General features: G+C 43.0%; 3 protein-coding genes across 3 annotated transcripts in view; all 3 read left to right on the top strand.

Annotated features, from left to right (window-relative positions):
- LOC115206640 (extracellular calcium-sensing receptor-like) overlaps positions 1-628 on the top strand; it is a 4,760-nt gene extending 4,132 nt beyond the window's left edge. Inside the window, exon 7 of the mRNA XM_029773811.1 lies at positions 1-628. This exon is cut by the window's left edge and continues 331 nt beyond it. Within this exon, the coding sequence (XP_029629671.1) occupies positions 1-586 (586 nt within the window). The 3' untranslated portion in view covers positions 587-628.
- A 14,251-nt stretch (positions 629-14,879) lies between these two features.
- LOC115206642 (extracellular calcium-sensing receptor-like) lies at positions 14,880-19,463 on the top strand. Its single transcript, XM_029773813.1, has 7 exons — positions 14,880-15,097; positions 15,561-15,855; positions 16,315-16,604; positions 16,847-17,142; positions 17,353-17,573; positions 17,924-18,269; positions 18,538-19,463. The coding sequence occupies exons 1-7, from the start codon at positions 14,880-14,882 to the stop codon at positions 19,452-19,454; spliced, it is 2,583 nt and encodes an 860-aa protein (XP_029629673.1). The 3' UTR covers positions 19,455-19,463.
- A 13,278-nt stretch (positions 19,464-32,741) lies between these two features.
- LOC115204968 (extracellular calcium-sensing receptor-like) lies at positions 32,742-40,550 on the top strand. Its single transcript, XM_029770542.1, has 8 exons — positions 32,742-32,822; positions 35,956-36,059; positions 36,612-36,906; positions 37,367-37,656; positions 37,899-38,194; positions 38,458-38,666; positions 39,020-39,365; positions 39,634-40,550. The coding sequence occupies exons 1-8, from the start codon at positions 32,742-32,744 to the stop codon at positions 40,548-40,550; spliced, it is 2,538 nt and encodes an 845-aa protein (XP_029626402.1).
- Positions 40,551-72,089: the final 31,539 nt, after the last annotated feature.

Genomic DNA, 72,089 nt, shown 5'->3' with positions numbered 1-72,089 from the left:
CGTCCTCTGCATCTCTTGTGTTCTGGGGAAAACAATAGTGGTGTTGATGGCCTTCAGGGCTACGCTTCCAGGCAGTAATGTCATGAAATGGTTTGGTCCTCCACAGCAGAGATTGACTGTAGTGTCCTTCACGTTTGTCCAGGCTTTGATATGCACTCTGTGGTTGGTCCTGTCCCCTCCCTTCCCCATTAAAAACCTCACTACCTACAAGGAAAAGATCATTCTTGAGTGTGATGTGGGTTCAGCTATTGGTTTCTGGGCTGTGTTGGGCTATATTGGACTCCTGGCTCTCTTATGCTTTGTGCTGGCTTTTCTGGCTCGGAAGCTGCCTGATAACTTCAATGAGGCCAAATTCATCACCTTCAGCATGCTCATATTCTGTGCAGTCTGGATCACCTTTATCCCAGCTTATGTCAGCTCTCCTGGGAAGTTCACTGTAGCTGTGGAGATCTTTGCCATCATCACCTCTAGCTTTTGGTTGTTCTTTCTATTATTTGTTCCTAAATGCTTTATTATTCTGTTCAGGCCGGAGAAGAACACCAAGAAACACCTTATGGAGAAGACATCCAATGATATACGTTATTAAGAAATGATTGAGGGGAAAAAACATTGTAACGTTCAGTTATATGGTTTATTATACAGTTAGGTAGGACTACTCTGAAAGAGATGACCAACAATTTAGCATCTAATCATTGGTTACATTGTAACTAGTGACTTGACACAGGTTCACTTTAGATATTCCAATGTTATGAGAGATTGTTCAAATCTAGAGTGTTTAAATCTAATTTGACCTGCTAAATGATGTGATTAGCAGTAGCCTACAGAGTGGAACCACTTCCATGTTGTTTGGAGAAAAGCTTTATTCATATATGAATTGATATAACATTGAAGTGGATGTGTTCAGTTGATATTGTAATTCATCATATTATGTATTATAATACCATAATAAACATTTTCATACACAGTCGAAGTCGGATTTTTACATACAATTAGGTTGGAGTGATTAATTAAGTTTCACATTGGAATAAATATGTGGAACTTAATATCCGCTGCGCCTTGGTCCCATTCTTAATACAACCCTGACAAGTACGCAAGTATAAACACCATGGGACCACGCAGGCATCATACCGCTCAGGAAGAAGACGCGTTCTGTCTCCTAGAGATTAACGTACTTTGGTTCGAAAAGTGCAAATCAATCCCAGAACAACAGCAAAGGACCTTGTGAAGATGCTGGAGGAAACAGGTACAAAAGTATTTATATCCACAGTAAAACGAGTCCTATATCGACATAACCTGAAAGGCCACTCAGCAAGGAAGAAGCCACTGCTCCAAAACCGCCATAAAAATGCCAGACTATGGTTTGCAACTGCACATGGGGACAAAGTGACCATCGTTATGTTTGGAGGAAAAAGGAGGAGGCTTGCAAGCGAAAAGAACACCATCCCAACCGTGAAGCACGGGGGTGGCAGCATCATGTTGTGGAGTTGCTTTCTGCAGGAGGGACTGGTGCACTTCACAAAATAGATGGCATCATGAAGATGGAAAATTTACGTGGATATATTGAAGCAACATCTCAAGACATCAGTCAGGAAGTTAAAGCTTGGTGGCAAATGGGTCTTCCAAATGAACAGTGACCTCAAGCATACTTCCAAAGTTGTGGCAAAATGGCCTAAGGACAACAAAGTCAAGGTATTGGAGTGGCCATCACAAAGCCCTGACCTCAATGCAATAGAACATTTGTAGGCAGAAATGATAAAGAGTGTGTGAGCCAGGAGGCCGACAAACCTCACTCAATTACACCAGCTCTGTCAGGAGGAATGGGCCAAAATTCAGCCAACTTATTGTGGGAAGCATGTGGAAGGCTACTGTTACGTGAAATAAGTTATCAATGTTCTTAAACCGAACTTCAATTAAACTACTCAGTCTGCCCCCCAGAGGGTGTAAGATTCTGGTTGAATGAAGCTGACGGAGACCCAGCTTACAATGGTCAGAACGTTTATTTACGAGAGCTCTAAAATCCATACAATGCACACAGGCTTTTATAATACCAAACACACACACAAATGAACTTACATCAGTAGAGAACTCCACCCCGCTTTAGGCAGCTGTATTTTTCCACAGTACACATACCACCTGTCTCCTTATCCTTTGCCAGCCTAGCCGTTTTCGAGCAGTTGTTCCCCTCCCTAACTTAGGGAGGCCCATTTTCCTGTTACTTTCACAAGGTCGTCTTATCAACAATGCCCTGTTCATTTTGAAGTAGTAACAGTGTCTTAGTCTTAAACAGTCTACTCACACACAGTATTGGATTATAGTTATTAACCTGTCTGGGAACGGTTGCGTACCACCCTAGTCAACAGCCAGTGGAATCGAGTCGCACAAAATACAAAAACCTCACAAATGCTATAACTTCAATTTCTCAAACATATGACTATTTTACACCATTTTATAGATACACCTCTCCTGAATCGAACCACGTTGTCCGATTTCAAAAAGGCTTTACAGCAAAAGCAAAACATTAGATTATGTTAGGAGAGTACCCTTCCAAAAAAATCACTCTGCCATTTTCAAAGCAACTAGATGCATCACAAATACCCAAAACACAGCTAAATGCAGCACTAACCTTTGACAATCTTCATCAGATGACACTCCTAGGACATCATGTTACACAATACATGCATTTTTTGTTCGATAAAGTTCATTTTTATATATATAAACAGCATTTTACATCGGCGCGTGACGTTCAGAAAATATTTTCCCTCAAATGCTTCCGGTTGATCAGCGCTACAATTTACAAAATTACTATTCGAAAACATTGTTAAAATGTAATATTGTCATTCAAAGAATTACAGATTAACATCTCCTGAATGCAACCGCATTGCCAGATTTAAAAATAACTTTACTGGGAAATCACACTTTGCAATAAACGACGTGGTATGCTCAGAAAAATAGTCTAGGCGATACATGTTAGCACCATCTTGGAACCATCTAAAATAAAAATACTCTTGTAAATATTCCCTTACCTTTGATTATGTTCATCAAAAGGCACTTCCAGGAATCCCAGGTCCACAACAAATGTAGTTTTGTTCGAAAAAGTTAATAATTTATGTCCCAATAGTTCCTTCTTGTTAGCGCGTTCCAAAGGCTACTTATAATGTACTGAAGCGCGCGGGACTTGTCGCCACGAATGTGCAAAAAATATATATTTACGTTCGTTCAAACATGTCAAAAGTTGTATAACATAAATCTTTAGGGCCTTTTTCAACCAGAGCTTCAATAATATTCAAGGCGGACGATTGCATTGTCTTACTAAACGTTTCAGAAGAAAAGGGTTCACATGGGTGCCCGCATCATAGTAGTAATGGCCCTCCCCCTGTGACCAACTTCCCAAGCCTCTCTTTGGGTCAGTTTCTACCATAGAAGACTTAAACCACTTTGTAAAGACTGTTGACATCTATTGGAAGCCTTAGGAAAGTGCTAAATGATTAATAAGTTCCTGTGTGTTTCAATGGCAAAGGTTTGAAGTGATTCCACACATCAGATTTCCACTTCCTGTTAGGATTTTTCTCACGGTTTTGACTGCCATATTGGTTCTGTTATACTCACAGACACCATTCAAAAAGTTTTAGAAACTTTAGAGTGGTTTCTATCCAAATATACTAATTATATGCATATTCTAGTTACTGGGCAGGAGTAGTAACCAGATTAAATCGGGTACATTTTTTATCCGGCCGTGCAAATACTGCCCCCTATCCCCAACAGGTTAACCTGTTATGGATAGGGGGCAGTATTTTCACGGCCGGATAAAAAACATACCCGATTTAACCTCTTATGGCTAGGGGGCAGTATTTTCACGGCTGGATAAAAAACGTACCCGATTTAATCTGATTATTAGTCCTGCCCAGAAACTAGAATATGCATATAATTATTAGCTTTGGAGAGAAAACACTCCAAAGTTTCTGAAACTGTTTGAATGGTGTCTGTGAGTATAACAGAACTCCTATGGCAGGCAAAAACCTGAGATGCTTCTGTTCAGGAAGTACCCTGTCTGAACATTTCTTGCCCTTCTTTATTATCTCTATCGTTTACAAAGGATCTCTGCTCTTACGTGACACTTCGCACGTCAACAATGGAGTCTCAGAGCCCGGGAAAAACAGGAATGACGTAATTCAAAGCCCTGGCTGAAGCACACGAGAGCAAAAGCTGAGTGGTCACTCGATGGACTAAGCCTTAGGCGCGTGACCCGCCCCGCCCCTGGCTTTCGGTTTTTTCCTCAGTTTACAGACAGGCAGATTCCCGGTCGGAATATTATCGCTTCTCTACGAGATAAATTGCATAAAAATTGGTTTTAAACAGCGGTTGACATGCTTCGAAGTACGGTAATGGAATATTTAGAATTTTTTTGTCATATTTTGCGTCATGCTCGTGGCCGAGATTTAGCGTTGGGATAGTGTCTAGAACGCACGAACAAAACGTCGCTGTTTGGATATAACGATGGATTATTTGGGACCAAACCTACATTTGTTATTGAAGTAGAAGTCCTGGCAGTGTATTCTGATGAAGAACAAGCAAGGTAAGAACATTTTTCTTATAGGAAATGTGATTTTGGTGAAGGCTAAACTTGCAGGGTGTCTAAATAGCTAGCCCTGTAACGCCGGGCTATGTACTTAGATTATTGCAAAATGTGCTTCATCCGAAAAGCTATTTTAAAATCGGACATATCGAGTGCATAGAGGAGTTCTGTATCTATAATTCTTAAAATAATTGTTATACTTTTTGTGAACGTTTATCGTGAGTAATTTAGTAAAATCACCGGAAGTGTTCGGTGGGAATGCTAGTTCTGAACGTCACATGCTAATGTAAAAAGCTGGTTTTTGATATAAATATGAACTTGATTGAACAGACATGCATGTATTGTATAACACAATGTCCTAGGTGTGTCATCTGATGAAGATCATCAAAGGTTAGTGCTGCATTTAGCTGTGGTTTGGGTTTATGTGACATTATATGCTAGCTTGAAAAATGGGTGTCTGAATATTTCTGGCTGGGTACTCTGCTGACATATTCTAATGTTTTGCTTTCGCTGTAAAGCCTTTTTGAAATCGGACAGTTTGGTTAGATAAAGGAGAGTTTTGTCTTTAAATAGCTGTAAAATAGTCATATGTTTGAAAAATGGAAGTTTTCGATTTTAGAGGAGTTTGAATTTCGCGCCCCGCCCATCATTGGATATTGGAGCAATCGTTCCGCTAGCGGAACGTGTAGATGTAAGAGGTTAATCTGATTATTACTCCTGCCCAGAAACTAGAATATGCATATAATTATTAGCTTTGGATAGAAAACACTCCAAAGTTTCTAAAACTGTTTGAATGGTGTCTGTGAGTATAACAGAACTCATTTGGCAGGCCAAAACCTGAGAAAATTCTGTACAGGAAGTACCCTGTCTGACCATTTCTTGGCCTTCTTGATCATCTCTATCCAAAACAGGGGATCTCTGCTGTTACGTGACAGTTCCTACGGCTCCCATAGGCTCTCAGAAGGCGGCAAAAAGCTGAATGGTGGCTTTGCAGGCCCTGGCTGAAAAACATTAGCGCATTTTGATAGTGGTCGATCAGAGTACAATGAGACTGAGGCGCGTGCACGAGGCGACCCCATGTTTTTATTTTCTCTGTCTTTGAACTAAAACACGGTTTCCCGGTCGGAATATTATCGCTTTTTTACGAGAAAAATGGCATAAAAAATGATTTTAAACAGCGGTTGACATGCTTCGAAGTACGGTAATGGAATATTTTGAAATTTTTTGTCACGAAACGTGTCGGGCGTGTAACCCTTCGTCACCCTTGGATAGTGTCTTGAACGCACGAACAAAACGCCGCTATTTGGATATAACTATGGATTATTTTGAACCAAACCAACATTTGTTATTGAAGTAGAAGTCCTGGGAGTGCATTCTGACGAAGAACAGGAAAGGTAATCAAACTTTTCTAATAGTAAATCTGGGTTTGGTGAGGGTCAAACTTGGTGGGTGTCAAAATAGCTAGCCTGTGATGGCGTGCTATCTACTCAGAATATTGCAAAATGTGCTTTCACCGAAAAGCTATTTTAAAATCGGACATAGCGAGTGCATGAAGGAGTTCTGTATCTATAATTCTTAAAATAATTGTTATGTTTTTTGTGAACGTTTATCGTGAGTAATTTAGTAAATTCACCGGAAGTGTTCGGTGGGAATGCTAGTTCTGAACGTCACATGCTAATGTAAAAAGCTGTTTTTTGATATAAATATGAACTTGATTGAACAAAACATGCATGTATTGTTTAACATAATGTCCTAGGCGTGTCATCTGATGAAGATCATCAAAGGTTAGTGCTGCATTTAGCTGTGGTTTGTTTTCTGTGACATTATATGCTAGCTTGAAAAATGGGTGTCTGATTATTTCTGGCTGGGTACTCTGCTGACATAATCTAATGTTTTTTTTTGAAATCGGACAGTGTGGTTAGATGAACGAGAGTCTTGTTTTTAAAATGGTGTAAAATAGCCATATGTTTGAGAAATTGAAGTTTTCGGATTTTAGAGGAATTTGTATTTTGCGCCACGCCCATATGTTTGAGAAATTGAAGTTTTCGGATTTTAGAGGAATTTGTATTTTGCGCCACGCCCAATTATATGCATATTCTAGTTTCTGGGCAGTAGTAATAATCAGATTAAATCGGGTACGTTTTTTATCCAGCCGTGAAAATACCGCCCCCTATCCATAACAGGTTAAACAGATCAATTATCTTACCAATCCTCCCTATTGACTAAATATTTCACACACACTATTACACATTTTTATTGGATTCATAAATGTCACACCAAATCAAACTAAATTCAAACGGAATCAATACATACATTTGCATCACATATCACATCTCATCAATGACTGTTCCAGGCATACATCCAGTCATAACTCTTCCGGCTAGGATTTTTGTTATGACCTTCATTTAAAGAAACAGTCTTCGTAAACATTAACGACAGTCTCATCTAACATGGGCTCCTTGTAATTAAATGAATCCTCCACCAGGCTCGGCAGTAGGTATTTGTCATCCCCCTGGTCTGAACTTGGAATCGGTCCGTATCTCACCATCTGCTCCGTCATCGATCTCTCCAGAGCCCTGGAAATGAGACCTCTCGCACAAGGGACCAAACAACATCCACACAATACTAACACACTCATACAGGTGAAAGCAGCCCATAATACAGTACTTACATTCTTCCATTTCCCAAAGGTACTATCGAACCACCCCGTAAGTGCAGTGTCCACCCCGGAGTTTTCAGCTCACTCTTGAGCCAAATTGTTTAGACCGGCCAGGGCCTTGTTTACTGATCCATCTGAAGCTGTGTTATCAGGAATGTACGTGCAGCAATGAAACCCAATCATTCTAAATGAAACCCAATCATTCCCAATCATTTAAATGCCTTTAGGGGGGTACAAGGGGTCCACGGTTGGGTAGGGAGCACCTTCCATCAGTGCCCATCCAGTATAGGGCGCCCCTAGTCATTTTGGACATTTTTTTAAAAATAGCTAAAAAACGACAGTCCCACTTCTCTCATGTCACCATCAAGCCATGGAGAGGAACCACAGTCACTGCACGGCCATCCCCAGTTCATCGGGACAGTCAATTTTGCATTTCTGCAGTGTTTTTGAGCATGCCAAATGCGTGATGTTGAGGCCCATTGAAACATATTGCAAATGTGCATCCGTGCACATGGTGACCCGAAATGGGTTACCAGGATACATTTTTTAGAAGGGTTTTAAATGCCTTTAGGGTGGTGCAAGGGGTCCACGGTTGGGTAGGGAGCACCTTCCATCAGTGCCCATCCAGTATGGGGCGCCCCTAGTCATATTGGACATTTTTCAAAAAATCGCTAAAAAACAACAGTCCCACTTCTCTCATGTCACCATCAAGTCATGGAGAGGTACCACAGTCACTGCATGGCCATCCCCAGTTCATCGGGACAGTCAATTTTGCATTTCTGCAGTGTTTTTGAGCATGCCAAATTGGTGATGTTGAGGCCCATTGAAACATATTGCAAATGCGCATCCGTGCACATGGTGACCCGAAATGGGTTACCAGGATTAATTTTTTAGAAAGGTTTTAAATGCCTTTAGGGGGGTGCAAGGGGTCCACGGTTGGGTAGGGAGCACCTTCCATCAGTAGCCATCCAGTATGGGGCGCCCCTAGTCATATTGGACATTTTTCAAAAAATCGCTAAAAAACGACAGTCCCACTTCTCTCATGTCACCATCAAGCCATGGAGATGAACCACAGTCACTGCACGGCCATCCCCAGTTCATCGGGACAGTCAATTATGCATTTCTGCAGTATTTTTGAGCACGCCAAATACGTGATGCTAAATGCCCATTGAATCATATTGCAAATGCGCATCCGCGTATTTGCAATATGATTCAAAAGCAAAAAATATCACCAAAGTTGACATGATGAAATCAACACAACGAGCGATGGAGAGGAACCAGGAGCGTTCCTGAGGTCCTCCCGATCTGTGCAAGCCTAACCTTGACCCTGTGGCATTAACCCTTCACAGTGAAAAGAAGGTGCTTAGATCAAACTGTGTGCAATGTCTTCTCTCCCCATAGGAACACATAGACTATTCTCCAAAATTCAATCTGAAGCCTATGTGGTTTATGAATGCCTTATGAACCTGTCTTCTATAACAATCCATCAGGCTACTGTGAGGTCTACCTGTGTCGATTCTAAGGTTCCTGGAGCAACCGGAAGTTGTTAAAAACAGCCTAGAGCTGTTGTCATATAACCTGCACATAGTGAAAATCACGCAACTCAACAATGTGTCATTCAGTTAATTCTTAAGGTAGAGGCTTCATATTCAGGATTCTGTTTATGTCTACCCAAAGACAACGTGTGTTGAGTAAGAGCTTCCTGTGACAACCGGAAGTGGTTAAAGACAGCCTAGAGCTATTGTCATATAACCTGCAGATAGTGAAAATCACGCAACTCAACCATCTGTCATTCAGTCAATTCTTAAGGTAGAGACTTCATATTCAGGATTCTGTTTATGTCTACCCCAAAGACAACGTGTGTTGAGCAAAAGCTTCCTGTGACAACCGGAAGTTGTTAAAAACAGCCTAGAGCTATTGTCATATGGCCAACCAGCAGATAGTGAAAATCACACAACTCAACCATGTGTCATTCAGTCAATTCTTAAGGTAGAGGCTTCATATTCAGGATTCTGTTTATGTCTACTCCAAAGACAACGTGTGTTGAGCAAGAGCTTCCTGTGACAACCGGAAGTGGTTAAAAACAGCCTAGAGCTATTGTCATATAACCTGCACATAGTGAAAATCACGCAACTCAACCATCTGTCATTCAGTCAATTCTTAAGGTAGAGACTTCATATTCAGGATTCTGTATATGCCTACCCCAAAGACAACGTGTGTCTATTCTTTTTGCAAAAAAAACTAAAACACACACACACAGCTTGGCCATAGGGACATAATGTGGGGCTTAGGAGCTTATAGCGCCTTCAATAGTTACTTTCGTTCAAATGATTCAAGAACCGTCAGACCTAGAGCTCCGAAATTTTAGAAACCTGTTCAAGAGCTCAAGTCGATAGTGCACGGTGATTTATGTGGCTCTAGAAGGTTCTCAGACAGAGAAACCGCCTCGTGCATTTGCAATATGTTCAATTCATTTTGAATATCACGGACATGGCGACATGTAGAAATGTCCCAGAGTCGCAAGACTAGGTGCATTGAAACCGCCTCGGCCCATAGAGACGGACCCGAACATCTCTGTCCAATAGCTCATTCAGGGACCCCGTAGTAATGCCATGAAAAAGTGGATTTTCAGCACCAATTAAGGCCGTTGCTCGGGCACCGAATGACCTATCGAGCCGAAACTTGGGTTGCCTCACATAGGCCTACACATATTGTCAGAGCTGGACCCGCAGCTATAAGGTAACTATGTGTTTTATGTTTTTTTATGGTTAAAATTGAAAGCGCTGTGAATTATGGGCCTTCTCTGACATATGTGATAGTTGGCTTCTATACGAGTTGGAAAAAGTGGATTTGGTGTCAGATGGTATCAGTTTGGTGTCAGAATGACATCTAATTGACTGATGGACGCTGACTGCTGGGTGACGAGCGATGGAGAGGAACCACAGTCACTGCACGGCCATCCCCAGTTCATCGGGACAGTCAATTATGCATTTCTGCAGTATTTTTCAGCATGCCTAAATTCGTGATGCTAAATGCCCATTGAATCATATTGCAAATGTAACGTGCAATATTGCAAATGTAATGCGCATTTGCAATATGATTCAACAGCAAAAAATATCACCAAAGTTGACATGATGAAATCAACACAACGAGCGATGGAGAGGAACAACAGTCACTGCACGGCCATCCCGAGATCATTGGGCCAGTCAATTATGCATTCTGAGCATGTCAAATTCGTTAAAAATGTTAACTTCTTCAGCCTACCATCCCGTTAGCGGGATCATTTTCCAGCGAAAACTCCTAGCGACATTAGCATAACGAAATTCAATATTTTTTTTTTTTCAAATATAGGGCTGTCTCATATCGTTTTATAGATACACCTCTCTTGAATCGACCCTCGTTGTCCGATTTCAAAAAGGTTTTACAGGAAAAGCACAATATTAGATTATGTTAGAGGAGTACATGGTAAAAGTCGCATCATATGAATTTTCCGAGCAAGCACACCCATCACATATAAACAAAAAACAGCTAAATGCAGCACTAACCTTTTACAAACTTCATCAGATGACACACCTAGGACATCATGTTACACACAGCATGCAATCTTTTGTTCAATAAAGGTCATATTTCTATATAAAAACAGCATTTTACATCGGCACCTGAGGTTGACTAACATTTTCCCATAAAATGCGTCCCGGGAAACTGTGCTACAATTTTATAAATAACTATTCGAAAACGATTTTTTTTATACATATTGTCAATCTAAGATTTATAGATGAATATCTCTTGAAAACACCAGTCAAAACAGATTTTAAATTAACTTTACAGGGTAATCACACTTTGAGATCAAATGGGATGCGATACCCAGAAATTGAGCTCGAAAACATAGCTCGGCGCCACCTGTGAACAATAGCACGTAACATCTTATATTGTATAATATCGCCAATAATCCCTCACCTTTAGTTGTCTTCATCAGAAATCACATCCCGATGTCCCAGGTCCATGACAAATGTATTTTCGGTCGAAAAAGTCCATGCTTTATGTTCCATTAGCTTCCTCTTGCTAGCGCGTCCTAAGGCTGTAATCAAATGTTGATCCGTGGGCGGCAGCTGTCTAACGCAAAATGACTGTTTACGGTAAGTGAGGGTCGTTCAAACATGTCAAACGTTTTATCAAGTAATCGTCAGTGCCTGTTTCAACAAGAGAACCAATCAGATTCGAGTGGGACGATTTCATTGTGTTTCAAAAAACTTCCAAAGGTGGGGGCAGACACGGCCGCCAACGTCACAATGCTCATGGCCCTCCGACTGTGACCAATTGCCACATCGTCTCTTTCACTGAGTTTCCACCGTAGAACCCTCAAAACACTTTGTAAAGACTGGGGACATCTAGTGGAAGCACTGGAAAGTGCTCAATTTTCATTTTTTCACGTTGTGAATTATAGGTAAGGCTGTGAAGTCGAGTCGACAATTCAGATTTCCACTTCCTGGTTCAATCGGTCTCGGGGTTTTGACTGCCATACGAGTTCTGTTATACTCACAGACACCATTCAAACAGTTTTAGAAAATTTAGGGTGTTTTCTATCCATATAAAATAAGTATATGCATGTCCTAGCTTCTGACTTTGATTAGTAGGCCGTTGAAAATGGGAACGATTTTTTTCCAAAATGCGCTGTGGCGCCCCCTATCCTAGGGTAAATCGAAGAAGTTAAAAGCAACAGAGTCCCACTTCTCCCTCATCATACATGACAAGTAGACCATCTGCGTTGATTCTTGGCTTAACATAGGGCTATATATCATTTGGGCAGTATAAATGCCATTTGGACCATGGTTCACTGACTTTTGGGTTTGGAAACCGACTTCCTATGATCGTACATGGCAAACGGACAAACATCCTGATTTGGCACATTCAATACGGGTGAAGGAAGGGGGTCTGCTGTAGTGGGGCTGGTGGGGGTGCTTGAAGACCTCCTCCTCTCTCCTAATGATCTATCGTCTGCAACACTCGATCCATGGCGGTGCCCAGACGTTGCAAAAGGGTCGAGTGCTGCTGGACGCACTCCTCTACTGCCACAGAGAGGGTGTCTGCTCCTGCTGACTCCATTCAAGGAGAGTGATTCTGTAATGAGCCTGTGTGTAGCTGGTGTAGAGGAGTCAGGCGCAGGACAGCAGATATGAGTAATAAATGTAATTTAATCAAAGAATCAATAATACAATGCAATAATCTAGGGCACAATAACGGACCGTATTAAATACAAACAATCACTCACAAACAAACATGGGGGAACAGAGGGTTAAATAATGGACAAGTAAATGGGGGAATGAAACCAGGTGTGTAAGACAAGGACAAAACAAATGGAAAATAAAAAGTGGATCGGCGATGGCTAGAAGGCCGGTGACGTTGACCACCGAAATCCGCCCGAACAAGGAGAGGGACCGACTTCGGAAGAAGTAGTGACAGGGAGCAATTTCCAAACGCCTGAAGCAACCACGTTCATCTGTACAAATAATAAAACGCAAGTAAAAACAACATGGGACCACGCAGGCGTCATACAGCTCAGGAGGTTTGGTTTGGTCCCAAATAATCCATCGTTATGTTCCATCAAGACGTTTTGTTCGTGCGTTCTAGACACTATCCCAACGCTAAATCTCGGCCACGAGCATGACGCAGAATATGACAAAAAAATTCTAAATATTCCATTACCGTACTTCGAAGCATGTCAACCGCTGTTTAAAACCAATTTTTATGCAATTTATCTCGTAGAATAGCGATAATATTCCGACCGGGAATCTGCCTGTCTGTATACTGAGGGAAAAACCGAAAGCCGGGGGCGGGGCGGGTCGCGAGCGTAAGGCTTAGTCCACTGAGTGACCACTTAGCTTTTGCTCTCGTGTGCTTCAGCCAGGGCTTTGAATTACGTCATTCCTGTTTTTCCCGGGCTCTGAGACTCCATTGGAGACGTGGGAAGTGTCACGTAAGAGCAGAGATCCTTTGTAAAAGATAGAGAGAATCAACAAGGGCAAGAAATGTTCAGACAGGGTACTTCCTGAACAGAAGCATCTCAGGTTTTTGCCTGCCATAGGAGTTCTGTTATACTCACAGACACCATTCAAACAGTTTCAGAAACTGTGGAGTGTTTTCTCTCCAAAGCTAATAATTATATGCATATTCTAGTTTCTGGGCAGGACTAATAATCAGATTAAATCGGGTACGTTTTTTATCCAGCCGTGAAAATACTGCCCCCTAGCCATAAGAGGTTTTAACGTAAAAATACGCTAATATTCCAACCGGACAATATTAATTCAAGAAGAAAAAGAAGGAACGGCACGATCGCGGGATCGCGCATATCCAATCCCTTTGTCCCCAGGCAGTCCACTCAGTGACTGAGCTCCTATACTCTGCCCAGTGACAGGAGAATGCTGAAATAACTTTCTGAAGGCTTTTGACAGCCAATGGAAGCCTTAGGAAGTGCAACGTGACCCCACAGACACTTTAGTTTCGATAGAGATTCAAAAGAAGAACTACAATTCTCAGACTTTCCACTTCCTGGTTGGATTGTTCTCAGGTTTCTGCCTGCCATATGAGTTCTGTTATACTCACAGACACCATTCAAACAGTTTTAGAAACGTCAGAGTGTTTTCTATCCAAATCTACTAATAATATGCATATTCTATTTTCTGGGCAAGAGTAGTAACCAGTTTAATTTGGGTACGTTTTTCATCTGGCCGTGAAAATACGGCCCCCTATCCAAAACAGGTTTTAAATGTCAGGAATTTTGAAAAACTGAGTTTAAATGTATTTGGCTAAGGTGAATGTAAACTTCATACTTCACCTGTAAGTGAGGCAACGTGCCCAGAGGACTATACTGTAGGGTAAATATAAGAGAGGAAGCGTACCAAGAGGACTAGACTTTAGAATAAATTCTGTGTACTGCCAGCATGCCAAGAGGACTAGACTGTTGGGGAAATACTGAGTAGAGCCAGCTTGCAAAGAGGACTAGATTGTAGGTGAAATATAATTTTGGCAACATGCCAAAAGGACTAGACTGTCGCAGAATTACTGTGAAGAGACAGCGTGCCTGGAGGGCTAGACTATAGAGGAAATATAAGTGAGGCAAAGTGCCAAATGAACTAAACAGTGGGTTAAATACAAGCACACCAAAAACACAAGACAGTTGGGGAAATTCTGTGCAGAGCCAGCGTGCCAAGACGACGAGACTGTTGTGTAAAAACTGTGTAGAGCCAGCGTGCCAAGAGGACTAGACAGTAAGGGAAATATTAGAGGCTCATGGTTATTGTGTGTCTAATGTATGTTTATGTCTATCTAAACCATTACAGTCAACGTAGTTCTGATTCTGGTGCATAAACTCTCTATAGCTGAAAGAAGAAGGACCTGACTGGGTGAGCAGAGCAGCCTCTAACCCCTCCCTTCCTGGCATGGCCAAACCCACAGTGTGGCCCCCAGAGGAATCCCCACAGAGGTACGGTGGGTATTTAACTCAGAGTAGAGAGGTAACCTAACCTATGTAGGTCTGTCTGGTGCTGTGCTACCCCATACCTTCTACACATCAAGGGAATGAGGCTCTCTCTGGCTCCTGCTCTGGATCCAAGTCTGTCTGGTTGTCTGGTTCTACTACATCTAGCTGTGATGGCTGGTGGGCTTGCCTTGCTCACATCTGCCTCTATCTCTACCTCTGCTTCTGGGCTGGAGTCTGTCAGATGCAGGCTCCAAGGCACCCCTCGTCCTCCGGTGTTCTCCCAGGATGGGAACTTTGTCATCGGGGGTGTTTTCTCCATCCATTACTACATGTACACTGTGGATCACAGCTACACCAGCATGCCTGAGCCCCTGCAGTGCACAGGCAGGTCAGTGAGCGCAAGAGGGAGCAGGGGACAGGACTGTGGCTGTGTGGGTAGACAGATAAATTGTGTTTTAAAGAAAGAGAAACAATGTGTTTAAAGACCGATAAACAGTGAGTTTAAAGACAGAGAGACAGTTTGTTAATGACAGAGAAACAATGTGCTTAAAAAAAATAAACAATGTTTTAAAGACAGATAAAAAATGTGTTTAAAGACAGATTAACAGTGTGTTTAAAGACGAAAAAAGTGTGTTTGTGTCTGAGATAATAGAGAAAGACTACTGTTACAAAGGATCACATTTTCAATTGCAGGCTATCCTACAATGTCCTCAATTACAGACAACAAAAGTGTAGGCATATAGATGGTGTGGAAAATAATACTAGATATTAGGCTGTTTGCATTGGTAACATTCTATAAGCTAGTTTATGATTCGTCAGGAGGTGCTCACTAACCCATCTTCTATTTACAGTATGGATTCCCGTCAGTTGCGTTTCTCGCGCGCCATGATCTTCGCAGTTGAGGAGATAAACAACAGTTCATACCTGCTACCGGGTGTCACACTTGGTTATCAAGTGCACGACTCCTGCAACTCGGTCCCTATGGCCGTGAAAGTGGCCTTCCAGCTGGCTAATGGCCTGGACCCCATGTTTGATACCGGAGAACAGTGCTCGGGGTCGGCTACAGTGACAGCTATCATTGGCGAGTCTGCCTCCACGCCTACCATCAGCATGTTGCGCATCATCAGCCCTTTCGGCATTCCTCAGGTAAACTCCCGTGGAAAGAAATCATTCAGCTTCTTTTAATTCCCTGTATTCCAACTGTATTCTCCTCTATTTCAGGAATATACATTTCTGTGTGAAATTACGTGGAGAAAGGCATTTGAACATAGACTGAGGACTATGAGTCTGGAGAACGTCTATAGGCATTTGAACATAGACTGAGGAATATGAGTCTGGAGAACATCTGGAGGCATTAAAATATGATCTGAGGACTATCTTTCATAGGCTAGGTCGTTATGGGAGACCAGGGATTGGTGTCACACTTTTGTGTATCCTATTCATTCTGGCCTAATGAAAAACAATGAATTGGCTTATTATTATTAATGTCTCCCTAACATCAAACTACATAGCTAAATAAAAAAAGCAGGAAGTAGCCAATACATTAGAATTGTTAGGCCGACATGATGTTCTGTCTCATGTTTTCAACTGTCTGTTTTTACCTAGGTGAGCCACTCTTCCACCTGTGCGTGTCTGAGTGATAAGAAACAGTATCCAACCTTCTTCAGAACCATCCCCAGTGACCAGTTCCAGGCTGCCGCTCTGGCCCACCTCATCAGGCACTTCGGTTGGACCTGGATTGGGGCGGTCCGTTCCGACAATGACTACGGTAATAACGGGATGGCGGCTTTCCTACATGCAGCACAAGAGGAAGGCATCTGTGTGGAGTATTCTGAAGCCTTCTCCCGTACCAACCCACTCAGCAGAGTGCAACGGGTGGCCGACGTGATACGCAGGTGATCCATGATTACTTGTGAACTTTTCATTCACACAAATGCAAGACTATATTAAAACAACACTATTGTTGTTAATTTCTCTCTTTTCCCAAAGATGATCTGTGAGACCAACATGATTTGCATATCTTAAGCTTGTCAAAGTGTTGATTAATACTAATGTTCATGTTCACTTCACTGAGACATTCCATTGAATGACAACCATGACCGGCATATTAAGCATATGATATAATCATGTTCCCCAGCTCCACAGCCCGGGTGGTGGTTGCATTCGTATCCACTTGGGACATGAGAACCCTGCTGGAGGAGATGGACCGCCTGCCCTCTCCGCCCCGCCAGTGGATCGGGAGTGAGTCCTGGGTCACTAACCCAGATATGCTGCACTTCGGCCTGTGTGCCGGGGCCATCGGATTTGGCATCCAACGCTCTGTCATACCCGGCCTAAGGGACTTCCTCCTGGACCTCTCCCTACAGAAGGTGTCCAACTCTCCACTGCTCACAGAGTTCTGGGAGGGAGCCTTTGGCTGTAGGCTGGGGAAAGGTATCTATCTATCTATCTAATGTATCTATCTATCTATCTATCTATCCATTCATCATCCGTCTGTCTGTCTGTCTGTCTGTCTGTCTGTCTGTCTGTCTGTCTGTCTGTCTGTCTGTCTGTCTGTCTGTCTGTCTGTCTGTCTGTCTGTCTGTCTGTCTGTCTGTCTGTCTGTCTGTCTGTCTGTTGGTCTCTCTCTCTGTCTGTCTGTAGGGACCTCTACAGGTGTTGGTGTTGAGGAGAAGGTGTGTGATGGCAGTGAGGATATACAGCAGCTACAGGTCCCCTACACAGATACATCTCAGCTGCGTGTCACTAACATGGTGTATAAAGCTGTTTATGCCATAGCACACGCCATCCACAGCATTGTTTGTGAAGAGAGAGGAAACTCCACTGTGAACTGTGACAAAAACCTTAATGTGAAGCAAACACAGGTGAATGACAAGTCTATACTATAATTTCCTGATAAATATGTTTATTTAGACTACATGTATGAAGGCCTAGGAGTTCTCATTATACTTTACAACTTCTTCTAAAGTAACACATCTGATAAAAATGAGTTGAATTAATGTTCTGTTTCTCTCTCTGCCTCTCTCCATCTCTCTTGTCTTCTCTCCATTTCTCTCTTTCCATCTTTCTTCCCTTCTCTCCATCTCTCATCTCTCTCTTCCCCTCTCTCCATTAATCTCTCCATCTCTCATCCCCTCACTTCTCTCTCTCCATCTCTCTTCACCTCTCTCCTCTCTCGTCCCCTCTCTCTTTCCCTTGCCCTTCCAACCCCCAGGTCCTGGAGAGATTGAGGAGGGTGAACTTCTCTCGTAATGGGTACCAGGTGTCTTTCGATGCCAACGGGGACCCAGTGGCCATATATGAGCTGGTCAACTGGCAGAGATGGGAGAGTGGGAAGATGAAGTTTGTGACAGTGGGGCGCTATGATGCGTCCCTGGCTCCTGACCAGAGGCTTGACATCGAGAAGGAAATCACCTGGGTAAAGAACAGTACACAAGTACCTGTGTCAGTTTGCAGTGAGAGCTGTCCCCCAGGCACTCGTAAGGCTATACAGAAAGGAAAGCCTGTATGCTGTTATGACTGTATCCAATGTGGAGAGGGAGAGATCAGTAATAACACAGGTAGGACTATAGGAATAGTTGGCATAAAATGTGTAGTAATTTCTATCACGGTTTACTAAGTAGTGGTTTATTCATATTACCAGCACTACAAAGGTAGTGTCTGTCAATCATTTTCCTGTTCTTATTATCTCATGTAAGCTGCACACTAATTCAGCATTCTTTATTGTAAACTGACAAAGTGCAGCATTGCGGGACATGTATTTGTAAATAAATAAAACCTGAATCTATTATTATTACCATTTGATGTCTGTTATTTTGTCCTGGTCAGATTCTTCAGACTGTCTGATCTGTCCCGAGGAGTACTGGCCCAACGCTGAGAGAGACCAATGTATCCTTAAGCCTGTGGAGTTCCTGTCCTTCCACGAGATCCTCGGAATCATCCTGACCGCCTGCTCTGTGGGCGGGGCTTGTCTGGCCATCGCTACGGCAACCATCTTCTACCGCCATCGGACTTCAGCAATCGTCAGGGCCAACAACTCTGAGCTGAGCTTCCTTCTTCTCTTCTCCTTGACTCTGTGTTTTCTGTGTTCTCTTACCTTCATTGGCCGGCCCTCTGAATGGTCCTGTATGCTGCGTCACACAGTGTTTGGGATCACCTTCGTCCTCAGCATCTCTTGTGTTCTGGGGAAAACAATAGTGGTGTTGATGGCCTTCAGGGCTACGATACCAGGCAGTAATGTCATGAAATGGTTTGGTCCTCCACAGCAGAGATTGACTGTAGTGTCCTTCACGTTTGTCCAGGCTTTGATATGCACTCTGTGGTTGGTCCTGTCCCCTCCCTTCCCCATTAAAAACCTCACTACCTACAAGGAAAAGATCATTCTTGAGTGTGATGTGGGTTCAGCTATTGGTTTCTGGGCTGTGTTGGGCTATATTGGACTCCTGGCTCTCTTGTGCTTTGTGCTGGCTTTTCTGGCTCGGAAGCTGCCTGATAACTTCAATGAGGCCAAATTCATCACCTTCAGCATGCTCATTTTCTGTGCTGTCTGGATCACCTTTATCCCAGCTTATGTCAGCTCTCCTGGGAAGTTCACTGTAGCTGTGGAGATCTTTGCCATCATCACCTCTAGCTTTTGGTTGTTCTTTCTATTATTTGTTCCTAAATGCTTTATTATTCTGTTCAGGCCGGAGAAGAACACCAAGAAACACCTTATGGAGAAGACATCCAATGATATACGTTATTAAGAAATGATTGAGGGGAAAAACATTGTAACATTCAGTTATATGGTTTATCATACAGTTAGGTAGGACTACTCTGACAGAGATGACCAACAATTTAGCAGCTAATCATTGGTAACATTGTAACTAGTAACTTGACACAGGTTAACTTGAGATATTCCAATGTTATGTGAGATTGTTCAAATCTAGAGTGTTAAAATCTAATTTGACCTGCTAAATGATGTGATTAGCAGTAGCCTACAGAGTGGAACCACTTCCATGTTGTTTGGAGAAAAGCTTTATTCCTATATGAATTGATATAACATTGAAGTGGATGTGTTCAGTTGATGTTGTAATTCATCATATTATGTATTATAATACCATAATAAACATTTTCATACACAGTCGAAGTCGGAAGTTTACATACAATTAGGTTGGAGTGATTAATTAAGTTTCACATTGGAATAAATATGTGGAACTCAATATCCGCTGCGCCTTGGTCCCATTCTTAATACAACCCTGACAAGTACGCAAGTATAAACACCATGGGACCACGCAGGCATCATACCGCTCAGGAAGAAGACGCGTTCTGTCTCCTAGAGATTAACGTACTTTGGTTCGAAAAGTGCAAATCAATCCCAGAACAACAGCAAAGGACCTTGTGAAGATGCTGGAGGAAACAGGTACAAAAGTATTTATATCCACAGTAAAACGAGTACTATATCGACATAACCTGAAAGGCCACTCAGCAAGTAAGAAGCCACTGCTCCAAAAACGGCATAAAAATGCCAGACTATGGTTTGCAACTGCACATGGGGACAAAGTGACCATCGCTTTGTTTGGAGGAAAAAGGAGGAGGCTTGCAAGCGAAAAAACACTATCCCAACCGTGAAGCACGGGGGTGGCAGCATCATGTTGTGGAGTTGCTTTCTGCAGGAGGGACTGGTGCACTTCACAAAATAGATGGCATCATGAAGATGGAAAATTATGTGGATATATTGATTCAACATCTCAAGACATCAGTCAGGAAGTTAATTAAAGCTTGGTGGCAAATGGGTCTTCCAAATGAACAGTGACCTCAAGCATACTTCCAAAGTTGTGGCAAAATGGCCTAAGGACAACAAAGTCAAGGTATTGGAGTGGCCATCACAAAGCCCTGACCTCAATGCAATAGAAAATTTGTAGGCAGAACTGAAAAAGTGTGTGCGAGCGAGGAGGCCGACAAACCTCACTCAGTTACACCAGCTCTGTCAGGAGGAATGGGCCAAAATTCAGCCAACTTATTGTGGGAAGCATGTGGAAGGCTACTGTTACGTGAATTAAGTTATCAATGTTCTTAAACCGAACTTCAATTAAACTACTCAGTCTGCCCCCCAGAGGGTGTAAGATTCTGGTTGAATGAAGCTGACGGAGACCCAGCTTACAATGGTCAGAACGTTTATTTACGAGAGCTCTAAAATCCATACAATGCACACAGGCTTTTATATTACCACACACACACACAAATGAACTTACATCAGTAGAGAACTCCACCCCGCTTTAGGCAGCTGTATTTTTCCACAGTACACATACCACCTGTCTCCTTATCTTTTGCCAGCCTAGCCGTTTTCGAGCAGTTGTTCCCCTCCCTAACTTAGGGAAGCCCATTTTCCTGTTACTTTCACAAGGTCGTCTTATCAACAATGCCCTGTTCATTTTGAAGTATTAACAGTGTCTTAGTCTTAAACAGTCTACTCACACACAGTATTGGATTATAGTTATTAACCTGTCTGGGAACGCTTGCGTCCCACCCTAGTCAACAGCCAGTGGAATCGAGTCGCACGAAATACAAAACCTCACAAATGCTATAACTTCGTTTTCTCAAACATATGACTGTTTTACACCATTTTATAGATACACCTCTCCTGAATCGAGCCACGTTGTCCGATTTCAAAAAGGCTTTACAGCAAAAGCAAAACATTACATTATGTTAGGAGAGTACCCTTCCAAAAAAATCACTCTGCCATTTTCAAAGCAACTAGATGCATCACAAATACCCAAAACACAGCTAAATGCAGCACTAACCTTTGACAATCTTCATCAGATGACACTCCTAGGACATCATGTTACACAATACATGCATTTTTTGTTCGATAAAGTTCATATTTATATATATAAACAGCATTTTACATCGGTGCATGACGTTCAGAAAATATTTTCCCTCAAATGCTTCCGGTGGATCAGCGCTACAATTTACAAAATTACTATTCGAAAACATTGTTAAAATGTAATATTGTCATTCAAAGAATTATAGATTAACATCTCCTGAATGCAACCGCATTGCCAGATTTAAAAATAACTTTACTGCGAAATCACACTTCGCAATAAACGACGTGGTATGCTCAGAAAAATAGTCTAGGCGATACATGTTAGCACCATCTTGGAACCATCTAAAATCAAAAATACTCTTGTAAATATTCCCTTACCTTTGATTATCTTCATCAGAAGGCACTTCCAGGTATCCCAGGTCCACAACAAATGTATTTTAGTTCGAAAAAGTTAATCCTTTATGTCCCAACAGCTTGTTATTGTTAGCGCGTTCTGAAGGCTGCTCCAAAAGTACCGTCGGCCGCGGGACTTCTCTCTCAACAAAATGCCTTTTTTTTTATTTAAGTTCGTTCAAACATGTCAAATGTTGTATAACATAAATCTTTAGGGCCTTTTTCAACCAGAGCTCCAAAAAGATTCAAGGGGGACGGTTGCATTGCCTTTCTAAACGTTTCGAAAGGGGAAGGTAGCCAGGGGCGCCGGCGTCATAATGGTGATGGCCCTGTCCATGTGACCACTTTCCACAGACTCTCATTCTGTCAGTTTTCACAGTAGGAGACTCAAACCACTTTGTAAAGACTGGGGACATCTAGTGGAAGCAATAGGAAGTGCTCAATGAACCATAGCTCACGGTGTGATTTATAGGCAATTCAGAATTCCACATCCTGTTACGATCTGTCTCGGGGTTTTGACTGCCATATGAGTTCTGTTAGACTCACAGACACCATTCAAACAGTTTTAGAAACTTTAGGGTGTTTTCTATCCACAGGTATTAATTATATTTATATCCTAGCTTCTGAGTTTGAGTAGGAGGCCGTTTAAAATGGGCACGAATTGTTTTCAAAAATCGCTGTAGCGCCCCCTATCCTAGGCAACTGTCAAGAGGTTAAAATGGTGTAAAATAGTCATTTGTTTGAGAAATTGAAGTAATAGCATTTCTAAGGTATTTGAATATCGCGCCACAGGATTCCACTGGCTGTTGAGTAGGTGGGACGATTTCATCCCACATACCCTAGAGAGGTTAAAAAGATCAATTATCTTACCAATCCTCCCTATTGACTAAATATTTCACACACACTATTACACATCTATTTTTTATTGGATTCATAAATGTCACACCAAATCAAACTAAATTCAAACGGAATCAATACATACATTTGCATCACTTATCACATCTCATCAATGAATGTTCCAGGCGTATATCCAGTCATAACTCTTCCGGCTAGGATTTTTGTTATGACCTTCATTTAAAGAAACAGTCTTCGTAAACATTAACGACAGTCTCATCTAACATGGGCTCCTTGTAATTAAATGAATCCTCCACCAGGCTCGGCAGTAGGTATTTGTCATCCCCCTGGTCTGAACTTGGAATCGGTCCGTATCTCACCATCTGCTCCGTCATCGATCTCTCCAGAGCCCTGGAAATGAGAACTCTTGCACAAGGGACCAAACAACATCCACACAATACTAACACACTCATACAGGTGAAAGCAGCCCATAATACAGTACTTACATTCTTCCATTTCCCAAAGGTACTATCGAACCAACCCGTGAGTGCAGTGTCCACCCCGGAGTTTTCAGCTAACTCTTGAGCCAAATTGTTTAGACCGGCCAGGGCCTTGGTTACTGATCCATCTGAAGCTGTGTTATCAGGAATGTATGTGCAGCAATGAAACCCAATCATTCTAAATGAAACCCAATCATTCCCAATCATTTAAATGCCTTTAGGGGGGTGCAAGGGGTCCACGGTTGGGTAGGGAGCACCTTCCATCAGTGCCCATCCAGTATGGGGTGCCCCTAGTCATTTTGGACATTTTTCAAAAAATCGCTAAAAAACGACAGTACCACTTCTCTCATGTCACCATCAAGCCATGGAGAGGAACCACAGTCACTGCACGGCCATCCCCAGTTCATCGGGACAGTATATTATGCATTTCTGCAGTGTTTTTGAGCATGCCAAATTCGTGATGTTAAGGCCTATTGAAACATATTGCAAATGCGCATCCGTGCACATGGTGACCCGAAATGGGTTACCAGGATTAATTTTTAGAAGGGTTTTAAATGCCTTTAGGGGGGTGCAAGGGGTCCACGGTTGGGTAGGGAGTACCTTCCATCAGTGCCCATCCAGTATGGGGCGCCCCTAGTCATTTTGACCATTTTTCAAAAAATCCATGGAGAGGAACCACAGTCACTGCACGGCCATCCCCAGTTCATTGGGACAGTCAATTATGCATTTCTGCAGTGTTTTTGAGCATGCCAAATACGTAATGCTAAATGCCCATAGAATCATATTGCAAATGCGCATCCGCGTATTTGCAATATGATTCAAAAGCAAAAAATATCACCAAAGTTGACATGATGAAATCAACACAACGAGCGATGGAGAGGAACCAGGAGCGTTCCTGAGGTCCTCCCGATCTGTGCAAGCCTAACCTTGACCTTGTGGCATTAACCCTTCACAGTGAAAAGAAGGTGTTTAGATCAAACTGTGTGCAATGACTTCTCTCCCCAGAGGAACACAGACTGTTCTCCAAAATTCAACCTGAAGCCTATGTGGGTTATGAATGCCTTATGAACCTGTCTTCTATATCAATCCATCAGGCTACTGTGAGGTCTACCTGTGTCGATTCTAAGGTTCCTGGAGTAACCGGAAGCTGTTAAAAACACCCTAGAGCTTTTGTCATATAACCTGCACATTGTGAAAATCACGCAACTCAACCATGTGTCATTCAGTCAATTCTTAAGGTAGAGGCTTCATATTCAGGATTCTGTTTATGTCTACCCCAAAGACAACGTGTGTTGAGCAAGAGCTTCCTGTGACAACCGGAAGTGGTTAAAAATAGCCTAGAGCTATTGTCATATGGCCAACCTGCAGAAAGTGAAAATCACGCAACTCAACCATGTGTCATTCAGTCAATTCTTAAGGTAGAGACTTTATATTCAGGATTCTGTTTATGTCTACCCCAAAGACAACGTGTGTTGAGCAAGAGCTTCCTGTGCCAACCGGAAGTTGTTAAAAACAGCCTAGAGCTATTGTCATCTGGCCAACCAGCATATAGTGAAAATCACGCAACTCAACCATGTGTCATTCAGTCAATTCTTAAGGTAGAGACTTCATATTCAGGATTCTGTTTATGTCTACCCCGAAGACAACGTGTGTTGAGCAAGAGCTTCCTGTGACAAGCGGAAGTGGTTAAAAACAGCCTAGAGCTATTGTCATCTGGCCAACCAGCATATAGTGAAAATCACGCAACTCAACCATCTGTCATTCAGTCAATTCTTAAGGTAGAGACTTCATATTCAGGATTCTGTTTATGTCTACCCCAAAGACAACGTGTGTTGAGCAAGAGCTTCCTGTGACAACCGGAAGTGGTTAAAAACAGCCTAGAGCTATTGTCATATAACCTGCACATAGTGAAAATCACGCAACTCAACCCTATGTCATTCAGTCAATTCTTAAGGTAGAGACTTCATATTCAGGATTCTGTATATGCCTACCCCAAAGACAACGTGTATCTATTCTTTTTGCAAAAAAAGCTCCGAAAAAAAAAAAAGCTTTTGCAAAAAAAGCTCCGAAATTTTAGAAACCTGTTCTTGAGCTCAAGTCGATAGTGCACGGTGAATTTTGTGGCTCTAGAAGGTTCTCAGACAGAGAAACCGCCTCGTGCATTTGCAATATGTTCAGTTCATTTTGAATATCACGGACATGGCGACATGTAGAAATGTTCCAGAGTCGCAAAACTAGGTGCATTGAAACCGCCTCGGCCCATAGAGACGGACCCGAATGTCTCTGTCCAATAGCTCATTCAGGGACCCCGTAGTAATGCCCTTAAAAAGTGGATTTTCAGCACCAATTAAGGCCGTTGCTCGGGCACCGAATGACCTATCCAGCCGAAACTTGGGATTCGGGGTCGCCTCACATAGGCCTACACATATTGTCAGAGCTGGACCCGCAGCAATAACGTAACTATGTGTTTTATGTTTTTTTATGGTAAAAATTGAAAGCGCTGTGAATTATGGGCCTTCTCTGACATATGTGATAGTTGGCTTCTATACGAGTTGGAAAAAGTGGATTTGGTGTCAGATGGTATCAGTTTGGTGTCAGAATGACATCTAATTGACTGATGGACGCTGACTGCTGGGTGATGAGCGATGGAGAGGAACCACAGTCACTGCACGGCCATCCCGAGATCATCGGGCCAGTCAATTATGCATTCTGAGCATGTCAAATTCGTTACATTTTTTAAAGCAACAGTCCCACTTCTCCCTCATCATACATGACAAGTAGACCATCTGCATGTATTAATGGCTTAACATAGGGCTATATATCATTTGGGCAGTATAAATGCCATTTGGACAATGGTTCACTGACTTTTGGGTTTGGAAACCGACTTCCTATGATCGTAAATGTCAAACGGACAAACATCCTGATTTGGCACATTCAATACTTTCATACATGTATAATTGACAAAAAAGAATTGGACATTTCATTTGCACATTTCTAATGGCATTTGGCAAAAAAATGAAAAAAATACGTTACTTTTGACTTCCTATGAAACCATATTCCAAATGCACAAATCATATGCCTTATGCACAAGCAAATATGTCACTTTTAACTTCCTATGAAATCATATTCCAAATGCACAAAACATATGCCTTATGCACAAGCAAATATGTCACTTTTGACTTCCTATGAAATCATATTCCAAATGCACAAAACATATGCCTTATGCACAAGCAAATATGTCACTTTTAACTTCCTATGAAATCATATTCCAAATGCACAAAACATATGCCTTATGCACAAGCATAAACAAACCCAAAAATTATGTCAATAAAATATGTCAAAATTATGTCCATACAGCTCTTATACATGTGTAATTGACATAAAAATAAAAAATAAATCGAAAAACGGTCCAGAAACCACTTTTTAAGAGGTTGAAAAGTTTTCCAAAAATATGTAATTTTTTCAAAATTTGACTCTTGGGTCTTGAATGTATTACATTTGCAATATAAAAATTCACTGCGGAGAGCTCTAGCCATCTATTGGATATTTGCTGTGATTTGGCACATTCAATACTTTCATAATTGACAAAAAAAGCATTGGACATGTCATTTTGCAAAAAAAAGGAAAAAAAAGTCACTTTTTTCCTATGAAATCATATTCAAAATGCACAAAACATATGCCTTGTGCACAAGCAAAAGCAACCCAAAAAACGACGTCAATAAAAAAACGTCATAAGCATGTTCATACAGCTCTTATACATGTGTAATTGACATAACAATCGAAAAAAATTCAAAAAACGGTCCAGAAACCACTTTTTTAAGGGTGATAAGTTTTCAAAAAAAAATTCATTTTATCAAAATCTGACCCTTGGGTGTAGACTTGGGTATCATTTGCTGTATGAAAATCCACGGTGGAGCGCGCTCACCATCTAAAGGAAATTTGAGGTGTTACAATTGGCAATAGCCATTGGAAAATTGGCATATGATTGGCCCGGAGATGGACCGCTTTCGGTGGTATTTACAATCGTGTGTATGATTCGTGCCATGCCAATATGTTCCCATGTTATTTTGTCCAAATTAGGGGGGTTTTCCCTTATTGTTTGGAATCTTCTCAGGTTTTGGCCTGCCATATGAGTTGTGTTATACTCACAGTCACCATTCAAACAGTTTTAGAAACTTTAGGGTGTTTTCTATCCAAATCAAACAATTATATGCATATTCTAGTTACTGGGCAGGAGTAGTAACCAGATTAAATCGGGTACGTTTTTTATCCGGCCGTGCAAATACTGCCCCCTATCCCCAACAGGTTAACGAGTCTTATCTTTCAAATGGTGTAAAATAGTCATATGTTTGAAAAATAGAAATTATTGCATTTATGAGGTTTTGTATTTCGTGCCACGCTCTTCCGAGAGAACCGTTAGGGTAGAAGCACAATTAGACCTCAGGATCGTTCTTGAGGTCTTCCAATCTGTGCAAGCCTAACCTTGACTGTGTGGCATTAACCCTTAACAGTTAAAAGAAGGTGTTTAAATCTCACAGTTTGCAATGACTTCGCTCCCAATAGGAATACATTGCCTATTCCCCTTAATTCAACCTGAAGCCTATGTGGGTTATGAATGCCTTATGAACCTGTCTTCGATCAGGCCACTATGAGGTCTACCTGGGTCGATTCTAAGCTTCCTGGAGCAACCGGAAGTGGTTAAAAACACCCTAAAGGTGTTTTTCTATAACCTGCATGCAGATTGTGAAAATCACTGCATTCAACCCTATGTAAATCAGTCAATTCTTAACGTAAAGACTTTAAACTCAGGATTCTGTAAGAGCATACCCCAACCAGGATATGTGTTTACTTATAGCTTCCTGTGCCAACCGGAAGTGCCTTAAATATGGATCACAGTGGCTGTTTCGAAGGGTTAAAAAAGTCAGATAATTTCAAAACTTCATATGTGTGACTAGGTAACCCTCGTGACCTGTAAATCAGTCATTTATCCCATCAGATTTGCAAAACAAATAACACACACACACTCATAGTGGCAGTGTGGGGCTAAGAGATATACAGTGCCTGAAATAGTTACCTTTGTTCAAACAATCAAAGAACCGTCAAATCTACGGCTCTGAAACTATAGAAACCTGTTCTAGAGCTGAAGTCGATATTGCATGGTGAGTTATGTGGCTCTAGATGGTTCTCAGACCGAGAAACAGCCTCGTACATTTGCAATATGTGCAATTCATTTTGAGATCACGAAAATGGCGACATTTAGAAATGTCCCAGAGTCACAAGACTAGGTGCATTGAAACCGCCTCGGCCCATAGAGACGGACCCCAAAGTTTCTGTCCGATAGCTCATTCAAGAACCCCGTAACAACGCCTGGAATAAGTGGATTTTCAGCACCAATTAAGGTCACTGCTCGGGCACCGAATGACCTATCAAGCCGAAACTTGGGATTCGGGGTCGCCTCACATAGACCTACATATAATGTCAGAGCTGGACCCGCAGCTAGAACGTAACTATGGGTTTTGTTTTTTATGGTTTAAACTGAAGGCGCTGTGATTTATGGGCCTGCTCTGAAATATGTGATAGTTGGCTTCTAAATGAGTTGGAAAAAGTGGATTTGGTGTCAGATGGTATCAGTTTGGTGTCAGAATGACATCTAATTGACTGATGGACGCTGACTTGCTGTGTGACGAGCGATGGATAGGAACCAGAGTCACTGCCCAGCCATCCCGAGTTCATCGGGCCAGTCAATTATGCATTTCTGCAGTATTTTTGAGCATGTGAAATTTGTGATGGTAAATTCCCATTGAAAAACATTGCAAAAAATTGCAACATATTGTAATGTGTAATGTTAGCTAGCTACATAGTTGTCTATGTATCAAAGATAAAAGATAAAGGTAAACGCAGCCACTGCTAGCTAGCCAACTCTAACAGCTAGCAGTACTGTATCATTTTTAGTCAATAATATTTTTTCAACATAAGCTTAACTTTCTGAACTTTCGAGTTGTGTAGTCCACTTGTGTAGCTAGCAGGACTGACTTTGTGTTAGCTAGCCAACGTTTAATTACTTCTGCGTTATGAAAGGAACTAGAAATGGACACGAATAATCTGTTGGTAGTTTGTTGTAACCAAGTATTGGTGCTAACCGTGTGTTATTGGATGCTAGCATGCTAGTTAGCTACGTTGTCATATGACACGGTGCACTGTGTGGGTTTCACGGAAGAATACTGTACCAAGTTATCTAGCTGAATAAACTAAGTTTGAGCCTATTCCTGGAAACATTGAACCACTGCAGTTTACATCAATTATAATTTCTAAAGTGGAAGTTGGAAAAGTTATATTTGAGTGTTTCAGTGAATGGTTAGTGAGGGAGGCCCTGCTCTCTCGCTTCCCCAGTTGTTTAGTTAACCTGTCTGGGGTATGTGGGACGATTTCGTCCCACCTACGTAACAGCTACTGAAATTCCAGTGGCGCGATTTTTGAATCGTTAGAAATACTATTACTTCAATTTCTCAAACATATGACTATTTTACAGCTATTTAAAGACAAGAATCTCGTTAATCTAACCCCACTGTCCGATTTCAAAAAGGCTTTACAACGAAAGCAAAACATTAGATTATGTCAGCAGAGTGCCCAGCCAGAAAAAATCAGACAGCCATTTTTCAAGCTAGCATATCATGTCACATAAACCCAAACCACAGCTAAATGCAGCACTAACCTTTGATGATCTTCATCAGATGACACACCTAGGACATTGTGTTATACAATACATGCATGTCTGTTCAATCAAGTTCATATTTATATCAAAAAACAGCTTTTTGCATTAGCATGTGACGTTCAGAAAACGCATAACCCCCGGCAAACTTCCGTTGAATTTACTAACAGTTTGCTAAATTACTCACGATAAACGTTCACAAAAAGCATAACAATTATTTTAAGAATTATAGATACATTACTCCTCTATGCACTCGATATGTCCGATTTTAAAATAGCTTTTCGGATGAAGCACATTTTGCAATAATCTAAGTACATAGCCCGGCATTACAGGGCTAGCTATTTAGATACCCACCCAGGTCAGCCTCCACCAAAATCACATTTCCTATAAGAAAAATGTTCTTACCTTGCTTGTTCTTCATCAGAATACACTGCCAGGACTTCTACTTCAATAACAAATGTAGGTTTGGTCCCAAATAATCCATCGTTATATCCAAACAGCGACGTTTTGTTCGTGAGTTCTAGAATGCTTCTTCCCGGTCTCGCGCATGGCGCATTGGCGTGTCAAAAATGTCTAAATATTCCATTACCGTACTTCGAAGCATGTCAACCGCTGTTTAAAACCAATTTTTATGCCATTTATGTCGTAGAGAAGTGATAATATTCCGACCGGGAGTATGCATTGAGCCTAAACAGCCGAATAAAATTTCTCCTCAGAAGCGACTCATGCACGCGCATCATTCAAAGGTCCTCTGAGCATCCACTTACAAAAGGCGATAATCTGTTTCAACCTGAGGCTCCCTCGTAAACCTTCAGTTATTTCGCGGGCTCTGAGAGCCTATTGGAGCCCTGGGAATTGTCACGTTACAGCTAAGATCCTTACTTTTCAATAAAAAGATGCAAGACGCACGACTCCTTGTCAGACAGGGTACTTCCTGCTTGAAACCTTGTCAGGTTTTTGCCTGCCATAGGAGTTCTGTTATACTCACAGACACCATTCAAACAGTTTTAGAAAATTCAGAGTGTTTTCTATCCAAACCTGAACAATAATATGCATATTCTAGCTTCTGAGTTGGTGTAGGAGGCAGTTAAAAATGGGAACATATTTTTTCCAAAATTCTCAATACTGCCCCCTACCCCAAACAGGTTAACTTTCATTCCAATCTCCCTTGCATTAGCGTAGCCTCTCCTGTAGCCTGTCAACTATGTGTCTGTCTATCCCTGTTCTCTCCTCTCTGCACAGGCCACACAAACGCTTCACACCGCATGGCCGCTGCCACTCTAACCTGGTGGTCCCAGCACGCACGACCCACGTGGAATTCCAGGTCTCCGGCAGCCTCTGGAACTGCCGGTCTGCGGCAAACAAGGCAGAGTTCATCTCAGCCTACGCTACCCTCCAGGCCCTCGACTTCTTGGCGCTGACGGAAACAAGGATTACCACAGAAAACACTGCTACTTCTATTGCTCTCTCCTCGTCTGCCCACGTGTTCTCGCATACCCCGAGAGCATCTGGTCAGCGGGGTGGTGGCACTGGAATCCTCATCTCTCCCAAGTGGACATTCTCTCTTTCTCCCCTGACCCATCTGTCTATCTCCTCCTTTGAATTCCATGCTGTCACAGTCACTAGCCCATTCAAGCTTAAGTCAAACGAAACCGCTGGTCCTGCTCACATTGCCCTACCCTATGCTTTGACCTCTTTCTCCCCTCTCTCTCCAGATGAAATCTTGCGACCTGTGATGGCCGGCCGCCCAACAACCTGCCCGCTTGACCCTATCCCCTCCTCTCTTCTCCAGACAATTTCCGGAGACCTTCTCCCTTACCTCACCTCGCTCATCAACTCATCATTGTCCGCTGGCTACGTCCCTTCCATACGGTGTTGGCCAACTCCAGGGCTTTGCCTGAGAGGTAGGAGACGAGGGTGGACACGCTCTCACGTCCCGTAGGAGCCGGGTGGACGGTCGCCAGGTAGTGTTCCAGCTGGAGTAGGAACCCCTGGCATCCGGCAGCCGTCCCATCATACTCCCTCGGGAGCGCGAGCCGAATCCCACTGGGACCGGGTGAAGGAGGGGGGTCTGCTGTAGTGGGGCTGGTCGGGGTGCTTGAAGACCTCGTCCTCTCTCCTAACAATCTATCGTCTGCAACACTCGATCCATGGCGGTGCCCAGACGTAGCAAAAGGGTCGAGTGCTGCTGGACGCACTCCTCTACTGCCACAGAGAGTGTGTCTGCTCCTGCTGACTCCATTCAAGGAGAGTGATTCTGTAATGAGCCTGTGTGTAGCTGGTGTAGAGGAGTCAGGTGCAGGACAGCAGATATGAGTAATAAATGTAATTTAATCAAAGAATCAATAATACAATGCAATAATCTAGGGCACAATAGCGGACCGTAATAAATACAAACAATCACTCACAAACAAACATGGGGGAACAGAGGGTTAAATAATGGACAAGTAAATGGGGGAATGAAACCAGGTGTGTAAGACAAGGACAAAACAAATGGAAAATAAAAAGTGGATCGGCGATGGCTAGAAGGCCGGTGACGTTGACCACCGAACGCCGCCCGAACAAGGAGAGGGACCGACTTCGGAAGAAGTAGTGACAGGGAGCAATTTCCAAACGCCTGAAGCAACCACGTTCATCTGTACAAACAATAAAACGCAAGTAAAAACACCATGGGACCACGCAGGCGTCGTACAGCTCAGGAATAAGACGCGTTCTGTCTCCTAGAGATTAACGTACTTTCGTGTGAAAAGTGCAAATCAATCCCAGAACAACAGCAAATGACCTTGTGAAGATGCTGGAGGAAACAGGTACGAAAGTATCTTTTTCCACAGTAAAACGAGTCCTATATCGACATAACCTGAAAGGCCGCTCAGCAAGGAAGAAGCCACTGCTCCAAAACCACCATAGAAATGCCAGACTAGGGTTTGCAACTGCACATGGGGAAAAAGATCGTGACCATCGTTATGTTTGGAGGAAAAAGGAGGAGGCTTGCAAATCGAAGAACACCATCCCAACCGTGAAGCATGGGGGTGGCAGAATCATGTTGTTGGGTTGCTTTGCTGCAGGAGGGACTGGTGCACTTCACAAAATAGATGGCATCATGAAGATGGAAAATTATGTGGATATATTGAAGCAACATCTCAAGACATCAGTCAGGAAGTTAAAGCTTGGTTGCAAATGGGTATTCCAAATGGACAGTGACCCCTAGCATACTTCCAAAGTTGTGGCAAAATGGCCTAAGGACAACAAAGTCAAGGTATTGGAGTGGCCATCACAAAGCCCTGACATCAATGCAATAGAACATTTGTAGGCAGAACTGAAAAAGCGTGTGCGAGCTAGGAGGCCGACAAACCTGACTCAGTTACACCAGCTCTGTCTGGAGGAATGGGACAAAATTCACCCAACTTATTGTGGGAAGCTTGTGGAAGGCTACCCAAAACGTTCGACCCAAGTTAAACAATTTGAAGGTAATGCTACCAAATACTAATTGAGTGCATGTAAACTTCTGACCCACTGGGAATGTGATGAAAGAAATGAAAGCTGAAATAAGTCATTTTCTCTAGAACATTCTTAAAATAAAGTGGTGATCCTTAGTGTCCTAAGACAGGGAATCTTTATTATGATTAACACCTGTTGAGCACAGGCGTTCCGCTAGCGGAAACCCCTAGCCAACATCCAATGGAACAGCACGGCGCAAAATACAAAACCTCAAAAATCAAATAATTTCAATTTCTCAAACATACGACTATTTTACACCATTTTAGAGATACACATTTCCTTGTTCCAACCACATTGTCCGATTTCAAAAAGGCTTTACAGCGAAAGCAAAACATTAGATTGTGTTAGGAGAGTACATAGACAAAAGTAACAACACAGCCATTTTCCAAGCAAGGATATATGTCACAAAAACCCAAAACACAGCTAAATGAAGCACTAACCTTTGACGATCTTCATCAGATGACACTCCTAGGACATCTTGTTACACAATACATGTATGTTTTGTTTGATAAAGTTTGATAAAGTTTATTTATATCCAAAAACAGCATTTTCCATTGGCACATGATGTTCAGAAAATGTATTCCCACCATAAACCTCCGGTGAATTTACAAAAATACTCATCATAAACGTTGACAAAATATATAACAATTATTTTAAGAATTATAGATACAGTACTCCTTTATGCAACCGCTGTGTCAGATTTTAAAATATCTTTACGGAGAAAGCACATTTTTTCAATATTCTGAGTACATAGCTCACCATCACAGCAAGCTATACAGACACCCGCCAAGTTTGGTGTCACCTAAACTCAGAATTAGTATTATAAATATTCTCTTACCTTTGCTGATCTTCGTCAGAATACACTCCCAGGACTGCTACTTCCACAAGAAATGTTGTTTTTGTTCGAAATAATCCATATTTATGTCCAAATACCTGTGTTTTGTTCGTGCGTACAGAGCACTATCCAAAGGCATAACGCGCGAGCGCAGTACCAGAGACGAAAAGTCAAAATGTTCCATTACGTTCTTAGAAGCATGTCAAATGCTGTTTAAAATCAATCTTTATGGTATTTTTAAAGTAAAAATGCGCTAATATTCCAACCGGACAATATTAATTGAAGAAGAAAAAGAAGGAACGGCACGATCGCGGGATTGCGCATATCCAATCCCTTTGTCCCCAGGCAGTCCACTCAGTGACTGAGCTCCTATACTCTGCCCAGTGACAGGAGAATGCTGAAAGAACTTTCTGAAGGCTTTTGACAGCCAATGGAAGCCTTAGGAAGTGCAACGTGACCCCACAGACACTTTAGTTTCGATAGACATTCAAAAGAAGAACTACAATTCTCAGACTTTCCACTTCCTGGTTGGATTGTTCTCAGGTTTTTGCCTGCCATATGAGTTCTGTTATACTCACAGACACCATTCAAACAGTTTTAGAAACGGCAGAGTGTTTACTATCCAAATCTACTAATAATATGCATATTCTATGTTTCTGGGCAAGAGTAGTAACCAGTTTAATTTGGGTACGTTTTTCATCCGGCCGTGAAAATACGGCCCCCTATCCAAAACAGGTTTTAAATGTCAGGAATTTTGAACGACTAGACTTTAGAATAAATTCTGTGTACTGCCAGCATGCCAAGAGGAATAGACTGTTGGGGAAATACTGAGTAGAGCCAGCTTGCAAAGTGGACTAGATTGTAGGTGAAATATAATTTTGGCAACATGCCAAAAGGACTAGACTGTCGCAGAATTACTGTGAAGAGACAGCGTGCCTGGAGGACTAGACTATAGAGGAAATATAAGTGAGGCAAAGTGCCAAATGAACTAGACAGTGGGTTAAATACTGTGCAGAGCCAGCGTGCCAAGAGGACTAGACTGTTGGATAAATACTGTGTAGAGCCAGCATACCAAGAGGACTAGACTGTAGAGGAAATATAAGTGAGGCAAAGTGCCAAATGAACTAGACAGTGGGGTAAATACTGTCAGAGCCAGCGTGCCAAGAGGACTAGACAGTAAGGGAAATATTAGAGGCTCATGGTTATTGTGTGTCTAATGTATGTTTATGTCTATCTAAACCATTACAGTCAACGTAGTTCTGATTCTGGTGCATAAACTCTCTATAGCTGAAAGAAGAAGGACCTGACTGGGTGAGCAGAGCAGCCTCTAACCCCTCCCTTCCTGGCATGGCCATACCCACAGTGTGGCCCCCAGAGGAATCCCCACAGAGGTACGGTGGGTATTTAACTCAGAGTAGAGAGGTAACCTAACCTATGTGGGTCTGTCTGGTGCTGTGCTACCCCATACCTTCTACACATCAGGGGAATGAGGCTCTCTCTGGCTCCTGCTCTGGATCCAAGTCTGGCTGGTTGTCTGGTTCTACTACATCTAGCTGTGATGGCTGGTGGGCTTGCCTTGCTCACATCTGCCTCTATCTCTACCTCTGCTTCTGGGCTGGAGTCTGTCAGATGCAGGCTCCAAGGCACCCCTCGTCCTCCGGTGTTCTCCCAGGACGGGAACTTTGTCATCGGGGGTGTTTTCTCCATCCATTACTACATGCACACTGTGGATCACAGCTACACCAGCATGCCTGAGCCCCTGCAGTGCACAGGGAGGTCAGTGAGCGCAAGAGGGAGCAGGGGACAGGACTGTGGCTATGTGGGTAGACAGATAAATTGTGTTTTAAAGACAGAGAAACAATGTGTTTAAAGACCGATAAACAGTAAGTTTAAAGACAGAGAGACAGTGTGTTAATGACAGAGAAACAATGTGTTTTAAGAAAGATAAACAATGTGTTTAAAGAAGATAATCAATGTTTCAAAGACAGATAAACAGTGTTTTAAAGACAGATAAACAGTGTTTTAAAGACAGGTAAACAATGTTTTAAAGACAGATATACAGTGCGATTAAAGACAGATTAACAGTGTGTTTAAAGACATAAAAAGTGTGTTTGTGTCTGAGATAATAGGGAAAGACTACTGTTACAAAGGATCACATTTTCAAATGCAGGCTATCCTACAATGTCATTAATTACAGACAACAAAAGTGTAGGCATATAGACGGTGTGGAAAATAATACTAGATATTAGGCTGTTTGCATTGGTAACATTCTATAAGCTAGTTTATGATTCGTCAGGAGGTGCTCACTAACACATCTTCTATTTACAGTATGGATTCCCGTGAGTTGCGTTTCTCGCGCGCCATGATCTTCGCAGTTGAGGAGATAAACAACAGTTCATACCTGCTACCGGGTGTCACACTTGGTTATCAAGTGCACGACTCCTGCAACTCGGTCCCTATGGCCGTGAAAGTGGCCTTCCAGCTGGCTAATGGCCTGGACCCCATGTTTGATACCGGAGAACAGTGCTCGGGGTCGGCTACAGTGACAGCTATCATTGGCGAGTCTGCCTCCACGCCTACCATCAGCATGTTGCGCATCATCGGCCCGTTCGGCATTCCTCAGGTAAACTCCTCTGGAAAGAAATCATTCAGCTTCTTTTAATTCCCTGTATTCCAACTGTATTCTCCTCTATTTCAGGAATATACATTTCTGTGTGAAATTATATGGAGAAAGGCATTTGAACATAGACTGAGAACTATGAGTCTGGAGAACTTCTATAGGCATTTGAACATAGACTGAGGAATATGAGTCTGGAGAACGTCTGGAGGCATTAAAACATGATCTGAGGACTATCTTTTATAGGCTAGGTCGTTATGGGAGACCAGGGATTGGTGTCACACTTTTGTGTATCCTATTCATTCTGGCCTAATGAAAAACAATGAATTGGCTTATTATTATTAATGTCTCCCTAACATCAAACTACATAGCTAAATAAAAAAAAGCAGGAAGTAGCCAATACATTAGAATTGTTAGGCCGACATGATGTTCTGTCTCATGTTTTCAACTGTCTGTTTTTACCTAGGTGAGCCACTCTTCCACCTGTGCATGTCTGAGTGATAAGAAACAGTATCCAACCTTCTTCAGAACCATCCCCAGTGACCAGTTCCAGGCTGCCGCTCTGGCCCACCTCATCAGGCACTTCGGTTGGACCTGGATTGGGGCGGTCCGTTCCGACAATGACTACGGTAATAACGGGATGGCGGCTTTCCTACAGGCAGCACAAGAGGAAGGCATCTGTGTGGAGTATTCTGAAGCCTTCTCCCTTACCAACCCACTCAGCAGAGTGCAACGGGTGGCCGACGTGATCCGCAGGTGATCCATGCTTATTTGTGAACTTTTCATTCACACAAATGCAAGACTATATTTAAACAAAACTATTGTTGTTAATTTCTCTCTTTTCCCAAAGCTGATCTGTGAGACCAACATGATTTGCATATCTTAAGCTTGTCAAAGTGTTTATTAATAATAATGTTCATGTTCACTTCACTGAGACATTCCATTGAATGACAACCATGACCAGCATATTAAACATTTGATATAATCATGTTCCCCAGCTCCACAGCCCGGGTGGTGGTTGCATTCGTATCCTCTTGGGACATGAGAACCCTGCTGGAGGAGATGGACCGCCTGCCCTCTCCGCCCCGCCAGTGGATCGGGAGTGAGTCCTGGGTCACTGAGCCAGATATGCTGCGCTTCGGCCTGTGTGCCGGGGCCATCGGATTTGGCATCCAACGCTCTGTCATCCCCGGCCTCAGGGACTTCCTCCTGGAGCTCTCCCCACAGAAGGTGTCGAACTCTCCCCTGCTCACAGAGTTCTGGGAGGGAGCCTTTGGCTGTAGGCTGGGGAAAGGTATCTATCTATCTATCTATCTAGCTATCTATCAATCAATCTATCTATCTATCTATCTATCTATCCATCCATTCATCATCCGTCTGTCTGTCTGTCTGTCTGTCTGTCTGTCTGTCTGTCTGTCTGTCTGTCTGTCTGTCTGTCTGTCTGTCTGTCTGTCTGTCTGTCTGTCTGTCTGTCTGTCTGTCTGTCTGTCTGTCTGTCTGTCTGTCTGTCTGTCTCTCTCTGTCTGTTTGTCTGTCTGTCTGTATGGATCTCTACAGGTTTTGGTGTTGAGGAGAAGGTGTGTGATGGCAGTGAGGATATACAGCAGCTACAGGTCCCCTACACAGATACATCTCAGCTACGTGTCACTAACATGGTGTATAAAGCTGTTTATGCCATAGCACACGCCATCCACAGCATTGTTTGTGAAGAGAGAGAAAACTCCACTGTGAACTGTGACAAAAACCTTAATGTGAAGCAAACACAGGTGAATGAGAAGTCTATAGTTAAATTTCTTGATAAATATGTTTATTTAGACTACATGTATGAAGGCCTAGGAGTTCTCGTTACACTTTACAACTTCTTCTAAAGTAACACATTTGATAAATATGAGTTGAATTAATGTTATGTTTCTCTCTCTGCCTCTCTCCATCTCTCTTCCCTTCTCTCCATTTCTCTCTTTCCATCTTTCTTCCCTTCTCTCCATCTCTCATCTCTCTCTTCCCCTCTCTCCATTAATCTCTCCATCTCTCATCCCCTCACTTCTCTCTCTCCATCTCTCTTCACCTCTCTCCTTCTCTCTCGTCCCCTCTCTCTTTCCCTTGCCCTTCCAACCCCCAGGTCCTGGAGAGATTGAGGAGGGTGAACTTCTCTCGTAATGGGTACCAGGTGTCTTTCGATGCCAACGGGGACCCAGTGGCCACCTATGAGCTGGTCAACTGGCAGAGACGGGAGAGTGGGAAGATGAAGTTTGTGACAGTGGGGCGCTATGATGCATCCCTGGTTCCTGACCAGAGGCTTGACATCGAGAAGGAAATCACCTGGGTAAAGAACAGTACACAAGTACCTGTGTCAGATTGCAGTGAGAGCTGTCCTCCAGGCACTCGTAAGGCTATACAGAAAGGAAAGCCTGTATGCTGTTATGACTGTATCCAATGTGGAGAGGGAGAGATCAGTAATAACACAGGTAGGACAATAGGAATAGTTGGCATAAAATGTGTAGTAATTTCTATCACGGTTAACTAAGTAGTGGTTTTTTCATACTAACAGCACTACAAAGGCAGATTCTGTCAATCATATTCCTGTTCTTATTATCTCATGTAAGCTGCACATTAATTCAACATTCTTTATAGTAAACTGACAAAGTGCAGCATTGTGGGACATGTATTTGTAACTAAATAAAACCTGAATCTATTATTATTACCATTTGATGTCTGTTATTTTGTCCTGGTCAGATTCTTCAGACTGTCTGATCTGTCCCGAGGAGTACTGGCCCAACGCTGAGAGAGACCGCTGTATCCTTAAGCCTGTGGAGTTCCTGTCCTTCCACGAGGTCCTCGGAATCATCCTGACCGCCTGCTCTGTGGGCGGGGCTTGTCTGGCCATCGCTACGGCAACCATCTTCTACCGCCACCGGACTTCTGCAATCGTCAGGGCCAACAACTCTGAGCTGAGCTTCCTGCTTCTCTTCTCCTTGACTCTGTGTTTTCTGTGTTCTCTTACCTTCATTGGCCGGCCCTCTGAATGGTCCTGTATGCTGCGCCACACAGCGTTTGGGATCACCTTCGTCCTCTGCATCTCTTGTGTTCTGGGGAAAACAATAGTGGTGTTGATGGCCTTCAAGGCTACACTTCCAGGCAGTAATGCCATGAAATGGTTTGGTCCTCCACAGCAGAGATTGACTGTAGTGTCCTTCACGTTTGTCCAGGCTTTGATATGCACTCTGTGGTTGGTCCTGTCCCCTCCATTCCCCATTAAAAACCTCACTACCTACAAGGAAAAGATCATTCTTGAGTGTGATGTGGGTTCAGCTATTGGTTTCTGGGCTGTGTTGGGCTATATTGGACTTCTGGCTCTCTTGTGCTTTGTGCTGGCTTTTCTGGCTCGGAAGCTGCCTGATAACTTCAATGAGGCCAAATTCATCACCTTCAGCATGCTCATTTTCTGTGCTGTCTGGATCACCTTTATCCCAGCTTATGTCAGCTCTCCTGGGAAGTTCACTGTAGCTGTGGAGATCTTTGCCATCATCACCTCTAGCTTTTGGTTGTTCTTTTTATTATTTGTTCCTAAATGCTTTATTATTCTGTTCAGGCCGGAGAAGAACACCAAAAAACACCTTATGGAGAAGACATCCAATGATATACGTTATTAAGAAATGATTTAGGGGAAAAAACATTGTAACGTTCAGTTATATGGTGTATTATACAGTTAGGGAGGACTACTCTGAAAGAGATGACCACCAATTTAGCATCTAATCATTGGTAACATTGTAACTAGTAACTTCACACAGGTTCACTTTAGATATTCCAATGTTATGAGAGATTGTTCAAATCTAGAGTGTTTAAATCTAATTTGACCTGCTAAATGATGTGATTAGCAGTAACCTACAGAGTGGAACCACTTCCATGTTGTTTGGAGAAAAGCTTTATTCCTATATGAATTGATATAACATTGAAGTGCATGTGTTCAGTTGATATTGTAATTCATCATATTATGTATTATAATAATATAATAAACATTTTCATACACAGTCGAAGTCGGAAGTTTACATACAATTAGGTTGGAGTGATTAATTAAGTTTCACATTGGAATAAATATGTGGAACTCAATATACGCTGCGCCTTGGTCCCATTCTTAATACAACCCTGACAAGTACGCAAGTATAAACACCATGGGACCACGCAGGCATCATACCGCTCAGGAAGAAGACGCGTTCTGTCTCCTAGAGATTAACGTACTTTGGTTCGAAAAGTGCAAATCAATCCCAGAACAACAGCAAAGGACCTTGTGAAGATGCTGGAGGAAACAGGTACGAAAGTATTTATATCCACAGTAAAACAAGTCCTATATCAACATAACCTTAAAGGCTGCTCAGCAAGGAAGAAGCCACTGCTCCAAAACCGCCATAAAAATGCCAGACTATGGTTTGCAACTGCACATGGGGACAAAGTGACCATCGTTATGTTTGGAGGAAAAAGAGGCTTGCAAGTGAAAATAACACCATCCCAACCGTGAAGCAAGGGGGTGGCAGCATCATGTTGTGGAGTTGCTTTCTGCAGGAGGGACTGGTGCACTTCACAAAATAGATGGCATCATGAGGAGAGAAAACAATGTTGATATATTGAAGCAACATCTCAAGACATCAGTCAGGAAGTTAAAGCTTGGTTGCAAATGGGTCTTCCAAATGGACAGTGACCCCAAGCATACTTCCAAAGTTGTGACAAAAATGGCCTAAGGACAACAAAGTCAAGGTATTGGAGTGGCCATCACAAAGCCCTGACCTCAAAGCAATAGAACATTTTACACACCCACCAAGTTTAGCCCTCACCAAAGTCAGATTTACTATAAGAAAAATGTTATTACCTTTGCTGTTCTTCGTCAGAATGCACTCCCAGGACTTCTACTTCAATAACAAATGTTGGTTTGGTCCCAAATAATCCATAGTTATATCCAAATAGCGCAGTTTTGTTCGTGCGTTCAAGACACTATCCGAAAGGGTAAATAAGGGTTATGCGCCCGACGCGTTTCGTGACAAAAAAATTGTAAATATTCCATTACTGTACTTCGAAGCATGTCAACCGCTGTTTAAAATCAATTTTTATGCCATTTTTCTCGTAAAAAAGCGATAATATTCCGACCGGGAAATCGTGTTTTAGTACAAAGAGAGAGAAAATAAAAACATGGTGTCACCCCGTGCACGAAACTTAGTCTGATGGTCCTCTGATCGACCACTTACCAAAGGCGCTAAAGTTTTTCAGCCAGCGGCTGGAATTACATCATTCAGCTTTTTCCCGGGTTCTGAGAGCCTATGGGAGCCGTAGGAAGTGTCACGTTACAGCAAATATCCTAAATTTTCAATAAACAGAGCCAAGAAGCTCAAGGAATGGTCAGAGAGGGTACTACCTGTACAGAATCTTCTCAGGTTTTTGCCTGCCATATGAGTTCTGTTATACTCACAGACACCATTCAAACTGTTTTAGAAACTTTAGGGTGTTTTCTATCCAAAGCCAATAATTATATGCATATTCTAGTTACTGGGCAGGAGTAGTAACCAGATTAAATCGGGTACGTTTTTTATCCGGCCGTGCAAATACTGCCCCCTAGCCCCAACAGGTTAACATCTCGTGAATGCAACCGCATTGCCAGATTAAAAATAACTTTACTGGGAAATCACACTTTGCAATAAACGACGTGGTATGCTCAGAAAAATAGTCTAGGCGATACATGTTAGCGCCATCTTGGAACCATCTAAAATCAAAAAAACTATTGTAAATATTCCCTTACCTTTGATTATCTTCTTTAGAAGACACTTCCAGGAATCCCAGGTCCACAACAAATGTAGTTTTGTTCAAAAAAGTTAATAATTTATGTCCCAATAGTTCCTTCTTGTTAGCGCGTTCCGAAGGCTACTCATAATGTACTGAAGCGCGCGGGACTTGTCGTCACGAATGTGTAATAAATATATATTTACGTTCGTTCAAACATGTCAAACGTTGTATAACATAAATCTTTAGGGCCTTTTTCAAACAGAGCTTCAATAATATTCAAGGCAGATGATTGCATTGTCTTACTAAACGTTTCAGAAGAAAAGGGTTCCCATGGGTGCCCGCGTCATAGTAGTAATGGCCCTCCCCCTGTGACCAACTTCCCAAGCCTCTCTTTGGGTCAGTTTCTACCATAGAAGACTCAAACCACTTTGTAAAGACTGTTGACATCTAGTGAAAGCCTTAGGAAAGTGCTAAATGATTAATAAGTCCCTGTGTGTTTCAATGGCAAAGGTTTGAAGTGATTCCACACATCAGATTTCCACTTCCTGTTAGGATTTGTCTCAGGGTTTTGACTGCCATATGAGTTCTGTTATACTCACAGACACCATTCAAACAGTTTTAGAAATTTTAGAGTGTTTTCTATCCAAATCTACTAATTAAATGCATATTATAAATACTGGGCAGGAGTAGTAACCAGATTAAATCGGGTACGTTTTTTATCCGGCCGTGCAAATACTGCCCCCTATCCCCAACAGGTTAACACATTATTATAGTCTTATAATTCTAATACATTTCACAAAGTTATATGGTTTCAGAGTGGAATGCTTTAGTCAAAACCTTAACCTCTCTAGGACCGGCGGGACGAATTCGTCCCACCTACGTAACAGCCAGTTGAATCCTGTGGCGCGATTTTCAAATACCTTTGAAATGCTATTACTTCAATTTCTCAAACATATGACTATTTTACAGCTATTTAAAGACAAGACTCTCGTTAATCTAACCACACTGTCCGATTTCAAAAAGGCTTTACAACGAAAGCAAAACATTAGATTATGTCAGCAGAGTACCCAGCCAGAAATAATCAGACACCCATTTTTCAAGCTAGCATATAATGTCACAAAAATCCAGAAGACAGCTAAATGCAGCACTAACCTTTGATGATCTTCATCAGATGACACACCTAGGACATTATGTTATACAATACATGCATGTTTTGTTCAATCAAGTTCATATTATATCAAAAACCAGCTTTTTACATTAGCATGTGACGTTCAGAACTAGCATACCCCCCGCAAACTTCCGGCGAATTTACTAACAATTTACTAAATTACTCACGATAAACGTTCACAAAAAGCATAACAATTATTTTAAGAATTATAGATACATTACTCCTCTATGTACTCGATATGTCCGATTTTAAAATAGCTTTTCGATGAAAGCACATTTTGCAATATTCTAAATAGATAGCCCGGCATCACAGGGCTAGCTATTTAGACACCCACCAAGTTTAGCCTTCACCAAAGTCAGATTTACTATTAGAAAAGTTTGATTACCCTTCCTGTTCTTCGTCAGAATGCACTCCCAGGACTTCTACTTCAATAACAAATGTAGGTTTGGTCCAAAATAATCCATAGCTATGTTCCAACAGCGACGTTTTGTTCGTGCGTTCTAGACACTATCCCAATGGTAAATAACGGTCACACGCACGGCGCATTTCGTGACAAAAGATTTCTAAATATTTCATTACCGTACTTCGAAGCATGTCAACCGCTGTTTAAAATCAATTTTTATGCCATTTTTCTCGTAAAAAAGCGATAATATTCCGACCGGGAATCTGCAATTAGGTAAACTGCCGAAAGAAAATACAGCACGGGGTCGAATCGGGCACGCGCCTAATTCCATTGTCCTCTTATTGGCCACTTGGCAAAGGCGATTATGTGTTTCAGCCAGAGGCTGCCTCGTCATCGTTCAGGTTTTTCCCGGGCTCTGAGAGCCTATTGGAGCCGTAGGAAGTGTCACGTTACAGCTAAGATCCTGACTCTTCAATAAACAGAAGCAAGAACAACAACACCTTGTCAGACAGGCCACTTCCTGCATGAAATCTTCTCAGGTTTTTGCCTGCCATAGGAGTTCTGTTATACTCACAGACACCATTCAAACAGTTTTAGAAACTTTAGGGTGTTTTCTATCCAAAGCCAATAATTATATGCATATTCTAGTTACTGGGCAGGAGTAGTAACCAGATTAAATTGGGTACGTTTTTTATCCGGCCGTGAAAATACTGCCCCCTATCCCAAAGAAGTTAAACAGATCAATTATCTTACCAATCCTCCCTATTGACTAAATATTTCACACACACTATTATACAACTATTTTTATTGAATTCATAAATGTCACACCAAATCTGTCACGTCCTGACCAGCAGATGGAGCTGTTGTAGTAGTTTGGGGGTCAGGACGTGGCAGTCTTGTGTGTGTGTTTGATTGTTCTGTGTGTCTTGTGACTCCTGATCAGGAACAGCTGGGGATCGTTGTTCCTGATTGGGAGTCATATATGTAGGAGTATGTTTGTCACTGGGGTTTGTGGGTGGTTGTTTTGCACTGCGTTTTCTAGCCTGCAAACTGTTGCTGCTGTTGTGTTTATTGTTTCCTGTGGATGCTTTACTCCTTTTGTTGGGTAATTAAAGATGAGTATTCACATACCTGCTGCGCCTTGGTCCATTTATGAAGACAGCCGTGACAGAACCACCCACCTCACCAGGACCAAGCAGCAGAGGAACGAGGAGGAAGGATGGACGTGGGCAGAGCTAAGGAGGAGCGTTTCCAGGGCGATGGAAGAGTTGAGGAAACTCGAGAGGCCGCCCCAATAATTTTTTTGGGGGGTGCACAAGGGCAGTTTTGCGGTGCAAGAATGGAGCCCCAGGCCAGCTCCCCGCACTATCATGGAGGTACGTGTTCCCAGTCTGGTACGTCCAATACCAGCCCCACGCATCAAGAGTCTAGTGTGTCAGCCCAGCCTCGCCAGTCAACAGTCACCAGAGCTGCCCGCCAGTCAACAGTCACCAGAGCTGCCCGCCAGTCAACAGTCGTCAGAGCTGCCTGCCAGTCAACAGTCGTCAGAGCTGCCCGCCAGTCAACAGTCGTCAGAGCTGCCCGCCAGTCAACAGTCGCCAGAGTGGCCAGACTGCCCTGAACTGCCGGAGTGGCCAGACTGCCCTGAACTGCCTGAGAGGCCAGACTGCCCTGAACTGCCGGAGAGGCCAGACTGCCCTGAACTGCCGGAGTGGCCAGACTGCCCAGACTGCCCAGACTGCCCAGACTGCCCCGAGCTGCCAGACTGCCCAGACTGCCCCGACTGCCCGACTGCCCAGACTGCCCACACTGCCCAGACTGCCAAGACTGCCCCGAGCTGCCAGACTGCCCAGACTGCCCCGAGCTGCCAGACTGCCCCGAGCTGCCAGACTGCCCCAAGCTGCCAGACTGCCCCGACTGTCAGACTGCCCCGACTGCCAGACTGCCCCGAGCTGCCAGACTGCCCCGAGCTGCCAGAATGCCCAGACTGCCCCGACTGCCCCGACTGCCCGACTGCCCAGACTGCCCAGACTGCCCAGACTGTCCAGACTGCCCCGAGCTGCCAGACTGCCCAGACTGCCCCGAGCTGCCAGACTGCCCAGACTGCCCAGACCTGCCAGACTACCCAGACTGCCCAGACTGCCCCGAGCTGCCAGACTGTCCTAAATTTTCAATAAACAGAGCCAAGAAGCTCAAGGAATGGTCAGAGAGGGTACTACCTGTACAGAATCTTCTCAGGTTTTTGCCTGCCATATGAGTTCTGTTATACTCACAGACACCATTCAAACTGTTTTAGAAACTTTAGGGTGTTTTCTATCCAAAGCCAATAATTATATGCATATTCTAGTTACTGGGCAGGAGTAGTAACCAGATTAAATCGGGTACGTTTTTTATCCGGCCGTGCAAATACTGCCCCCTAGCCCCAACAGGTTAACATCTCGTGAATGCAACCGCATTGCCAGATTAAAAATAACTTTACTGGGAAATCACACTTTGCAATAAACGACGTGGTATGCTCAGAAAAATAGTCTAGGCGATACATGTTAGCGCCATCTTGGAACCATCTAAAATCAAAAAAACTATTGTAAATATTCCCTTACCTTTGATTATCTTCTTTAGAAGACACTTCCAGGAATCCCAGGTCCACAACAAATGTAGTTTTGTTCAAAAAAGTTAATAATTTATGTCCCAATAGTTCCTTCTTGTTAGCGCGTTCCGAAGGCTACTCATAATGTACTGAAGCGCGCGGGACTTGTCGTCACGAATGTGTAATAAATATATATTTACGTTCGTTCAAACATGTCAAACGTTGTATAACATAAATCTTTAGGGCCTTTTTCAAACAGAGCTTCAATAATATTCAAGGCAGATGATTGCATTGTCTTACTAAACGTTTCAGAAGAAAAGGGTTCCCATGGGTGCCCGCGTCATAGTAGTAATGGCCCTCCCCCTGTGACCAACTTCCCAAGCCTCTCTTTGGGTCAGTTTCTACCATAGAAGACTCAAACCACTTTGTAAAGACTGTTGACATCTAGTGAAAGCCTTAGGAAAGTGCTAAATGATTAATAAGTCCCTGTGTGTTTCAATGGCAAAGGTTTGAAGTGATTCCACACATCAGATTTCCACTTCCTGTTAGGATTTGTCTCAGGGTTTTGACTGCCATATGAGTTCTGTTATACTCACAGACACCATTCAAACAGTTTTAGAAATTTTAGAGTGTTTTCTATCCAAATCTACTAATTAAATGCATATTATAAATACTGGGCAGGAGTAGTAACCAGATTAAATCGGGTACGTTTTTTATCCGGCCGTGCAAATACTGCCCCCTATCCCCAACAGGTTAACACATTATTATAGTCTTATAATTCTAATACATTTCACAAAGTTATATGGTTTCAGAGTGGAATGCTTTAGTCAAAACCTTAACCTCTCTAGGACCGGCGGGACGAATTCGTCCCACCTACGTAACAGCCAGTTGAATCCTGTGGCGCGATTTTCAAATACCTTTGAAATGCTATTACTTCAATTTCTCAAACATATGACTATTTTACAGCTATTTAAAGACAAGACTCTCGTTAATCTAACCACACTGTCCGATTTCAAAAAGGCTTTACAACGAAAGCAAAACATTAGATTATGTCAGCAGAGTACCCAGCCAGAAATAATCAGACACCCATTTTTCAAGCTAGCATATAATGTCACAAAAATCCAGAAGACAGCTAAATGCAGCACTAACCTTTGATGATCTTCATCAGATGACACACCTAGGACATTATGTTATACAATACATGCATGTTTTGTTCAATCAAGTTCATATTATATCAAAAACCAGCTTTTTACATTAGCATGTGACGTTCAGAACTAGCATACCCCCCGCAAACTTCCGGCGAATTTACTAACAATTTACTAAATTACTCACGATAAACGTTCACAAAAAGCATAACAATTATTTTAAGAATTATAGATACATTACTCCTCTATGTACTCGATATGTCCGATTTTAAAATAGCTTTTCGATGAAAGCACATTTTGCAATATTCTAAATAGATAGCCCGGCATCACAGGGCTAGCTATTTAGACACCCACCAAGTTTAGCCTTCACCAAAGTCAGATTTACTATTAGAAAAGTTTGATTACCCTTCCTGTTCTTCGTCAGAATGCACTCCCAGGACTTCTACTTCAATAACAAATGTAGGTTTGGTCCAAAATAATCCATAGCTATGTTCCAACAGCGACGTTTTGTTCGTGCGTTCTAGACACTATCCCAATGGTAAATAACGGTCACACGCACGGCGCATTTCGTGACAAAAGATTTCTAAATATTTCATTACCGTACTTCGAAGCATGTCAACCGCTGTTTAAAATCAATTTTTATGCCATTTTTCTCGTAAAAAAGCGATAATATTCCGACCGGGAATCTGCAATTAGGTAAACTGCCGAAAGAAAATACAGCACGGGGTCGAATCGGGCACGCGCCTAATTCCATTGTCCTCTTATTGGCCACTTGGCAAAGGCGATTATGTGTTTCAGCCAGAGGCTGCCTCGTCATCGTTCAGGTTTTTCCCGGGCTCTGAGAGCCTATTGGAGCCGTAGGAAGTGTCACGTTACAGCTAAGATCCTGACTCTTCAATAAACAGAAGCAAGAACAACAACACCTTGTCAGACAGGCCACTTCCTGCATGAAATCTTCTCAGGTTTTTGCCTGCCATAGGAGTTCTGTTATACTCACAGACACCATTCAAACAGTTTTAGAAACTTTAGGGTGTTTTCTATCCAAAGCCAATAATTATATGCATATTCTAGTTACTGGGCAGGAGTAGTAACCAGATTAAATCGGGTACGTTTTTTATCCGGCCGTGAAAATACTGCCCCCTATCCCAAAGAAGTTAAACAGATCAATTATCTTACCAATCCTCCCTATTGACTAAATATTTCACACACACTATTATACAACTATTTTTATTGAATTCATAAATGTCACACCAAATCTGTCACGTCCTGACCAGCAGATGGAGCTGTTGTAGTAGTTTGGGGGTCAGGACGTGGCAGTCTTGTGTGTGTGTTTGATTGTTCTGTGTGTCTTGTGACTCCTGATCAGGAACAGCTGGGGATCGTTGTTCCTGATTGGGAGTCATATATGTAGGAGTATGTTTGTCACTGGGGTTTGTGGGTGGTTGTTTTGCACTGCGTTTTCTAGCCTGCAAACTGTTGCTGCTGTTGTGTTTATTGTTTCCTGTGGATGCTTTACTCCTTTTGTTGGGTAATTAAAGATGAGTATTCACATACCTGCTGCGCCTTGGTCCATTTATGAAGACAGCCGTGACAGAACCACCCACCTCACCAGGACCAAGCAGCAGAGGAACGAGGAGGAAGGATGGACGTGGGCAGAGCTAAGGAGGAGCGTTTCCAGGGCGATGGAAGAGTTGAGGAAACTCGAGAGGCCGCCCCAATAATTTTTTTGGGGGGTGCACAAGGGCAGTTTTGCGGTGCAAGAATGGAGCCCCAGGCCAGCTCCCCGCACTATCATGGAGGTACGTGTTCCCAGTCTGGTACGTCCAATACCAGCCCCACGCATCAAGAGTCTAGTGTGTCAGCCCAGCCTCGCCAGTCAACAGTCACCAGAGCTGCCCGCCAGTCAACAGTCACCAGAGCTGCCCGCCAGTCAACAGTCGTCAGAGCTGCCTGCCAGTCAACAGTCGTCAGAGCTGCCCGCCAGTCAACAGTCGTCAGAGCTGCCCGCCAGTCAACAGTCGCCAGAGTGGCCAGACTGCCCTGAACTGCCGGAGTGGCCAGACTGCCCTGAACTGCCTGAGAGGCCAGACTGCCCTGAACTGCCGGAGAGGCCAGACTGCCCTGAACTGCCGGAGTGGCCAGACTGCCCAGACTGCCCAGACTGCCCAGACTGCCCAGACTGCCCCGACTGCCCGACTGCCCAGACTGCCCACACTGCCCAGACTGCCAAGACTGCCCCGAGCTGCCAGACTGCCCAGACTGCCCCGAGCTGCCAGACTGCCCCGAGCTGCCAGACTGCCCCAAGCTGCCAGACTGCCCCGACTGTCAGACTGCCCCGACTGCCAGACTGCCCCGAGCTGCCAGACTGCCCCGAGCTGCCAGAATGCCCAGACTGCCCCGACTGCCCCGACTGCCCGACTGCCCAGACTGCCCAGACTGCCCAGACTGTCCAGACTGCCCCGAGCTGCCAGACTGCCCAGACTGCCCAGACCTGCCAGACTACCCAGACTGCCCAGACTGCCCCGAGCTGCCAGACTGCCCAGACTTCCCCGAGCTGCCAGACTGCCCCGAGCTGCCAGACTGCCCAGACTGCCCCGAGCTGCCAGACTGCCCAGACTGCCCAGACTGCCCAGACTGCCCAGACTGCCCAGACTGCCCTGAGCTGCCAGACTGCCCAGACTGCCCCGAGCTGCCAGACTGCCCCGACTGCCCCGAGCTGCCAGACTGCCCCGACTGCCCCGAGCTGCCAGACTGCCACGACTGCCCCGAGCTGCCAGACTGCCCCGACTGCCCCGAGCTGCCAGACTGCCCAGACTGCCCCGAGCTGCCAGACTCCCCAGACTGCCCCGAGCTGCCAGACTCCCCAGACTGCCCCGAGCTGCCAGACTCCCCAGACTGCCCCGAGCTGCCAGACTCCCCAGACTGCCCCGAGCTGCCAGACTCCCCAGACTGCCCCGAGCTGCCAGACTGCCCAGACTGCCCCGAGCTGCCAGACTGCCAAGATTGCCCCGAGCTGCCAGACTGCCCAGACTGCCCCGAGCTGCCAGACCGCCCCGAGCTGCTGGACCGCCCCGACAGCCTGGAACGGCCAGAACCGGAGCCACCTCCAGAGATAGGTGGGTTGGGGAGGGGGGGGTGTAGCACAGTGCCGTCGGTGACGGCAGCCACCCTCCCTTCCCTCCCTTATTGTTGAAGGGTTAGTGTTTATGGGTTTTGTTGGGGATTTTGTTTGTTGGTGTTTTTTTGTTCTTAGGTGCATTCCGGGGTCTGCACCTTGGGGGGGGGTACTGTCACGTCCTGACCAGCAGCAGTAAAAAAGCGATAATATTCCGACCGGGAATCTGCAATTAGGTAAACAGCCGAAAGAAAATACAGCACGGGGTCGAATCGGGCACGCGCCTAATTCCATTGTCCTCTTATTGGCCACTTGGCAAAGGCGATTATGTGTTTCAGCCAGAGGCTGCCTCGTCATCGTTCAGGTTTTTCCCGGGCTCTGAGAGCCTATTGGAGCCGTAGGAAGTGTCACGTTACAGCTAAGATCCTGACTCTTCAATAAACAGAAGCAAGAACAACAACACCTTGTCAGACAGGCCACTTCCTGCATGAAATCTTCTCAGGTTTTTGCCTGCCATAGGAGTTCTGTTATACTCACAGACACCATTCAAACAGTTTTAGAAACTTTAGGGTGTTTTCTATCCAAAGCCAATAATTATATGCATTTTCTAGTTACTGGGCAGGAGTAGTAACCAGATTAAATCGGGTACGTTTTTTATCCGGCCGCGAAAATACTGCCCCCTATCCCAAAGAACTTAAACAGATCAATTATCTTACCAATCCTCCCTATTGACTAAATATTTCACACACACTATTATACAACTATTTTTATTGAATTCATAAATGTCACACCAAATGTCACGTCCTGTCACGTCCTGACCAGCAGATGGAGCTGTTGTAGTAGTTTGGGGGTCAGGACGTGGCAGTCTTGTGTGTGTGTTTGATTGTTCTGTGTGTCTTGTGACTCCTGATCAGGAACAGCTGGGGATCGTTGTTCCTGATTGGGAGTCATATATGTAGGAGTATGTTTGTCACTGGGGTTTGTGGGTGGTTGTTTTGCACTGCGTTTTCTAGCCTGCAAACTGTTGCTGCTGTTGTGTTTATTGTTTCCTGTGGATGCTTTACTCCTTTTGTTGGGTAATTAAAGATGAATATTCACATACCTGCTGCGCCTTGGTCCATTTATGAAGACAGCCGTGACAAAATCAAACTAAATTCAAACGGAATCAATACATACATTTGCATCACATATCACATCTCATCAACGACTGTTCCAGGCGTATATCCAGTCATAACTCTTCCGGCTAGGATTTTTGTTATGACCTTCATTTAAAGAAACAGTCTTCGTAAACATTAAAGACAGTCTCATCTAACATGGGCTCCTTGTAATTAAATGAATCCTCCACCAGGCTCGGCAGTAGTTATTTGTCGTCCCCCTGGTCTGAACTTGGAATCGGTCCGTATCTCACCATCTGCTCCATCATCGATCCCTCCAGAGCCCTGGAAATGAGACCTCTCGCACAAGGAACCAAACAACATCCAGTTAATACTAATACACTCATACAGGTGAAAGCAGCCCATAATACAGTACTTACATTCTTCCATTTCCCAAAGGTACTATCGAACCACCCCGTGAGTGCAGTGTCCACCCCGGAGTTTTCAGCTAACTCTTGAGCCAAATTGTTTAGACCGGCCAGGGCATTGGTTACTTACTGATCCATCTGAAGCTGTGTTATCAGGAATGTACGTGCAGCAATGAAACCCAATCATTCTACCTACACTGCCCTTTTCTGCCAATAACATATCGAGAGTCAGTCTATTTTACCAGGTCATGAGGGAGGTGGCGGATAATTGGTCAGAGAACCCCTTTACTGCATCCCCGGTTTCATTCATGAATCTCTGTTGATTATAATAGATGTCATTAATCCAATCAGCATTTTTATTTATTGTCAACCACCAAAATAATGTAGTGTTAAAGCCTTCACCTATTTGATTCATAGCTTTGTATTCATCTGGAACATCCCTGAGGATGGCAATAGCATCCATCTGAACAAAGCTACTCCCATCCTGGTCAAAACTCCTCCTTTGCCTACTTTAGCCTCCTATAACTGGCCTCTGATGACTAACTCGAACTGGTTGGACCAATAACCCCGGGGCGCAAGTTCCTAACCACCCTTTTTGGTAATTTCTGTCGTATGCGTCCTTTGCTGGTACTAGCCCACCCTACATCAGTTATAGGTGCTGTGAGGTTAAGAATGTTCTCCTGTACATCTAAACCTAAGTCAGTCACATTAACCTGTTGGGGCTAGGGGGCAGAATTTTCAAGGCCGGATAAAAAACGTACCCGATTTAAACTGGTTACTACTCTTGCCCAGAAACGAGAATATGCATATAATTAGTAGATTTGGATAGAAAACACTCTAAAGTTTCTAAAACTGTTTGAATGGTGTCTGTGAGTATAACAGAACTCATATGGCAGGCAAAAACCTGAGAAGATTCCAGGCAGGAAGTGGCCTGTCTGACAATTTGTAGTCCTTCTGTTGCATCTCTATCGAAATTACAGAATCTGTGCTGTTGCGTGACACTTACTAAGGCTTCCATTGGCTCTCTAAAGCCCCCAGAAAGCGGATTGACGCGTCTCCTGTCTCTGGGCAAAGTACAGCAGCAGAGTTTGTAAGTGGTTTGCCTGGGGACAGTGACACTGGAGATGCGCTTTAACGAGACTTCACAATTTTTTTCTTTCTCACTTTGAATGAATTGTCCGGTTGGAATATTATCGCTATTTTATGAGAAAAATAGCATAAAAATTGATTTTACACAGCGTTTGACATGCTTCTAAGTACGGTAATGGAATATTTTGAAATTCTTTGTCACGAAATGTGCTCGCGCATTACCCTTTGGATAGTGACCTGAACGCACAAACAAAACGGAGGTATTTGGATATAACTATGGATTATTTGGAACCAAAACAACATTTGTTGTTGAAGTAGAAGTCCTGGGAGTGCATTCTGACGAAGAACAGCAAAGGTAATCCAATTTTTCTAATAGTAATTCTGAGTTTAGGTTGTCCCAAACTTGGTGGGTGTGAAATTAGCTAGCCTTGATGGCTGACCTATGTACTCAGAATATTGCAAAATGTGCTTCACCGAAAAGCTATTTTAAAATCTGACACCGCGATTGCATAAGGGAGTTCTGAATCTATAATTCTCAAAATAATTGTTATGTATTTTGTCAACGTTTATCATGAGTAATTTTGTAAATTCACTGGAAGTTTGCTGGGAATGCATGTTCTGAACATCACACACCAATGTAAAAAGCTGTTTTTGGATATAAATATGAACTTGATTGAACAAAACATACATGTATTGTATAACATAATGTCCTAGGAGAGTCATCTGATGAAGATCATCAAAGGTTAGTGCTGCATTTAGCTGTGTTTTGGGTTTTTGTGACATATATGCTTGCTTAGGAAATGGCTGTGTGGTTATTTGTGTCTATGTACTCTCCTAACATAATCTAATGTTTTGCTTTCGCTGTAAAGCCTTTTTGAAATCGGACAATGTGGTTAGATTAATGAGAGTCTTATCTTTCAAATGGTGTAAAATAGTAATATGTTTGAAATATTGAAATTATTTCATTTTTGAGGTTTTGTATTTCGTGCCACGCTCTTCCTAGAGAACCGTTAGGGTTAGAAGCACAATTCGACCTCAGGAACGTTCTTGACGTCTTCCAATCTGTGCAAGCCTAACCTTGACTGTGTGGCAGTAACCCTTAACAGTTAAAAGAAGGTGTTTATATCTCAGAGTTTGCAATGACTTTGCTCCCCATAGGAATACATTGCCTGTTCCCCTTAATTCAACCTCAAGCCTATGTGGGTTATGAATGCCTTATGAACCTGTCTTCGATCAGGCCACTATGAGGTCTACCTGTGTCGATTCTAAGCTTCCTGGAGCAACCAGAAGTGGTTAAAAACAGTAAAGACATAACCTGCCTGCAGATTGTGAAAATCACTGCATTCAACCCTATGTAGATCAGTCAATTCTTAACGTAAAGACTTTAAACTCAGGATTCTGTAAGAGCATACCCCAATCAGGATATGTGTTTACTTATAGCTTCCTGTGCCAACCGGAAGTGCCTTAAATATGGGTCACAGTGGCTGTTTCGAAGGGTTAAAAAAGTCAGATCATTTCAAAACTTCATATGTGTGACTAGGTAACCCTCATGAACTGTAAATCAGTCATTTATCCCATCAGATTTGCAAAAAAACTAACACACACACACACACACACACACACACACACACACACACACACTCATAGTGGCAGTGTGGGGCTAAGAGATATACAGTGCCTGAAATAGTTACCTTCGTTCAAACAATCAAAGAACCGTCAAACCTAGAGCTCTGAAACTTTAGAAACCTGTTCTAGAGCTCAAGTCGATATTGCATGGTGAGTCATGTGGCTCTAGATGGTTCTCAGACCAGGAAAAAGCCTCGTACGTTTGCAATATGTTCAAATCATTTTGACATCACAAAAATGGCGACATTTAGAAATGTCCCAGAGTCACAAGACTAGGTGCATTGAAACCGCCTCGGCCCATAGAGACGGACCCCAACGTTTCTGTCCGATAGCTCATTCAAGAACCCCGTAGCAACGCCCGGAATAAGTGGATTTTCAGCAACAATTAAGGTCACTGCTCGGGCACCGAATGACCTATCAAGCCGAAACGTGGGATTCGGGGTCGCCTCACATAGACCTACATATAATGTCAGAGCTGGACCCGCAGCTTGAACGTAACTATGGGTTTTATGTTTTTTCTATGGTTTAAACTGAAGGCGCTGTGATTTATGGGCCTGCTCTGAAATATGTGATAGTTGACTTCTAAATGAGTTGGAAAAAGTGGATTTGGTGTCAGGTGGTATCAGTTTGGTGTCAGAATGACATCTAATTGACTGATGGACGCTGACTTGCTGTGTGACGAGCGATGGAGAGGAACCAGAGTCACTGCCCAGCCATCCCGAGTTCATCGGGCCAGTCAATTATGCAATTCTGCAGTATTTTGAGCATGTCAAATTTGTGATGGTAAATGCCCATTGAAAAATATTGCAACAAATTGCAACATATTGTAATGTGTAATGTTAGATAGCTACATAGTTGTCTATGTATCAAAGATAAAAGATAAAGGTAAATGCAGCCACTGCTAGCTAGCCAACTCTAGCAGCTAGCAGTACTGTATCATTTTTAGTCAATAAGATTTTTTCAACATAAGCTTAACTTTCTGAACTTTCGAGTTGTGTAGTCCACTTGTGTAGCTAGCAGGACTGACTTTGTGTTAGCTAGCCAACCTTTAATTACTTCTGCGTTGTGAAAAGAACTAGACACGGGCACAAATGATCCATTGGTAGTTTGTTGGAACCAAGTATTGGTGCTAACCGTGTGTTATTGGATGCTAGCATGCTAGTTAGCTACGTTGTCATATGACACGGTGCACTGTGTGAGTTTCACGGAAGAATACTGTACCAAGTTATCTAGCTGAATAAACTAAGTTTCCTGGAAACATTGAACCACTGTAGTTTACATCAATTATAATTTCTAAAGTGGAAGTTGGAAAAGTTATATTTGAGTGTTTCAGTGAATGGTTAGTGAGGGAGGCCCTGCTCTCTCGCTTCCCCAGTTGTTTAGTTAATTACCTGTTGGGGCTAGGGGCAGTATTTTCGGCTGAATAAAAAAATTTACCCGATTTAATCTGGTTACTAATCCTACCCAGTAACTAGAATATGCATATACTTATTATATATGGATAGGAAACACCCTAAAGTTTCTAAAACTGTTTGAATGGTGTCTGTGAGTATAACAGAACTCATTTGGCAGGCAAAACCCTGAGACAGATTCTGACAGGAAGTGTATACCTGATGTGTTGAATTGACTTTAAGCCTATGCCATTGAAAAACAGGGGCTGATGAATGTTTTGGCACTTCCTATTGCTTCCACAAGATGTCACCAGCCTTTACAAAGTGTTTTGAGTCTTCTACTCTGAGATCTGAGCGAACAAGAGCCTTGGAACGGTGATGTCCGATTAGACACCTGGCGTGCGCGATTTCATGTTGGGTACTCTCGTTCCAATACATTTTAAAAGAGAACCCAATCGTCCGCCTTGAATTTTATTCATGTTCTGGTTAAAAAAGGCACTAATGATTTATGCGATACAACGTTTGACATGTTTGAACGAACGTAAATATATTTTTTCCGTTCGTGAAGTGAAGTGAAGTCCGGCTGGCTTAGATCATGTGCTAACAACACGGAGCTTTTTGGACATAAATGATGAGCTTTTTTGAACAAAACTACATTCGTTATGGACCTGGGATTCCTGGAAGTGACATCTGATGAAGAGAATCAAAAGGTAATGGATTATTTACATAGTATTTTCGATTTTAGATCTCTCCAACATGGCGGTTAGTCTGTATCGCAAAGCGTATTTTTCTGGGCGCAGTGCTCAGATTATTGCAAAGTGTGATTTCCCAGTAAGGTTATTTTTAAATCTGGCAAGTCGATTGCGTTCAAGAGATGTAAATCTATACTTCTTTGAATGACAATATAATATTTTACCAATGTTTTCTAATATTAATTAATTATTTTGTTGTGATGACTTGACTGCCGGTTATTGGAGGGAAACGATTTCCTGAACATCAACGCCATAGTAAAACGCTGTTTTTGGATATAAATATGAACTTGATAGAACTAAAAATGCATGCATTGTCTAACATAATGTCCTAGGAGTGTCATCTGATGGAGATTGTAAAAGGTTAGTGCATAATTTTAGCTGATTTTATGGTTTTGGTGACGCCTGTCTTTGAATTGACAATACATTACACACAGCTATTGTCAATGTACTCTCCTAACATAACCTAACTTTATGCTTTCGCCGTAAAACCTTTTTGAAATCGGACAACGTGGTTAGATTAAGGAGATGTTTATCTTTCAAAGGGTGTAAGATAGTTGTATGTTTGAGAAATTTGAATTTTGACATTTATTTGGTTTCAAATTTGCCGCTCTTGAAATGCACCTGCTGTTGATAGGGTGCGCCACGGGTGGCACGCTAGCATCCCAAATAGCCCCAAGAAGTTAACCTGTTGGGGCCACCCTTTCCCGTTCTTATCCTGGTAACGGGATTGCTTGACAAGATACATGGCGCGAAATTCAAAACAGCAAAAATCTAATAATTTCAATTTCTCAAACAATCAACTATTTTACACCATTTGAAAGATAAACATCTCCTTAATCGAACCACATTGTCCGATTTCAAAGAGGCTTTACGGCGAAAGCATAAAGTTAGATTATGTTTGGAGAGTACATAGCCAAAAAAGAACACACAGCCATTTTCAATTTAAGGACAGGCATCACCAAAAGCAGAAACCAGCTAAAATTATGCACTAACCTTTGACAATCTTCATCAGATGACACTCCTAGGACATTATGTTAGACAATACATGCATTTTTTGTTCTATCAAGTTCATATTTATATCCAAAAACAGCATTTTACATTGGCGCGTGACGTTCAGAAAATGTATCTCCCCCAAAACTGCCGCTGAATTTACAAAAATACTCATTATAAAACGTGGATAAAATATTAAACTGTTATTCAAAGAATTATAGATTACCATCTCCTGAATGCAACCGCATTGACAGATTTCAAAATAACTTTACTGGGAAAGCACACTTTGCAATAATCTGAGTACTGTGCTCAGAAAAATACACTACGCAATATACAGATAGCCGCCATTTTGAAGTCATCTAAAATCATAAATAACATTAGAAATATTCACTTACCTTTAATAATCTTCATCAGAAGGCACTTCCAGGTATCCCAGGTCCACAACAAATGTTGTTTTGTTCGATAAAGTTCATAATTTATGTCCAAATAACTCCATGTTGATCCATGTTGTTAGCATGTTCAGTAGGCTACTCAAAATGTAGGGCGTGCGAGGGAAATGTCACGACGAAAAATAAATCTATTTACGTTCGTTCAAACATGTCAAACGTTGTATAGCATCAATCTTAGGGCCATTTTAACGTGAAACGTCAGTCATATTTCAACCGGACCTTTCCTGTGTCTTGGAAAACGTTTTGGAACACAAGGTCTCATCTCACATGAACGCGCAACAATGAAGTGATGTCATCCCAGAGACATCAACTTCCCTTCCTTCTCATTCGATCTCTGTTCATCATAGACGCTTCAAACAACTTTCTAAAGACTGTTGACATCTAGTGGAAGCCTTAGGAAGTGCAAAATGAATCCTTTGTCACTGTGTGTTCCATTGGCAATGACTTGAAAATAGTACAGCCACAAGATTTTCATTTCCTGCTTGTATTCTTCTCAGATTTTTGCCTGCCATATGAGTTCTGTTATACTTACAGACACCATTCAAACAGTTTTAGAAACGTCAGAGTGTTTTCTATACAAATCTACTAATTATATGCATATTCTAGTTTCTGGGCCAGAGTAGTAACCTTTTCAAACTGGGTACCTTTTTCATCCGGCCGTGAAAATACTGCCCACTAACCCCAACAGGTTAATTTTCATTCCAATCGCCTTTGCATTAGCGTAGCCTCTTCTGTAGCCTGTCAACTATGTGTCTGTCTATCCCTGTTCTCTCCGCTCTACACAGGCCACACAAACGCTTCACACCGCATGGCCGCTGCCACTCTAACCTGGTGGTCCCGGCGCGCACGACCCACGTGGAATTCCAGGTCTCAAGCAGCCTCTGGAACTGCCGGTCTGCGGCCAACAAGGCAGAGTTCATCTCAGCCTATGCTACCCTCCAGTCCCTCGACTTCTTGGCGCTGACTGAAACAAGGATTACCACAGAAAACACTGCTACTCCTACTGCTCTCTCCTCGTCTGACCACGTGTTCTCGCATACCCCGAGAGAATCTGGTCAGTGGGGTGGTGGCACTGGAATCCTCATCTCTCCCAAGTGGACATTCTCTCTTTCTCCCCTGACCCATCTGTCTATCTCCTCCTTTGAATTCCATGCTGTCACAGTCACTAGCCCATTCAAGCTTAACCTCTTATGGCTAGGGGGCAGTATTTTCACAGCCGGATAAAAAACGTACCCGATTTAATCTGATTATTACTCCTGCCCAGAAACTAGAATATGCATATAATTATTAGCTTTGGATAGAAAACACTCCAAAGTTTCTAAAACTGTTTGAATGGTGTCTCTGAGTATAACAGAACTCATTTGGCAGGCCAAAACCTGAGAAGATTCCAAACAGGAAGCGCCTTCTCTGACCATATCTTGTCCTTCGTGATCATCTCTAACCAAAACAGGGGATCTCTGGCATGACGTGACACTTCCTACGGCTCCCATAGGCTCTCAGAACCCGGGAAAAAGCTGAATGACGTAATTCCAAGCCCTGACTGAAAAGCATTAGCGCATTTGCTAAGTGGTCTATCAGCGGACAATGGGACTGAGGCTCGTGCATGAGACGACCCCATGTTTTTATTCTTTCGTCTTTGAACGGATACAACGACTCCCGGTCGGAATATTATCGCTTTTTTACGAGAAAAATAGCATAAAAATAGATTTTAAACAGCGGTTGACATGCTTCGAAGTACGGTAATTGAATATTTAGAATTTTTTTGTCACGAAATGAGTCGTGCGCGTAACCCTTCTTTACCATTCGGATAGTGTCTTGAATGCACAAACAAAACGTAGCTATTTGGATATAACTATGGATTATTTTGAACCCAAACCAACATTTGTTATTGAAGTAGAAGTCCAGGGAGTGCATTCTGACGAAGGCAGCAAAGGTAATAACATTTTTCTTATAGTAAATCTGACTTTGGTGAGTGCTAAACTTGGTGGGTGTCTAAATAGGCTAGCCCGTGATGGCTGGGCTATCTAGTCAGAATATTGCAAAATGTGCTTTCACCAAAAAGCTATTTCAAAATCGGACATGGCGAGTGCATAGAGGAGTTCTGTATCTATAATTCTTAAAATAATTGTTATGTTTTTTGTGAACGTTTATCGTGAGTAATTTAGTAAATTCACCGGAAGTTTGCGGGGGGTATGCTAGTTCTGAACGTCACATGCTAATGTAAAAAAGCTGGTTTTTGATATAAATATGAACTTGATTGAACAAAACATGCATGTATTGTATAACATAATGTCCTAGGGTTGTCATCTGATGAAGATCATCAAAGGTTAGTGCTGCATTTAGCTGTGGTTTTGTTTTTTGTGACATTATATGCTAGCTTGAAAAATGGGTGTCTGATTATTTCTGGCTGTGTACTCTGCTGACATAATCTAATGTTTTGCTTTCGCTGTAAAGCCTTTTTTAAATCGGACAATGTGGTTAGATAAAGGAGAGTCTTGTCTTTAAAATGGTGTAAAATAGTCATATGTTTGAAAAATTGAAGTTTTCGGATTTTAGAGGAGTTTGTATTTCGCGCCACGCCCATCATTGGATATTGGAGCATGTGTTCAGCTAGAGGAACGTCTAGATGTAAGAGGTTAAGTCAAACGAAACCGCTGGTCCTGCTCACATTAACCTACCCTATGCTTTGACCTCTTTCTCCCCTCTCTCGCCAGATGAAATCTTGCGACTTGTGACGGCTGGCCGCCCAACAACCTGCCCGCTTGACCCTATCCCCTCCTCTCTTCTCCAGACCATTTCCGGAGACCTTCTCTCTTACCTCACCTCGCTCATCAACTCATCATTGTCCGCTGGCTACGTCCCTTCCGTCTTCAAGAGAGCGAGAGTTGCACCCCTTCTCAAAAAACCTACACTCGATCCCTCCGATGTCAACAACTACAGACCAGTATCCCTTCTTTCTTTTCTCAGGTTTCAAGACTGGTCATTCAACTGAGACTGCTCTTCTCTGTGTCACGGAGGCTCGACGCGCTGCTAAAGCTAACTCTGTCTCTTCTGCTCTCATCCTTCTAGACCTATCTGCTGCCTTTGATACTGTCAACCATCAGATCCTCCTCTCCACCCTCTCTAAGTTGGGCATCTCAGGCGCGGTTCACTCTTGGATTGCGTCCTACCTGACAGGTCGGTCCTACCAGGTGGAGTGGCGAGAATCCATCTCCGCACCACGTGCTCTCACCACTGGTGTCCCCCAGAGCTCAGTTCTAGGCCCTCTCCTATTCTTGCTATACACCAAGTCACTTGGCTCTGTCATGTCCTCACATGGTCTCTCCTATCATTGCTACGCAGACGACACACAATTAATCTTCTCCTTTCCCCCTTCTGATAACCAGGTGGTGAATCGCATCTCTGCATGTCTGGCAGACATATCAGTGTGGATGATGGATCACCACCTCAAGCTGAACCTCGGCAAGACGGAGCTGCTCTTCCTCTTGGGGAAAGACTGCCCGTTCCATGATCTTGCCATCACTGTTGACAACTCCATTGTGTCCTCCTCACAGAGTGCTAAGAGCCTTGGTGTGACCCTGGACAACACCCTGTCGTTCTCCACTAACATCAAGGCGGTGACCCGATCCTGTAGGTTCATGCTCCACAACATTCGCAGAGTACGACCCTGCCTCACACAGGAAGCGGTGCAGGTCCTAATCCAGGCACTTGTCATCTCCCGTCTGGATTACTGCAACTTGCTGTTGGCTGGGCTCCCTGCCTGTGTCATTAAACCCCTACAACTCATCCAGAACGCCGCAGCCCATCTGGTGTTCAACCTTCCCAAGTTCTCTCACGTCACCCCGCTCTTCCGCATACTCCACTGGCTTCCAGTTGAAGCTTGCATCTGATACAAGACCATGGTGCTTGCCTGCGGAACTGTGAGAGGAAAGGCACCTCCGTACCTTCAGGCTCTGATCAGTCCCTACACCCAAAGAAGGGCACTGCGTTCATCCACGTCTGGCCTGCTCGCCTCCCTACCTCTGCGGAAGCACAGTTCCCGCTCAGCCCAGTCAAAACTGTTCGCTGCTCTGGCACCCCAATGGTGGAACAAGCTCCCTCACGATGCCAGGACAGCAGAGTCAATCATCACCTTCCGGAGACACCTGAAACCCCACCTCTTTAAGGAAAACCTGGGATAGGATTAAGTAATCCTTCTAACCCTCCCCCCACTCTCCCCCCAAAAAAGATATAGATGTACTTTACTATTGTAAAGTGGTTGTTCCACTGGATATCATAAGGTGAATGCACCAATTTGTAAGTCGCTCTGGATAAGAGCGTCTGCTAAATGACGTAAATGTAAATGTAAATGTTGTACATTTGCAATATGATTCAATAGTGAAAAACATCACCAAATGAACATGATGAAAACACCACAACGAGCGATGGAGAGGAACCACAGTCACTGCCCGGCCATCCCGAGTTCATCGGGCCAGTCAATTTTGCATTTCTGCAGTATTTTTGAGCATGTCAAATTCGTGATGGTAATGGTCATTTTGGAAGTTTTTCAAAAAATCGTAAAAAAAACAACACTTTTTTAAATAGTTGATAAGTTTTCAAAAAGAAATTCATTTTTTCCAAATTTGACTCTTGGGTGTTGGCTTGTGTTACATTTGCAATAAGAAAATCCACGGTGGAGCGCGCTCGCCATCTATAGGATTTTTGGGGTGTGACACTTGGCATTTGCCATATGAAATTTGCAATATGATTTGGATGAATGTGGACCAAATTGGGTGGTATTGTCAATAGGGTGTATGATTAGTGCGGTGCCAATATGTTCCCATTCATTTTTGTCCATTTCATGGGGGTCTTCCCTTACCTGCTCTACCATTCTTCCTCCCTGTTGACACCTGGCTCCGCCCATGTGTCAATATTGCCGCATATCTAAACAGTGTCTTTGGTAAGATTAGTAAATTATCCTTATGTCAAACCTTCTCTTGTAGGATTGCCCCTTTCATTTTTCACATGTCCAATTCTCCCTGGGCATTCATTCTTGGCTATCCTGTAACAATTCTCTGTCAAGTGTCTTAACTTCTTTAAGATTTATCTGTGCTGCTTTGTATGGTTTTAAATGCCTATGTGCTTGTCTGTGTAAATAGTAACTTTTCTCTCCTTTCTTATTTCACCGGCTCTAGTCAATGCTACTATTCCGGCCTGCTGTGCAGAATAGTGTCTGGGCAATGGTTCAGTGTCTAACACCTTAGTTCCTGAAACTAACTAAGCTTTCATTCCCCTTTTAGTTAGGGTAACAACTACTTTCAAAAAAATCATCACATCCTAGCGAATTTACCAAACGTAAACTTAAAAACAAAACAAAAATCCATGCCTCTCCTCCTAACTTTTCATAATTTTTTTAAACCAATGGAGCCGATAGTCTCTCCATGAATGAATATCCTAAAGCTAAGCGAACCAAATTCACTTCCCCTTTTATTTTTTATTCTGTCTTTTTCTGTCTGTCACGGTATTGTTTCTGTCCCCCATTTCTCGGGAGAGCCTTACACTCTGCCATCTAATCCTGTTTATAATTTAACTATGCTGGTCTCCACTCAGTAACTGTTATCTAATTCCAAAATTCTAGGAATTTGAACAATTCCACAAAGAAACATCATTGTACCCTCATGGTTCTAGGGAAATAGACTTAAGGAAGCCTACCCTTAGTCCAAGGCTTTGCCCTTTCAGTCTTCTCATTGGTTCAAATTACAAATATGTCTAAGAACTTTAAACTCCATCATCATTATCAGTTATACAAATTTCCTTAAAATTAGTATTACAAATGACCTTAAATTCACTATCCAAATGGCTTTTCATTGAGGCTGATCAGACCACAAAGGAAAGCCATGATAGAAGTCAAAAGTCATACCACCCTTTCATAACCGTGTTTCTTACTACATTAGACAAATGAAGGAAAAACCATCACACATTTTCGATCCCAGGTTCCCAGAACATTTCCCTTATCCAAAGACTTCATGTGTTTAATTAAAACTCAGAAAACAAAACTTCAACGATTCTATGTGTGTGTAACTTCTAAGATTCCATATGTGTGTATACCCCTTTAAGAAATTGTGGGTCTGGGAAACATTCCAAAGAGAGACAATGAAGCACTCCTTCCCCCCCCCAAAAAAGAACCCCTTGGTCAGCATTTCATTATACTACACCAATTCCAAAACCCCCAAATTGACTACAAACAAAACCTAATAATACTTATAATTCCATTGTACTCCCCCCAATCATTAGTTTTAAACTTCCTCAATGGTTATGTGATTGAACATGCGCAAATTCAACACATTGCTCAGTCCTCTTTGCTTCAAGTTGAAATAAATGATCGTTTAGCGGCATTTGGGAACCTCTGCAAGTCTATATGAGTTGAGATTTTTTGACCTATCACATGGGTAGAGGGTAAAGTGATGTGACAATTTCAGTAATGATACAGTGGATACAATACTGTACTTCAAATCTATGAAACTCCCATACCTAATATTCTCCTTGACTAGTTTGGCCCAAGCTTGCTTTACAACATTAAAACCCCTTCAGTCTGTCTGCAAACAGGCTCTCAAAGTGTTTAATAGGAATACTCTGCCATTAGACACACACAACTGTGATTGATGTGCACTGTCCCTGTAAAATAAAATTAACCTGTCTGGGCGAGGTGGGACGCTTGGCGCGAAATACACATACCTAAAAAATGCTATAACTTCAATTTGTCAAACATATGATTATTTTACACCATTTGAAAGATAAGACTCTCGTTAATCTAACCACATTGTCTGATTTCAAAAAGGCTTTACAGCAAAAGCAAAACATTAGATTATGTCAGGAGAGTACCCTGCCAAAATTAATCACACAGCCATTTTCAAAGCAAGCATATATTTCACAAAAACCAAAACCACGGCTAAATGCAGCACTAACCTGTGATGATCTTCATCAGATGACACTCCTAGGACATTATGTTATACAATACATGCATGTTTTGTTCAATCAAGTTCATATTTATATCAAAAAACAGCTTTTTACATTAGCATGTGATGTTCAGAACAAGCAAACCCACCGAAAACTTCCGGTGAATTTACTAAATTACTCATGATTAACGTTCACAAAATACATAACAATTATTTTAAGAATTATAGATACAGAACTCTTTTATGCAATCGCGGTGTCAGATTTTAAAATAGCTTTTCGGCGAAAGCACATTTTGCAATATTCTGAGTACATAGCCCGGCCATCACGGCTAGCTATTTTGACACCCACCAAGTTTGGGGCTCACCAAACTCAGAATTACTATTAGAAAAATTGGATTACCTTTGCTGTTCTTTGTCAGAATGCACTCCCAGGACTTCTACTTCAACAACAAATGTTGTTTTGGTTCCAAATAATCCATAGTTATATTCAAATACCTCCGTTTTGTTCATGCGTTCAGGTCACTATTCGAAGGGTGACACGCGAGCGTATTTCGTGACCAAATACAGCAGAGATGCTGTATTTTCGATAGAGATGCACCAGAAGGACAACAAATTGTCAGACAGGGCACTTCCTGTATGGAATCTTCTCAGGTTTTGGCCTGCCATATGAGTTCTCTTATACTCACAGACACCATTCAAACAGTTTTAGAAACTTTAGAGTGTTCTCTATCCAAATCTACTAATTATATGCATATTCTCATTTCTGGGCAAGAGTAGTAACCAGTTTAAATCGGGTATGTTTTTTATCCGGCCGTGCAAATACTGCCCCCTAGCCCCAACAGGTTAACTCACCCTGCAATCCACTTTCCTGACCTGACATTGTTCCACGTAATGAAAACAGATTATAATGTTAGAATACATTCACTTCCTGTTCAATTCACTGGTGTTACTAAACAATCAAAACAAGAATCAATGACCAGAAACTATCACAAAGCTTTTACGATTGTACTATCCAAACCTGAACCGCTTTACAGCCAAATAGCCCAGCAAGCGTGCAAACAACGTTCTGCTTTACGTCTATCGTAAGATTAAAACATATGTTACAACTTTCTCCTCTCTTTCGGCTTCACACTTATGAAATGTCTACGACTTTAAATGTACCATGTAAATTGCTAAATTTAGAAAATACTTAATACAAATCCCATTCACTATATATCCTCTCAGCAGGCCATTTAGACAACAGACAACGTACTTTATCGAATTCGCCTCGCTATTATTTTGAATGCATTCATCTTTCAATTTAAACTAAACAAGCTATCAAACATTCGGTTTATATCTTAAACAACCGTATCTTTCCAGGCAAAACATACCCAACAGTTGAATGACAATCAGCAACTCAAACTTTAATCCACTGATTCATAGGCTGAGAAACAAACCCGAGCCTCCCGTATGGCAGGCAAGAATTCTACCACTGAACCATCTACGCGCTATTGAAATGATGGCGAATCCTCACAAATAACCCTATTTATAGCCCTATTTATAAATGTCTGTAGTCGTAAAATTAGGCACATACTACCGATACAATTTCCAGAAAATAGCCCTAATGTAAATGTCTAAGCCTTTCCCCTGCGATTACTCTCCTTAATCTCGCTCCCGTTGACTCTGCCTCTCTCCTTTTCTCCCGATTGTTGCGCCTGTCCTTCCCCTTATGTTTGCAATTTCGTTGGTTGTTTCCTACTCGGTCACAATGTTGACAGGGAGCCTTACACTCCCGGGCGAGATGTCCTGTCTCATCGCAATTGAAACACTTTCTATCGTCTGATCCTGTCCATTTTTTTTCTCTTTCTTAACCACAATTACCCAGATTATTACTGTTAGATGCTCTGACTCAACCTGTTCTCTCTTTTTACAGTCTCGGTGACATGGTGCCTCATAATCTCTAGCAAAATGACCCGGTTTGTGACAGTTAAAGCATCTATTTCCCCCTTTCTTTTGACTGTCTCTATCCACTTTTCTCGACTTCCTCCCTTTCTCCACCTCTATCCACTAAGTTTACTAAATCCTGTTCTCCTTTCTGTGTCTCTGTGGGGGCCTTGGGAGTCCTCTCTGTCTGAGAGGATTTACTACTCATGTTCGTTCAATTACTATCATTGGTTATTATGCTCCTTCTCACAATCTGTGTCTACTTGCTATTAATCTCTGTGTGTGCTATTGAAACTCTAATTCAATTACTTCTATGTGTATCTCTCACCTACTGGTAAATTCCTCTAGGATCTCAGAACAAATACTTTTTTGACTTTTAATAGATTATTGGGTCTCACATGTGTCCAACAATAAGCTATTACCCAGAGGTTTTAAGTCCCTGGTCAACAGCCCATTTTTGCGTTGTTACTTATGGCTTTTGACTGGTCAATTTGACAAGAATTTAACTGGTTACTTATGGCTTTTGACTCGCCGCCGACCCCGGATTGGGGACTCTTGCAGCGGGGGACTCTGGCTGTGCCGGACTGGCGGGCGACTCTGGCTGCGCCGGACTGGCGGGCAACTCTGCAGGCGGCGGACAGTGGGCCGTCTCTGCAGGCTCCGGACTGTGGGCCGTCTCTGCAGGCTCCGGAATGTGGGCCGTCTCTGCAGGCTCCGGACTGTGGGCCGTCTCTGCAGGCTCCGGACTGTGGGCCGTCTCTGCAGGCTCCGGAATGTGGGCCATCTCTGCAGGCTCCGGACTGTGGGCCATCTCTGCAGGTTCCGGACTGTGGGCCGTCTCTGTCGGCTCCGGACTGTAGGATGTCACCGGAAGCACTGGATGGGGGACTGTCGCCGGAAGCTCTAGACGGGGCACTGTCACCGGAAGCTCTAGACGGGGCACTGTCGCCGGAAGCTCTAGACGGGGCACTGTCGCCGGAAGCTCTAGACGGGGCACTGTCGCCGGAAGCTCTAGACGGGGCACTGTTGCCGGAAGCTCTGGACGGGGACTGCGCACTGAAAGCCTGATGCGTGGGGCTGGCTTTGGAGGCGCCAGACTAGTGACACACACCTCAAGGCTAGTGCGAGGAGCAGGAACAGGACGTACTGGACTGGGCAGGCGCATTGCTGGCCTGATGCATTGGACTGGCTTAGTAGGCGCCAAACTAGTGACACGCACCTCAAGGCTAGTGCGAGGAGCAGGAACAGGACGTACTGGACTGGGCTGGGCTGGCGCACTGGAGGCCTGATGCTTGGGGCTGGCTTTGGAGGCGCCAGACTGGTGACACGCACCTCAAGGTTAGTGCGAGGAGCAGGAGCAGGACGTACTGGACTGGGCAGGCGTACTGGTGGCCTGATGCGTGGAGCTGGCTTTGGAGGCGCCAGACTGGTGACACGCACCTCAACGCTAGTGCGAGGAGCAGGAACAGGACGTACTGGCCTCTGGAGATGCACTGGAGGTCTGGAGCATACGGCCTGCACAACCCTTCCTGGCTGAGTGCTCAACATAGCCTGGCCATACTGAGGAGCTTTTACCAATCGCACTGGCCTTTGAATGCATCTGGGCAATACAGTGCGCATTTCCGCATTGCTCGGTGCTTTCTTGATCCATCGCTTCCCGTAATAAGCACGGGGAGTTGGCTCAGGTCTATTGCCTGACTTAGCCAATCTCCCCGTGTGCCCCCCCAAAATGTTTTGGGGGCCTGCCTCTCAGGCTTCCTTGCCAGCCGTGTTCCCACATAACACCAGGTCCTCTCCAGCCTTCCTCCATGGTCCTTCTCCAGCTAGTATCTCCTCCCATGTCCAGGACTCGAGATAGCTCTCCTGTTGCTCCTTCCTCCGCTGCTTGGTCCTTTTTTGGTGGGGGGTTCTGTTATAAGAGTTGTAGTGATGGGACCAAACTGCAGTGGGTATGTGAATCATCTTCTTGTTATATTGAAAGAAATTGAACACTGAACAAAAGAACGACGAAAACAGTCCTGTAAGGTACACTGACTATACACGGAAACAACCACCCACAAAACACAAGCTGAAAACCCCTACTTAACCTGTTATGGATAGGGGGCAGTATTTTCACGGCTGGATAAAAAACGTACCCGATTTAATCTGATTATTACCCCTGCCCAGAAACTAGAATATGCATATAATTACTAGCTTTGGATAGAAAACACTCCAAAGTTTCTAAAACTGTTTGAATGGTGTCTGTGAGTATAACAGAACTCATTTGGCAGGCCAAAACATGAAAAGATTCTGTTCAGGAAGTACCCTGTCTGACCATTTCTTCCCCTTGTTGATTCTCTCTATCCATTACAAAGGATCTCTGCTGTTACGTGACACTTCCTACGGCTTCCATTGGCCCTCAGAGCCCGGGAAAATGCTGAATGACGTAATTCAAAGCCCTGGCTGAAACACACGAGCGCTTTTGCTAAGTGGTCTATCAGCAGACAAAAGGCTTAGGCGCGTGCCCGAGTCGACCCCGTGATGTATTTTCTTTCGGCTGTTTACCTAATTGCAGATTCCCGGTCGGAATATTATCGCTTTTTTACGAGAAAAATTGCATAAAAATTGATTTTAAACAGCGGTTGACATGCTTCGAAGTACGGTAATGAAATATTTAGAAATCTTTTGTCACGAAATGTGCCATGCGCGGAACCCTTATTTACCATTGGGATAGTGTCTAGAACGCACAAACAAAACGTCGCTGATGGAACATAACTATGGATTATTTTGGACCAAACCTACATTTGTTATTGAAGTAGAAGTCCTGGGAGTGCATTCTGATGAAGAACATCAAAGGTAATCAAACTTTTCTAATAGAATATCTGATTTTGGTGAGTGCTAAACTTGCTGGGTGTCTAAATAGCTAGCCCTGTGATGCCGGGCTATCTACTGAGAATATTGTAAAATGTGCTTTCACCGAAAACCTATTTTAAAATCGGACATATCGAGTGCATAGAGGAGTTCTGTATCTATAATTCTTAAAATAATTGCTATGTTTTTTGTGAACGTTTATCGTGAGTAATTTAGTAAATTCACCGGAGGTTTGCGGGGGATATGCTAGTTCTGAACGTCACATGCTAATGTAAAAAAGCTGTTTTTTGATATAAATATGAACTTGATTGAACAAAACATGCATGCATTGTATAACATAATGTCCTAGGGTTGTCATCTGATGAAGATCATCAAAGGTTAGTGCTGCATTTAGCTGTCTTCTGGGTTTTTGTGACATTATATGCTAGCTAGAAAAATGGGTGTCTGATTATTTCTGGCTGGGTACTCTGCTGACATAATCTAATGTTTTGCTTTCGCTGTAAAGCCTTTTTGAAATCGGACAGTGTGGTTAGATTAACGAGAGTCTTGTCTTTAAAATGCTGGAAAATAGTCATATGTTTGAAAAATTGAAGTTTTCGGATTTTAGAGGAATTTGTATTTCGCGCCACGCCCATCATTGGATATTGGAGCAGGTGTTCCGCTAGCAGAACATCTAGATGTAAGAGGTTAAGTTAGGGCTGGGGGCAGTATTTGCACGGCCGGATAAAAAAACGTACGATTTAATCTGGTTAGTACTCCTGCCCATTAACTAGAATATGCATATAATTGTTTGATTTGGATAGAAAACACCCTAAAGTTTCTAAAACTGTTTGAATGGTGTCTGTGAGTATAACAGAACTCATATGGCAGTCAAAACCCAGAGACAAATCCTGACAGGAAACTGAAATCTGATGTGTGGATATCACTTCAAACATTTGCCATTGAAACACACAAGGGCTTGTGATTCATTTAGCACTTCCTATGGCTTCCACTAGATGTCCCCAGTCTTTACAAAGTGGTTTGAGTCTCCTACTATCAAAATTGACTGAAAGAGAGGATGTTTATCTTGGTCACAGGGGATGGGCCATTACCAATGTGACGTCGGCGCCCATGGGTACTCTCCCTTTTTGAAACGTTTTGAAAGACAATGCAACCGTCCCAATGGAATATTATTGAAGCCCTGGTTGAAAAAGCCCCAAAAGATTTATGTTATACAACGTTTGACATGTTTGAACGGACTTAAATATATATTTTTTGCTCATTCCTGACGACAAGTCAGACGCATACGGTACATTTTCACTAGCCTTTGGAGCGCGCTGACACTATTGGGACATAAATTATTAACTTTTTTGAACAAAACTACATTTGTTATGGACCTGGGAAGTACTAGAAGTGCCTTCTGATAAAGAAATCAAAGGTAAGGGATTATTTACAATAGTATTTTTGATGGTTGATCGTTCCAAGATGGCTCCAATATT

This window comes from Salmo trutta, chromosome 13 (assembly GCF_901001165.1).
Source record: "Salmo trutta chromosome 13, fSalTru1.1, whole genome shotgun sequence".
NCBI lineage: Eukaryota > Metazoa > Chordata > Actinopteri > Salmoniformes > Salmonidae > Salmo > Salmo trutta.
The sequence above is the reverse complement of the archived record's forward strand: the minus strand, read 5'-3'. Positions and strand labels throughout refer to the sequence as shown.

Coding starts and splice junctions, on each gene's coding strand:
- LOC115206642 (XM_029773813.1), top strand. CDS start 14,880: ATGGCTGGTGGGCTTGCCTTGCTCACATCTGCCTCTATCTCTACCTCT. Junction 15,856..16,314: donor GCCCTTTCGGCATTCCTCAG/GTAAACTCCCGT, acceptor GTTTTTACCTAG/GTGAGCCACTCTTCCACCTG. Junction 17,574..17,923: donor TTAATGTGAAGCAAACACAG/GTGAATGACAAG, acceptor TCCAACCCCCAG/GTCCTGGAGAGATTGAGGAG.
- LOC115204968 (XM_029770542.1), top strand. CDS start 32,742: ATGCTGGAGGAAACAGGTACGAAAGTATCTTTTTCCACAGTAAAACGA. Junction 37,657..37,898: donor GTGGCCGACGTGATCCGCAG/GTGATCCATGCT, acceptor CATGTTCCCCAG/CTCCACAGCCCGGGTGGTGG. Junction 39,366..39,633: donor AGAGATCAGTAATAACACAG/GTAGGACAATAG, acceptor TGTCCTGGTCAG/ATTCTTCAGACTGTCTGATC.